Source organism: Rana temporaria, chromosome 5 (assembly GCF_905171775.1).
Source record: "Rana temporaria chromosome 5, aRanTem1.1, whole genome shotgun sequence".
NCBI lineage: Eukaryota > Metazoa > Chordata > Amphibia > Anura > Ranidae > Rana > Rana temporaria.
In genome coordinates this window covers 149,731,652-149,803,740 of record NC_053493.1, presented here as the reverse complement: position 1 = coordinate 149,803,740, position 72,089 = coordinate 149,731,652, and positions in this window count along the sequence as shown.

Below are 72,089 nucleotides of genomic sequence, written 5' to 3'. Positions count from 1 at the left end.
GAGAAAGACCCCACATCGGTCAGCAACTATAGGCCGATATCCTTATTAAATGTAGATATAAAGTTATACGCCAAAATCTTAGCCTCACGTCTTGCACCCTTCCTCCCATCCCTGATAGGGAAGGACCAAGTTGGATTTATCCCTGGCAGGGAAGCCAGGGATAACACAATCAAAGCCTTAAACATACATCATTGGATTACAACACACAAACAAGAAGGATTTTTTCTGTCACTGGACGCAGAGAAGGCGTTTGACAGGCTGGCATGGGACTACCTGGAAGCAGTCCTGAAACATGTTGGTCTCCCAGATAGACTACTTAGTGCCATTATGTCCCTCTACAACGCACCAACTGCCAGGGTTCGTGTTAATGGCCACCTGTCAAACGCCTTCACTATTGGCAACGGGACAAGACAAGGATGCCCACTCTCCCCAATTTTATTCGTCCTGACCCTTGAGCCTTTCCTCCAAAGTCTTAGAGCTAACGATAGTGTCAAAGGCTTCCGCATCGCAGACCGTACCTATAAAATGGCGGCCTTCGCCGATGACATACTGCTATTTCTGAAAGATCCCCACATATCAATTCCAAATCTTTTAAAAGAGTTGAAGCTATTTCATATTATTTCCAACTTCAAGATAAATTTTGCTAAATCCCAAGCCCTGAATATCTCCCTCCCACAAGAAGCGGTACTACAATGCAAAAACAACTTCCCCTTTAAATGGAACCACAATCAGATTAAATATCTAGGGATATATCTAACGGCTAGACTTTCAGACTTATTCTCCAAAAATCATCTCCCTATCCTTAAAACCATCTCTAGTGACTTGAGTAAATGGAATAAACCACATTTCTCTTGGTTTGGAAGGGCAGCAATCCTAAAAATGAACACACTCCCTCGAATCCTATTCATCTTACAAACCTTACCCATCAGACTCCCCCCATCCTTCTTTCAAACTTACAAACGACTTTGTACTAAATTCTTATGGAATCAGAAACGACCCAGAGTAGCTTACGAACAGTTAACAAAACCAAAAACGAAGGGGGGCATTGGGCTACCAGACCTCAAAAAATACTATTGGGCATGCCACCTCGCTAGAATTGTAGACTGGTCAATCCATAGCCACAGTAAAGATTGGGTTTCTCTTGAACACACCTTCTCCCCCTTACCATTACGATCCATTCCTTGGACCTCACGCAAACACACCCCGAAGACTCTAAATGAACACCCTCTCATTGCCCCGACACTTCGCTGTTTTCAAGACGCCTGCCGAAAGTTACGCATTTCCTCGACCCCTGGGCCCCTTACTTCAGTAAAACTGAATCCAGAATTCCCACCTGGTATGTCCACAAATTTTCTGACAGACACATGGCAACACCCAGAAGTCTTGGCACATCACTTCTACCACTCAGGCACTTTTCTAGAGCGCTCTTCGTTACCAGCCAACACTGAACACGTTACGTTTCCTCTCTGGACTTATTTCCAGATCAGACACTTCCTGAAAGATGCTGACCGCACATCCTCTGTCTCTCGCCGTCTCACAACATTCGAACAGCTATGCTCCCACTCTGCACCACAGCAGCACATGATATCTAACATTTACAACATACTCTCCTCAGATAGCATACTGAAGACTAACAAAGCTTGCTCAAGTTGGGAAAAAGACCTACAGATAGAAATGACAGAGGCACAGTGGGAACGCATATCGATAATAACTCATAAAGGCTCTCTCAATGTCTCGATACAGGAAAACAATTATAAAGTCTTAACGCGCTGGTACAGAACCCCGGTTATCCTCAACAAATACAATCCCGCCCTTTCGGACAAATGTTGGAGATGCTCTAGCGACACAGGTACTCTGGAGCACATTTGGTGGTCTTGCCCCCTAATCCAGCCATTCTGGACCCAAGTCCGAGAAATTACATCGCAAATCTCTACATACACTTTAGAACACACTGCAGCACAACTTCTGCTACACCATTCTGACATACCAGCTCAGCGATACTGCAAAACGCTGATACCACCCCTACTAAACGCAGCCAAACTATGCATCCCTATACATTGGGGAACAACACATGTTCCAACCATTCCTGAATGGCTCAACCGCATTGGAAAAATCGCAGAAATGGAAGAATTAATCTCTATAGCCAAAGACTGTCCAACCAAATTCTCCCACACATGGGCCTGCTGGACCCACTTCTGTACCACAGCCAATTACAAACTCCTGATGGACCAAACAAATGGGAATCAGCCATCTCCAGACGATTAAAGCCCCTGGTAATTGTAAGATTACACTCTGTACTCTTAACTAATTAAAATAAGCAACACATAACCTCCCTCCCCTACACAAGGGAAGACTGAGGGAGGACCTCTATTGACTCATCCTGATAAGCATACTGTCAATTATCTATAAAACACAAAACTTTTGGTATTCACCATATCGAAACACTTGGGATCTGGCGGCGGAGACTGGGAGGTACCCCCCCAGCCTACCCATCTCCATTCACCCCCCCCCTTCCTCTCTTTGATTCTAAGCATACTGCTCTCTCCCTATACTTTATATTATTTTACCTTACTCTTCCTTCTTTCTTTCTCCTTTCTTCTTATCACGGCTCTTAATCTCTCTTCCCCCCTTTCTCCCCTTGTTCTTCCGCTCCTATACCCATCCCCCCTCCCCTCCCCTTGGGGAGTCTACAATCGGATTCATTCCACTCACACGCTACAGCCCATTCCATTTAATACCGACAGCTGACCAACTTCAGCACCCAAATTATTAAAAGAGAGTAATTACGCAAAGTTGGTCAGCTCCGTGTGAACTAGCCATCCCTTGTCTCCTTCCGTTGCTTACACCTGCATAGAATTCGATATGAGACATACAAACGACTAACGTTGGATGCGCAGATAGTCATTAAACTTGTCATAAACTTTGCTCGCATCCCATAACTTGTTAAATATGTCGACAAATGCTGTACTTTTTTTTTTTCTATATTCCTGATTGCATGCTAGTTCTGATTATTAATGCTGTAAAACCTACTGTTTTTTTTCCAGACTCCTTGTCCTAATGTAATGTAAACCTTATTTTGTTTACCAATAAAATTAATTATGGAAAAAAAAAAAAAAAAAGAATATGTGAATGCTAGAATGAATGACTGAATTGTATAGCGCTACACATGCGAACTGAATCGCCTCTAGGCGCTTTTTTTCCAGTCAGTGTCTGCTTGGCTGGTGCGGTCATTTTACCCCGTAGGATCTCGACACGCTGGGACACACAGTCATACACACAGATATACATATATATATATATATATACTGGGCCTATTTTCGACAAGATCCAATTTTACCTACCAGCATGTCTTTGGAGTGTGGGAGGAAACCGGAGTACCCGGAGGAAACCCACGCAGGCACAGGGAGAACATGCAAACTCCAGGCAGATGGTGTCGTGGTCGGGATTCGAACCAGCGACCCTTTTGCTGCTAGGCGAAAGTGCTACTCACTACACTACACCACTGAGCTGTGCTGTGCTGGGATATTTTACTGTGTACCATTGTTTTTAACCCCTTCCTTACTGGGCTATAATAAAATGACGCCGGCAGGACGTCTTTTTTTCCCCGCAATCTGGGACGCGCGTGCTCGTGGCACCACTTGTGACCCAGTGCGTGTGCCCGGCGGCCGCGATGTCCACTGGGCACCCACGATTGCTGGTTTTCACAGCAGGACCGTGGATCTGTGTGTGTATGATCCACCTCCTTTCAGAGGTGAGGAGACTGATGTGTTTGTTCCCAGTACAGAGGAACACACATCGGACTCCTCCCCTTTTGAGTCCCCCTACAGTAAGAATCACTCCCAGGGCACTTTTTTACCCCTTCAGAGTCCCCTAGTGTTAACCCCTTCCCTGCCAGTCACATTTACACAGTAATCAGTGCAGTTGTATAGCACTAATCGCTGTATAAATGTAAATGGTCCCAAAAACATGTCAAAAGTGTTCGATTTGTCCGCCGCAATGACACGGTCACAATAAAAATCACAGATCGCCGCCATTACTAGTAAAAAAATAATAATAAATAAAAATGCCATAAATCTATACCCTATTTTGTAGATGCTATAACTTTTTCGCAAACCAATAAATACACGCTTATTGCGATTTTTTTTTTTACCAAAAATATGTAGATGTCCTAAACTGAGGAAATTTTTTTAATATTCTTTTTAAATTGTGGTATTTATTAAATCAAAAAGTAAAAAATATTGTGTTTTTTTTTAATTGTTACTCTTCTTTTGTTTATAGCGTAAAAAATAAAAACCACAGAGATGATTAAATACCACCAAACGAAAGCTCTATTTGTAGGGGGGAAAAAAACATAAATATTTCATTTGGGTACAATGTTGCATGACAGCGCAATTGTCATTCAAAGTGCAACAGCGCTGAAAAATTGGTCTGGGCAGGAAGGGGGTGAAAATGCCCTGTATGAAAGTGGTTAATGATACAGATTCCTGTTGTGTTTACTGTACAAAAAAAAAAAAACGTGGATTGTGAAAGGTGGCTTCTGAATGAAGATATTGTTTACAGGGTTCATAAAGGTGATGCTGCGGGGGGCGTAGTCTGGCCATGGAGCATGATGACTACCTAGTTGTACCTCTCCGCTCCTTCCTAAGACACTGAAGCAACCCTCATGTCGCAGACACACGACCGTTTTTTGGGTTCTAAAAAATTACGTTTTTATGGGTCTAGAAAAAACTAAGTTTTTTTCAACCCGATCATTAAAACGGCCTTGCCTATACACGATCGTGAAAAAAAAAATGCTCCAGCAAAGCACGGTGACGTACAACACGTACGACGGCACTATAAAGGGGAAGTTCCATGCGGGATGGCGCCACCCTTTGGCCTGCTTTAGCTGATTTTGTGTTAGTAAAAGACGATGCGCGCTTTTCAGTGATTTTTTAGAATCCGAAAAACGGTCGTATGTACGCAGCATTAGGGTCAATACCTGACACTTTCTTCTCCTATTCAGGCAGTCCCTGGGTTACAAACAAGATATGGACTGTAGGTTTGTTCTTAAGTTGAATCTGTTTGTAAGTCGGATCAGGTACATATTTGAAGTGTAGCTCCAGCCAAAAAATCTATTTTTAATCATTTTGGATAGCATATGGAAGGTTTATCACCCCTGTAACATTTGTTTTGCTGTCTGTGCCCCTGTTCAGAAGATTTCACCTCACTTTCTGTCCCAATGACAATTGGATTTAGAAAATTTGGGGTTGTTAGGGAAACATGGACTGGTGATAAAGAGACACCTTTTTGCCATAACAACACTTACAGGAGTGCATTTCCCTTCCCAGGGGTAGATTTCCTCTCACTTCCTGTTGTCTCCCTCCGTTTGTAAGTAGGAGTCGTTTGTAAGTAGGGGACAGCCTGTATAGCGGACTTCACTCCTGGACACCCACTGGCTATGTCCCGCAAGAAGCAGAAGATACAGGGATCCCACTGGCTGCAAGATTTATTTATGAAGCCACCACAGAACAGTTATTAAGATGGCACTGAGAGGGAGAACCCCTCGCTGTCCCTGCCAGCCCCACAGCTTTATTCAGACCTAGACAGCTCCTCTGTCATGGAGGAATCCGCTCCACTGGCAGACATTTCCTCTCCTCCAGCTATGGACAGAGGTAAGTAAACAGCAACGTCCCCAGCACATTTGTCTAACAAACCACTGGACACTAAGAAACAACACTGCAAGGACTCCAGTCGAGCTTCACAGGCAGATATATATATATATATATATATATATATATATATATATATATATATATATATATATATATATATATATATATATATATATATATATATATATATTAATTCACTTGTGGCATTCCCAGCGTCTGATAACCTGGCCTCAGAGAACTCCTTGAAATCCATGCTACTTTCTTTGCAAGCTGACATTCAGTAAGACTGAAAAGCCTCCATAGCACATATTCAAGTCAAGTCAAGTTTTATTGTCATTCTACTACATGTGTGGACATTCGGTAGAACAAAATGTCGTGTCTCACAGGGCCACAGTGCTACATACTAATTAAACATAATTATACACATACAAAGAGTAAAACACAATGAAGAACTTAAAATAAAAAATAAAAATTATAAACCTATACACGTCTGGGAACTACGTAACTGTACATATACTGTGTATTTCTAGGACCCGGTTCACACTGCGACAGCACGACTTGCCGAGCGACTCGGCAAGGCGATCTGCCCACGACTTCAGAGGTGACTTGCAAAATGACTTTTGTATTGACGTCAATGCAAGTCGCCCTGAAGTCGTCCCAAAGTAGTACAGGAAAATATTTTTAAGTCGGAGCAACTTGAGTCGCTCCGATTAGAATGGTTCCATTGTACAGAACGGAGCGCGACTTGTCAGGCGGCTAAATCTCCTTAGGAGTCGCGCCTGTGTGAACTGGCTCCAAGAGTCTTTGTAGCATCAAATGTTAATAAAAATGTCTAGTGCATATTCAAGAGTAAAAAGGAGGGGAAGTGAGACGTTCCTGGTCACAAAATATAGGTTGTAGAAGAGGTTTCAAAGAGGATTGGAGTTAAGGGCTCTCACAGCCTGGGGGAAAAAACTGTTGAGCAGTCTGACAGTCTGTTTTTTTTTTTGTTAGTTCAATATTTGTATTTATTTTCTTCAGTAAAGAAACAATACAACAGTTACATCAGTACATCAGTACATTGGGTGAAAACGAATATGCAATTCACAGGTTAGCGTTACTAGTGGGTATATTTAGTGTTAGACCAGTTGACGAGATAAAACAGAATTATCACATCTGAAATATTTGGTCGATAAGTAACCTAAGGATGATACCCGGCTAAGCTTCCAGAATGGGGCAAGCAACAGGAGTAACTGATAACAGGGTAGATATGGTCCTGAGTATGTAAACACTCACCGAAAATGGTGGAACGCTGGGTAACAGTAGAGTGGAACACCAAAACCCCCCGGGCGCCCCTTGCGGGATCACACTGCGCCCGATGGGGTGTTGGTCCCCTTCACAGTCTGGGTTTTGATACTCATGATGTGAACCTTCTACCTCATGGCAAGAGCTGGAACAGCTTTGCTGGAGCATTGTGTATGGAAAATGTCCAGGATGGAGGGGAGAGAGACACCAATAATCTTTTCAGCTGTCTTCATTAGCCACTGCAGGGTCTTGCGGTCAGCAGAACTACAGTTCCCATACCAGACAATGATGCAGCTGGTCAGCAAACACTCACTGGTTCACCTATAGAATGTAGTAAGGATGGGTGAAGGGAGACTGGCTTTTTTAAGGTAGCAGAGAAATATAGGCACTGTTTGTTGTTCCTTCTTGGTTAGTGACATGATGTTGAGTGTCCAGGTAAGAACCTCTGAGATGTACACTCCCAGGAATTTAGCACTGCTGACTCTCTCCACAGTCAAGCTGTCGATGGTCAGTGGGGGATGATCAACAGGATTTCTCCTGAAATCCATCACAACCTCCTTTCTTTTGTTTACATTAAGGGACTAGTTGTTTGTACTACACCATTTAACCATTTGTACCATTTCCTCTCTATAGAGTGTTTCAATCATTGTTGCTGTTGAGATCTACCACAGTTGTGTCATTGCAAACTTGATAATATGGTTGGAGTTGAACTTGGCAATACAGTCGTGGGTCAGCAGTGTGAAGAGCAGCAGGCTGAGCACACATCCCTGTGGGGCACCCGTGCTCAGTGTGGTAGTGCTTGAGGTGCTGCAGCCAACACAGACTAACTGAGGTCTTCAGGTTAAAAAGTCCAGGATCCAATTAATAATCCAGGATTCTAACATAAGAGTCTTTTCTGGGTAAGGGCCAGGTGCAGGGCAGAGGATACTGCATCGTCCGTGGAACGGTTTGGACGGTATGCAAACTGATATGGGTCCAGCATGTATGGAAGACTGGATTTAATTTGATGAATGATAAACCTCTCAAAGCACTTCATCATTATTGGAGTTAGGTGTCTTCTTTGGCACTGGAATTATGGTGGTGGATTTAAGACATGTAGGGACAACCACGGGGCTCAGCAAAATCCTCATCAGCGAATCAGAATCCTCACCTAGTTTTTCTAATGAACTTTGTCATCTCCGCCCATAACTCAGCTCATACCTTAGGGTTTGGATTTTATGTTAAGTGTCTTTGACTCAATTGGTATTCACAAAGGGAAAAAATCAGATAAAATGTTAGCTAACCAATATAAGCACAAACGCATACAAGAATGAAAGAAATGAAGGAACACCAACCATAGGATGGACTATGGGTGTCCTAAGGTATTGCGGTACCACGTCCTGGGATAAGAAGATCCTACAAAGTGAAACAAAGTGGATTGAAAGATTGAATGCCACCCAACCCCCAGGAATCAATGAACTCCAAACATATAAGTCATTTTTATAGTCTATCATGGTGGTATCTTTATGGTAGACATTGATTCTTTCCAGGTCTCCTTAATAGATATTACACTATGACTCTGCTCCCCCCCCCTCCGCAGTGCACCCTATATATTTTTTGATATACAATATACTCCGTTAGATATTATCTTATTCTGTTCCCTTCCCTCTTGCTTTTCTGCTACTTTTGCTCTTTTGTTTTTCATGTCCCTCCACCTTCTTATAGGCACTTAAAAATGTTTAGACATAATTGTATTTAAAAATATTGAAGATGCTTGTATTACCTAATACATGTCCTGCTTTATATGGCAGAAATAATTCATGGCCACTTTTACCATGTATTGGATTGTGGCGTGCTACTATGTATAATGCAGTTTTGTTTATTATTCCCCTCTTTTAGGAATTAGTACTAAAAGTTTATCTATGACTCAGGTTGCCACAGTTGCTAGGATTGGTGCATTCCTTTGGGGTTCTATGGGGGGGATGTGTACGGCCAGATAACCGCAGCGTGTTCTATGCTGCGGGTTGTCAGGGGATGGATGAATAATTTCGGCCTGACCTGTACTCGTGCTGATGGCTTTGCCATCGAATGCGTGCAGTGCTGGTCCGACACGCCACGCCTGTTCCCATTGGCGGAGCGTGTTCTTACACTCCTCCCCTTCCACTTAGAACGGCCCTGTAATTGCGACGGCTCTGGCAGGCGTCATCTGACGCCCATGGAGTTTTTGCCGACAGGCGATTGGTTCTCGTGGTCTCTGGCCGGAACACGTGATGCGGAAGTCCCATCCGCACACCTGATCGGAGACATGCACGCTTATAACGGAGCAGGATCCCCAGGAAGCTACACGTTTGCTCCCATACACAGTGGCGTGCGAGACAGCAGGTGTATCCGGACATGGTGAGTACTCCTCTACAGGACTTTTTCTTTTGGCAGCGGTGACTGGCATTACTTTTTGTATTATACCAGCCCTTATTTAGACTGTCTTTTTTGTTTATCCATCTCTTTCTATACAGATACCATCTCATACCATCACAGCTTTGTTCTAACGGTCTGGTCTGGTCCCTACAATTTTGGGATTCTGTCCTAACCCTTATGGGTATATTTCCATCTTATTTACAAATGTGCAGTATATACATACGATCCTGCACTCCTTCCTAAATTTCGAACCAGCCCTACATTTGCTGTACCCTGTACATCTGGGTATGTATATATGGATCTTTGGATTGGGGTTGCTATCTGCACTTATGCGTTGCAAAAGCCCTATTTTCTTATCAGTACTTTTTACCCTTTACTTCACCAGATTTACACTCCAGTCCATATCTGTCCGAAAACACACACCTTTATCCATTTCGCTACCTGGAACTTGTTACCACAGTGATCCAGAATTACCTTTGGAATTCTCATATATATATTTTTCCTTACCCATCATTGCGGATGGTAGGTTTACTACACTCTCTATGATATAATCTCGCCTCTTTTTATACACCAAACGGTTTACTTTTACTTCCTTACTGGTGACGTGTGGAGCTTCGCTATTATCTTTTCCTGACTCTATTATCACTGGCAATATAGATATATATATACTTTTTTCTTTTTCCTGCCTTACTATTTAGGCATACCCGTAACCACTCGCCATTTCTTTACATTGGCGAAGACGGGCCACCTCTCAACACATTTGATCTATCTATATGGGTATGTGGCAGGTCCCTACACTTCCCTCGCCTGAATCCCTTTTTGCACCGTTGGTTTGGCAGTCTGTGGCAACCTGAGTCATTTTTTATGGTGCTTTCACGCACAAGAAACACTATCTATTTCTATTCACAAAACATACAATGATAAATTAAAATCTGAAACCAATAATAGTCTATGTTTTTCCTTCCAGAAAGTTTTCTTTTTAAGCTCCTGAAGAAGCAGTAACATGCGAAACATGTAGAGCCTATGTATCAAAAATACGCCAATTGAAGTCTACGTTTGTTCACCAACTGTTGTTGTTGTCCCCTGTGGATTATTTGTGGTTTTTGTACAACCCCCCTGGGTTATTAGCATTTTAGAGATACTCTATGCTTACTAATGTTTTTAATATAGCTAAATATATGTTTTTTTATATTGTTTTTCTGTATTGTAATTGTTGATTCAATTACCCAGATTTCTGGGCTTGTATCAATAAAAAACTTTTTTATATCTTATGTTGACCATTGGTGCCTATAAAGTCCATTATTCCTCCAAAATTAAAAATCTCTACAAACGCATACAAGCTAAAATCCTAAACATGAAAGATGTTAAAGGCAGGAGGATAACAAACCCATTTGATATCACTAATTGCTGTAGCACATTTTATTCCACTCTTTATAACCTGTAATCTTTTAGTGTGGATATAATACGTACTGACCAAATGATCCGATCTTTCATACAATATCTGCAGTTTACCTCCCCTCGGTGACGCCTAACCAAGTCGCTGCTCTACTCCAACCTTTCATAGTAGATAAGCTCAAAACCACTATTAAATCCCAACCTCTTCATAAGGCTCTGGGCCCTGACAGATTTTTCAATGAGTATTACAAAAAATTCCCTAACCTTCTAGCCCCTACCTATGTGATTCTCTCAATAGATTCCTATCCACCAGTGAAATTCCCAGAGAATCCCTGGAAGCATTAGTCTTTAGTATTCAGAAACCGACTAAGGCCTCGTACACACGATAGGATAGCCAGAGGACAACGGTTTGATAGGTTAACCTATGAAGCTGACTGATGGTCCGTCGCGCGTACACACCATCAGTTAAAAAACTGATCGTGTCAGAACGCGGTGACGTAAAACACAACAATGTGATGAAAAATACGAAGTTCAATGCTTCCAACCATGCATCAACTTGATTCTGAGCATGCGCGGCTTTTTAACCGATGCTTTTGCATACTAACGATCAGTTTTGACCTATCGGTTACCAGTCCATCGGTTAAATTTTAAAGCAAGTTCTAATTTTTTTGACCGAAGGTTAAATAACCTATGGGGCCTACACACGATCGGTTTGGACTGATGAAAACGGTCCTTCAGACCGTTGTCCTCTGGCTATCCTATTGTGTGTACGAGGCCTAAGAACGGCATCTTACATGCACACCCATCTCTCCTCTTCTGGCGAGATAGCTTTTAAAGTTTTTGCTAAGATTTTTCACATTGCTGTGTTTGGTTCCTAAAAGATAGTAGTACCATTTCTTAGGAAACGATGCTACACCCCTCATCCGTACCCCTTATTGAGAGTTGCTATGTTAAATGTTTCTATTTTTCTGTCAAACCATATTATTGTTTACAGAAGCATAGAGCTTAATGTTATTACTTTGTGGTACTGCATACTGAACGCCACCTTGGTGTGGATAGTTCTCTTATGAGAAAGAGAGGGGAAATTCTACAGCTAGTGGGAAGTAAAGGAAATTGCCAATACTTGAGCATTGAATCCTATGGCCATAAGCTGACCATCCTTACCCAGTTCTTCCTTCTTGGTGGCATACATCAGAGAGACACTAAGGAGCTGGATTGGTTTGATGAAATCTGGTAATGCGCTCGTTCTCTCCTCCTCCTCCTCCTCCTCAAAGAACCATATCAGCCATTCCTTTTGACTCTTATTGCAACCCTTTCCGCCTCTTTGTCAAGAACACTCAAGGTGCAGCCACGTTTTTGGTGTGTTGGTGGTTAGGTGGAGGAGGAGTACTGGGGTGCTGGCAGTGAGGAGAAATGTCCAGGAATGTCCTCCCAGTCGCATGCCTAGTGCATGCCTCTTGGAGTGTGCAGTGGAATAATCCTGAGAGCAGCCCAGGTTTCATGTGATTGCTGTGACCATTCACAGCAATCGCATGATAACATGTAAACAAGCAGTCAAGTATGGCTTTCATTCATTACATCTTACTTACTAATGTAATCTGATCAAAGTAATCACATAGTACAGGGCCATTCACAGTAGCCTTGTACCATTTTATTGCTGTAGCCAACCACAGCATTCTAAATAGTAAACAAGCTGTCATGAATTAAAGCCATTCATGACAGTTAAAACAATTAATGTTACAGTGATCATCATTTACCTCTTCCCTACCGAGTCATAGTAAAATGACGCCGGCAGGGACCTTTCGTCCTTCAGACTGGACATCATATGACGGCCTTGCTTTCCCGGCCACTAGGGGGCGCCCCTGACGCATTGCTTGGGACCCGGTGCACGTGCCCGGTGGCTGCGATGTCCGCCGGGCACCCGCGATTGCCTGCAATCACGGCAGGACCATGGATCTGTGTGTGTAAACACACAGATCCATGTCCTGTCAGCGGTGAGGAGACTGATGTGTGTTCCCAGTACAGAGGAACACACATATCGATCTCCTCCCCTTGTGAGTCCCCCTCCCCCTACAGTTAGAACACACTTTAGGGAACATATTTAACCCCTTCAGCGCCCCCTAGTGTTAACCCCTTCCCTGACAGTCACATATACACAGTAATCAGTGCAGTTTTATAGCACTAATCGCTGTGTAAATGTGAATGGTCCCAAAAATGTGTCAAAAGTGTCCGATATGTCCACCGCAAAGTCACGGCCGTCATTACTAGTAAAAAAATAAAAATAAATAAAAATGCCATAATTCTATTCCCTATTTTGTAGACGCTAGAACTTTTGCGCAAAACCGATCAAATACGCTTATTGCGATTTTTTTTACCAAAAATATGTAGAAGAATACGTATCGGTCTAAACTGAGGAAAAAAGTTATGGTATTTATTAAATCAAAAAGTAAAAGATATTGTGTTTTTTCTAAATTTTTGCTCTTCTTTTGTTTATAGCACAAAAAATAAAAACCGCAGAGGTGATCAAATACCACTAAAAGAAAGCTCTATTTGTGGGAAAAAAAAGGGCGTCAATTTTGTTTGGGAGCCACGTCGCACGACCGCGCAATTGTCATTCAAAGTGCGACAGCGCTGAAAACTAAAAATTGATCTGGGCAGGAAGGGGGTGAAAATGCCCTGTATTGAAATGGTTAACAAGCACTCACAATCACTTTGTAAAAAAAAAAATCCAGATCACCTTCCCAGAGTAGTGCAATCACTATGGTGACACTGCACTACTCTGGTGACAGTATGTAAAAAAAAAATGATAAAAAAAAAATAGTAAACATTTTAAAACAAAAAAACAAAATCTATATATGTTTTTTGCATACTGTCACCAGTCAGTTTCTCTAAACACCGCCACCCACTCACAGTGTCCCTAATCACCGCTGTACCAGTCACAGTGTCCCTGATCATTTCCATAACTCTCCTATTGTCCCTGATCGCTGCCACATCAGTTACGTACACTTTATATAGCCCTGACAGCAGGCTCATTTATTAGTAAAGGAAATATTTTGTTTGGGTCACTTCAGTCCAAACAAAGTATTTAAAGTGAAATTAAACATGGAGTTCAGCTTTCACTTATATAGCTATTTATGTATCATAACGTACCATTTAGTACCGATAACTAATTGTTTTTTCTTACATAAATTACCTCTTTCAGTAAACAATGTATGCCGTTATTTAGAAATTAGCATAACATTATTTCATTTTACAACCAATACATACTTTTACATACACTTAAGAATAAACATGATTTTTCGGAGGAACCATTGTTGTGAGGTCATTGTATACATGGAAGCCTTTAAGGAGTCCTCAATCATTTTAGCAAATATTAACCTGTTCACACAAGAACTGAAGTGGTGATGTCATGTTCTGTCTTTAAATAGCATTGTGATTGTACAGTTTATACATCCTGTTTAATGAATTTGCTTATGGGTATTCTCAATACTATTTTTGAAGAACGAGGAAGCACTGTTACACTTCTCTAAGATGTGTAAAGATATATTCCTGGCTAGAAGTGCTTTGTATTGCTGATACTTAGGACTGATATTCCATTTCCTGCCTTCCAGATAGGAAACAATTCAGGTTTCTAGTGTTTATCTAGATAGAATCGGGAGTAGCTTGTTATAGCGGAATTATGAAACAAGCCAAATATTAAAACCTTTGACACTGAATTTTGTGAATCATTCTTTATGGCTACATTTTAATATTTATAAAGCAGGAAGGCTGTTTGGGGAAAAGTGCATAACTTTTGTTTTTAAGACCACAGTCAGGCCTTAATAACTCTTACACAGACATGACTGACAGTTTATTGTTTTTTTATTAAAGCGGAGGTTCACCCAAAAAACAAGTATATAACATTACATTCAGTATACCTCAAACATGTACAGTATGCCGTTTTTTTTTGGGGGTGTACATACGGTATTATCGGTATTTTCCTCCCGGCCTCCGGGTACTCGCTCCCGCGGGACTGGGCATTCCTGTGCAGTGCCGCACAGTCATCTGGGACTTCGCCCATATGATTGATGTGCCTGAGAATAACTCCCCCGGCGGATAAGGCGCGTCACGACTTTCCGCAAGTAGCCGAACCGCGAGTCGGCTCTATACGGCGCCTGCGCACCGACTAGGAGCCGTGTAGTTCTGACCGTGCAGGCGCCGTATAGAGCCGACTCGCGGTTCGGCTACTTTCAGATTTTTCTCAGGCACGTCAATCATATGGGCGAAGTCCCAGATGACATTGCGGCACTGCACAGGAACGCCCAGTCCCACGGGAGCAAGTACCCGGAAGCTGGGAGGAAAATACAGTTAATAATAATAATAATAATAATAATATAATTTGTGTCCCTCTTTGTTACATTGCAGCTTAAGCTGCTAAAAGCGTCATTCCACCCAAAAGTGGAAGTTACGCTTTAAGGACTCCTGACATGAAATATTTGGCATGTGGGAGCGGGTACCTGGTTTTGACAGGTACCCAGCTCCCACTTCCGCTCGAGCCATCTAGAGGTCGAGCAGAAGTTCTCCTCTCCCCCTCCCTCCCTGCAATCTTCTGGGACATATCACTGGTCTCAGAAGATTGCCCGGCCATTCAGGACGTGCAGCTTGGCTCGCGCATGCGCAGTGTGCACCTGGCTGTGAAGCCGCAAGCTGTCACATCCAGGGTGCCACACTAGTGATGCTGGCCCCGGGAAGAGAAGGGGGAGATAACCGAGGGATCAGGGGCCACATCGCTGGTTTGTGAGACAGGTGAGTGTGTGTTTATTGAAAATCAGCAGCTACAGTTTTTGTAGCTGCTGACTTTTAATAAACACAGAAATGGCTGGAAATAAAAAAAAAGGGGGGCGCGTGCGCCGCGTTACTGGGAACACGATGCGCATGCCCGGCGGCCGCGATGGCCACCGGGCACCTGCGATTGCCCAGTAACTGAGCAGGACCGTGGATCTCTGTGTGTAAACACAGAGATCTACGTCCTGTCAGGGAGAGGAGACCAATGCTGTGTCCCTTGTACCTAGGGACACAGATCAGTCACCTCCCCCAGTCAGTCCCCTCCCCCTACAGTTAGAATCACTCACTAGGGTACACATTAACCCCTTGATCACCCCCTAGTGTTAACCCCTTTCCTGCCAGTCACATTTACACAGTAACCAGTGCATGTTTATAGCACTGTTCGCTGTATAAATGTGAATGGTCCCAAAATAGTGTCAAAAGTGTCCGGTGTGTCCGCCGCAATATCACAGTCACGATAAAAATCACTAATCGCCGCCATTACTTGTAAAAAAAAAATAAAAAAATGTTATAAATCTATCCCTTATTTTGTGAATGAATGAATGACTTGTATAGCGCAACTCATGCGAACTGAATCGCCTCTGGGCGCTTTTTCCAGCCAGAGTCTGCTTGGCTGGTGTGGTCATTTTACCCCGTAGGATCGTGACACGCTTGGGACACACAGTTATACATATATATACTGGGCCAATTTGGACAAGATCCAATTTACCTACCAGCATGTCTTTGGTGTGTGGGAGGAAACCGGAGGAAACCCACGCATGCACAGGGAGAACATGCAAACTCCAGGCAGATGGTGTCGTGGTCGGGATTCGAACCAGCGACCCTTTTGCTGCTAGGTGAAAGTGCTACTCACTGCACCACTGTAGCAGCTATAACTTTTGCGCAACCAATCAATATACGCTTATTGCGATTTTTTTACCAAAAGTATGTAGAAGAATACGTATCGGACTAAACTGAGGGAAAAAAAAAATGTTTATGTATTTTTTGGGATATTTATTATAGCAAAAAGTAAAAAAAAAATATATATATATATTTTTTTTTTGATTGTCGCTATTCTTTTGTTTATAGCGAAAAGAATAAAAACCGCAGAGGTGATCAAATACCACCAATAGAAAGCTCTATTTGTGGGGAAAAAAATATTAAAATTTCATTTGGGTAAAGTGTAGCATGTTCGCGCAATTGTCATTCAAATTGTGACAGCGCTGAAAGCTGAAAAATGGCTTGGGAAGGAAATGGGTGAAAGTACCTGGTATTGAGGTGGTTAATGTGCAGTGCTATATAAACCTATTCATCTGTAAATGGTGTGTAATAAGCTGCATGAGTGAAATTACTTGGAAAAATAACCAACCTGAGAATAATGACAACTCTTATTTGGATTCACTTGTTTTGGATAATAAACACAAATGTTTTTAGATTATTTCATGCCTGGTGCTGAATGTTTCACACAGTACATTGTTATATACAATGGTAAAATGCTATTAATTTGCAACCTATTAACACAAAAGATTGCTGACTTTTTCTCCTATGATTCAGTGAAAATAAACCTTCAGCGTGAATGTTCCCCAAGGAATACTATATACACTACCCACAGCTAGTGACTTATAATCAGTGCAAGAGTCTGCAAGCTGCTTCTGGATACTGGTTGCCACGCAATGTCAGTAAACAAACACTGAGTTCCTGTAATGCATACACGATCATTTAAAACGATGCTAGATTTCCTTGGCTATTATTATAATGATTTTTTATTTATTTTCTATAGTTTTTAAGTGTCACATTTATTCAGATTAACAAAACAAAAAGATTCACCATTAGTAAAAATGACTATATAATATAAGGGTCCGTGTAACACTTTTAATTTGTCAGGTAGTCTCTCAAAGTAAAGTAGTTTTTACCATGCAGGATCAGCTAAATAGTATATATATATATATATATATATATATATATATATATATATATATATATATATATATATATATATATATATATTTATATATTTATATATTTGATCATGGGCATAACTCCCAAACAATTTCAGAAATATTTCATTAAATAAATAAATAATACTTCAGTAAAGACCTGTGGTTTGAAATGCCCGTGGCCTTTATTTATAGGTATAAATATTAAATTGATTATATCAACTTTCTTAAATCAAAATAAATCACATAACGTATATTCAAATCTTCTTTTAGTAACATATATCCATAAATATATAATATAAAATTAGCTTAGCCATTTAAGCTCAAACTATACTTAAAACATAAATTTTAACATCCCCTTTCAAATAAAGAGATAAAACCTCATAAAACAGGCCACGACAGGGAGGGACGGTGGAATGTGCTCCTCTTCTAATATTCGCCGTCTTCTCTACTCTTTTCTTATATAGGATGCTAGAGGACTGTTGTTTGGGGCAACTGTCAACATTGTTAACCAATCATGGGTAAGTATTTTTTTTTTAATTTAAACTTTAATCAATTAAATTTACAGGTATGACATGATCCCACAAGTGGTGGGGGCAGGGACATTTAATGCCCCGCCCCTCGCCTTTATTCTAGACATTCAGGCTGCATTCACACTCAAACATATCGATTTACTGGCATTTTTGGGCATATTTTTACAAGCTTTTTGAAAGTGTTTTAGAAGTGTATTACAAGCTTTTTACAGCTTCAGGTGTTTTTGTTTAGCCAATAGAAAGCACTAGAGGGAGGAAAGGGAGAGGAAACTAGGGGTGAAGAGCTGCTATTTGAGCATTTTATGAGCATTTTATGAGCGTATTTATACTCTGCATGACTGAATTTGCATCGCACAGACATCACATGTGATGTCTAACATCACACAAGTGTGAACCAAGTTGATTTACTAAAACTAGAGCACTCAGAATCTGGTGCAGCTGTGCATGGTAGCCAATAAGATTTTAAGTTCAGCTTGTTCAGTTAAAGCGGCGTTCCACCCAAAAAAGGAACTTCCACTTTAAGGGAACGTGACCCCCTGACATGCCACATTTGGCATGTTATTTTTTTTGGGGGGGGGGGAGTGGAAACACTCTTTTTAGGGGGTTTCCAACTCCCACTTTCTCCCTGGGCACCGCAACGCCGGAAGAAAGTTCACCTCTCACCCCTCCCTCTCGGCAATAATCTGGGATTGCTCAGCAAGTCACGGTGTGCAACATGGCTCGTGCATGCGCAGTGCGTGCCCAGCTGTGAAGCCACAGCCGGGCGTCCACAGTGACAATGCCGGCACCATGGAGAGGAGGGGGAGACGAGCAGGGTTTTGTTCCCCCGCATCACTGGAACCTGGTAAGTGTCCGATTAATAAAAGTCAGCAGCTGCAGTATTTGTAGCTGCTGACTTTTAATATATATATATATATATATATATATATATATATATATATATATATATATATTTCAGTAGGAACTCCGCTTTAAGCTTTGAAAATAAAACCTGGAAGCTGATTGGTTTCTATGCAGAGCTGCACCAGATTTTGCATACTCCAGTTTTAGTAATTCAACCCCTAAACCCAGGTTCACACTACTGCGATCACAGACATGGCATGTGATTCGAACCCGCAACTGCGGTGCCGATCGCATTCAATGAATGTGAGATGCGAGTTCAGCTATACAGTTGTATGGCTGAACTCGCATTCGATTCGCAGGAAAAAAGTGCAGGGACTTTTTCCCCCTCACTGAAATCGGATCATATGGGTGTTCTCATTGATGTGAACCGATTCCTATGCACGTTCACAGTTCGCACTGTGATCTGTGAACAGATCTGGGGTTGTCATTAACAGTGTAATGACACCCGCAGCAATTTGCAGGAGGCAGTGTGAACTGCCTACGGGAGAGATTCGGGAACCGGCTCTGTAATCGCTCTGGTTTCCGCATCTCATCAGTGTGATCCTAGGCTTATGCCGCATACACACGACCGTTTTTCATGACGAGAAAAATGCAATTTCTTAAATTGGTCATTAAAAACGATTGTGTGTAGGCTCCAGAGCATTTTTCTCGACGAGAAACATGGCCATTAAAAATTTAGAACCTGCTCTATTTTTTCTCGTCGTCATTTTTCTCGTCATGAAAAACGGTCGTGTGTAGGCTTTAATGATGGGAAAAAAACGCACATGCTCAGAAGCAAGTTATGAGAAGGGAAATTTGCATAATTACCCCAATGGGTAGCGCCATTCGAATAGAACTTCCCCTTTATAGTGCCGTCGTACGCGTTGTACGTCACCGCGCTTTGCTCAAGCGATCATGTGTATGCAAGGCAGGCTTGAGAGGAATCACGTTGAGAAAAACATGTTTTTTTCCTATGACATGAAAAACGGTCATGTGTACGCGGCATAAGTGTTGGTGTGTAAAAAATGCATGAAGCACTGCATGTAATAAAGAAGTATGAAGAACTTCATGTTGTATAGAGGTATGAGGCACTGCATGTAACAGATATCACATGTCATTTCAAGCACATTCCTAAATGTTTACAATTAAAATGAAAATAGTCGTTTACAATGATTTTTTTGGGTGACTGTACTATCCCATCCATTTTTTTTTATCATTCTGACAACACAGATTAAGGCCTCATTCACACCATACGTGCAGAAAAACTGATGGAACTGACGCACAGATTTGAGTTGCAGAGACACAAGTTTACATCAGTTTTCATGCGCGTTTTAGTGAGTTTTATACACGTTGCAGATTCCTGGGCAGTAAAAATCTGCATGTAGAAAAACTCATGTCACTGAACATGGTGTTAAAGAGTCCTAAATCATAATATTTATTTTCAGGCACTAATGATTGTCTCCATTACACTGTCTCTGTAACACCTATTATCAAACTTAATGTCTCACAAATACTTCAGTGACTAAATTACATTTTTGACATGACATATTTTAAGGCTTCTTTACAAAAATACAGTAAAAATGCATATGCGTTTATGCCATGTTTTTGCCTAATTTACGATACATTTTGCACCTGTGAAAAAAGGACCTGTGACATAAAAATGCTGTGTTTTTGATACATTTTCCATTCTTTTTAATAGGGAGGTGCGTTTTTGGTCCCTTTTTTTACTACACTAAACATGCACCAAAATACAGCATGCAGGACTTTTAGGCTGGGTTCACACTGCTGATGGATGCGGCTCGCAGTAGTAGTACGGTGTGTCCCTGTTCTCCGTTTCAGGGATGAATCAGGGCCACATTTTTGGCTGAATTTGGCCCTGAGAGCCAAAGACGCACAGGACTCCTGTGCAAGTCACTCTATAGCCACAACGGTGATATAAGAACCGGCTCCATAGAGAGCCGGTCACAATCTCTTGTCATGCGAATTGGGTGCAGGGATACCAGCATCCAATACGCAATAGTGTGAACCCAGCCTTAAAATTTTTATTGACCTACAACCAGGGCCGCTGATAAGCCAGTACAACTGACCCTGTTGTACCGGGCCCGGGCCAGCAGGGGGGCCCGGCAATCAGAGAATACAAAAAAGCAGAATAAAAAATAAAAAAATCCTTCTCCCCCCCACCGCTGACTTATCTGAGGCCCCGTACACACGACAGGATCGATCCGCTGGGATTGATCCACGGATCAGTTCCAGCAGATAGATCCGGTCGTGTGTACGGCCTAGCGGACATTTTCAGGCGGATAAAAATCCAGCCGACGGATTCCCAGCGGATAAAAATTTCTTAGCATGCTAAGAAATCTATCCGCTGGAATCCAGTCCAGATCTGATGGTGTGTACAGCCAGCAGATCCAAATCCGCCAGAGGATTTATCCGCTGGAAACGGTCCGGCGGACCGTTTCCAGCGGATATCCTCTCGTGTGTACAAGGCCTGAGAGTTTTTTGTTCTTTCTGTATACCTCCGTATTGATGTTCTTGTGGGGGTGTGGGAGGGACTATTTTTTCTATTTCGGGTGCATGTCATTTCCAAGCCTGCTCTGCATGCTGGCTCAAGTCCTAGCCTGCATATTCCCTTCCCTGGCGGAGTGATTCATCTCCCTCCACTCATGGCAGTGGCAGACATATACGGGACACAGTAGTAGCCATTGGGACTGGACACCATGCTGCAGGGGACCCCTGTGCCCTCTCCCCCATGCCTGAATTGTTATAAAGGTGGCTGCCTGATACTCAGCTGGTATGTAAATCGTCAGTGCAGAAGCTCGACTTACACTGAAAGTGAAAGCAAAGGGAGAAGGTGTCTTGCACAGTGTGTGCTCTTTGCCTCCCCCTACAGCGCAGTACCCCAACCTGGAGAGTGAAGGTACAGTGCTGCTGCTGCCAATTTTTAAAAAAGCAATCTGTATATGTTTGTATGCATGTATGTGTTCAAAATTAGGGGGCAGAGAAGAAAAGGCATATAACAGACGATAGTAGATAGTGAATTCTCACAGTATCCCTCAGGAGAGGAGTCCATAGACACTTAAAATACATAGATTTTGGATGTACAGTAGAAGTGAGGGGCCTATTCTGTTGAGAAAGCATGGCCAGAAATCTGTCATTTTTGTTCCCTGCTATGTAAATTTTTCCTCATGCCATGTGTAACTGCAGGTCCCTCCCTTAGCAGACATCTACTGTTTAAGAGGTGTGTCTGTTTGCATGCTTGTGTGTGTGTATATTTATATAGGTGTATATGTGCGTACATGTGTTTACATGCGTGTGTGTATACACACACACGTTACTTTTAAACCTGACGCCCTTTTTCTGTACAATCAGAGCGGGTCATAATTACGATCATAATACCAACAAGAAAATACCATTCCTCTGAAAAGCAATCCAGACCCGGATTGCTTTTCAGAGGCAGTTGACAGGCAGTGAAAAGGGAATATATTTTGCCATAACTGGTAAAATGTTGAGAAATACTGATCTAGAGGAACCAGTCTCTCTAATTTCCTTCTGCAGCCACTGAAAGTATGGAAGGGGCTAGGGGTGGGGCCGAAGGAGGAACCAGGGATAGGGCCGAAGGGGGCCCCGTCAGATAGGCTGTACGGGGCCCCATGATTTCTATCAGCGGCCCTGCCCACAACTGACTGGTGTGAAGAGTTTCTTTTTTTCATTCTTTTTATTAAACAAAAGAATAGTAACATGCATTACATCATAACATTTTTTATAGAATGTCTCAGTAAATAATCAGAACCACGGACATCAGACATCTCAACAATACCATGTGCATGATACATGTTACAAAGAACATAGGGCCAGATCCACAAAAACCTGGCGTAACTTAAAAAATCCCATTTAAGTTACACTGCCTTAAAGTTTCTACCTAAGTGCCTGATCCACAAAGCACTTATCTAGAAATTTCAGGCTGTGTAACTAAAATTCCGCCGGCGCAAGGCGTTCCTATTCAAATGGGGCGAGTCCCATTTAAATGAGGCGCGCTCCCGCGCCGGCCGTACTGCGCATGCGCGAAGTTACGTTACGCCGAGTTTTGAGGATCGTGACGGCTTAAAAAAGTTGCGTCGGGGAAAAAAAAATTAAAAATTACAGCGTCGCTCGGCATGCATTCCTGAGAGGGAGAACTCCATGCCAATTTTCAAAGAAAAAACCGGCATGGGTTCACCCCCCAGGAGCATACCAGGCCCTTAGGTCTGGTATGGGTTGTAAGGAGGCCCCCCTACGCCGAAAAATCGACGTAGGGGGTCCCCCTACAATCCATACCAGACCCGTATCCAAAGCACGCTACCCGGCCGGTCAGGAATGGGAGTGGGGACGAGCGAGCGCCCCCCCCCTCCTGAGCCGTGCCAGGCCGCATGCCCTCAACATGGGGGGGTTGGGTGCTCTGGGGCAGGGGGGCGCACTACGGGCCCCCCCACCCCAGAGCACCCTGTCCCCATGTTGATGAGGACAGGACCTCTTCCCGACAACCCTTGCCATTGGTTGTCGGGGTCTGCGGGCGGAGGCTTATCGGAATCTGGGAGTCCCCTTTAATAAGGGGGCCCCCAGATACCGGCCCCCCACCCTAAGTGAATGGATATGGGGTACATCGTACCCCTATCCATTCACCTGTAGGCAAAAAGTAAAAGTTAATAAACACACAACACAAGGCTTTTTAAAATATTTTATTATTCTGCTCCGGATGCCCCCCCTGTCTTCGTTATTAGCTCAATTACCAGGGGGGGCTTCTTCTTCCGCTCTCCGGGGGTCTTCCACTCTCCGGGGGTCTTCTCCGCTCTCCGGGGGGGCTTCCCTGGACTCCGGGGGGGCTTCTCCGGACTCCGGGGGGCTTCTTCCATCTTCTCCCCTCTTCCGCTGTTGACTCGGCGAACCCCGGTTCTTCTGCAGATGTCCGGTGCCTTTTTCTTCAGCGCTGGCTGCCTGCTATGTTTGTGTGTTAGCTCAATTTCTAACAGGCAGCCAGCGCGGTCTTCTGTGGCGTCAGGGTCTTCTCTTCCTTTCTTCCGATGTTGCCTCGTCGCCTGTTGTCGCTGTAATGATGGAAGCGCGCCTTGCATCCCATTTATATAGGCATCACCGTCCCATCATGCTCCGGTAGGTACCCACGTGGTGGGTGCACGTGGGTAGGCACCCACCACGTGGGTACCTGCCGGAGCATGATGGGACGGTGATGCCTATATAAATGGGATGCAAGGCGCGCTTCCATCATTACAGCGACAACAGGCGACGAGGCAACATCGGAAGAAAGGAAGAGAAGACCCTGACGCCACAGAAGACCGCGCTGGCTGCCTGTTAGAAATTGAGCTAACACACAAACATAGCAGGCAGCCAGCGCTGAAGAAGAAGGCACCGGACATCTGCAGAAGAACCGGGGTTCGCCGAGTCAACAGCGGAAGAGGGGAGAAGATGGAAGAAGCCCCCCGGAGTCCGGAGAAGCCCCCCCGGAGTCCGGAGAAGCCCCCCCGGAGAGCGGAGAAGACCCCCGGAGAGTGGAAGACCCCCGGAGAGCGGAAGAAGAAGCCCCCCCTGGTAATTGAGCTAATAACGAAGACAGGGGGGGCATCCGGAGCAGAATAATAAAATATTTTAAAAAGCCTTGTGTTGTGTGTTTATTAACTTTTACTTTTTGCCTACAGGTGAATGGATAGGGGTACGATGTACCCCATATCCATTCACTTAGGGTGGGGGGCCGGTATCTGGGGGCCCCCTTATTAAAGGGGACTCCCAGATTCCGATAAGCCTCCGCCCGCAGACCCCGACAACCAATGGCAAGGGTTGTCGGGAAGAGGTCCTCATCAACATGGGGACAGGGTGCTCTGGGGTGGGGGGGCCCGTAGTGCGCCCCCCTGCCCCAGAGCACCCAACCCCCCCATGTTGAGGGCATGCGGCCTGGCACGGCTCAGGAGGGGGGGGGGGGCGCTCGCTCGTCCCCACTCCCATTCCTGACCGGCCGGGTAGCGTGCTTTGGATACGGGTCTGGTATGGATTGTAGGGGGACCCCCTACGTCGATTTTTCGGCGTAGGGGGGGTCCCCTTACAACCCATACCAGACCTAAGGGCCTGGTATGCTCCTGGGGGGGAACCCATGCCGGTTTTGTTTTTACAAATTGCCGTGGAGTTCTCCCTCGGGAAAGCATACCAAATGCCGTCGCTGGAATGGGCTTTTACAAGGTGTGACTAGTTTACACTTTGTAGAACCAGCCCTAATTTTACACTTGCAAAATAACACTTACGGCGCAAAAAGGAAGCTGGAAAGCTTTGTGGATCGCCTTAAGTGCTAATTTGCATACTAGAAACGGCATTTCGACTCGAAATGCCCCCAGCGGCGGATGCGGTACTGCATCCTAAGATTCGGCAGTGTAATTCAATTACACATGCCGGATCTTCTGCCTAACTTTGGAAAAAGCCTTTTGAGGATCGTTTCCAAAGTTACACACAGACTGAACAGCAGTTAAGTCGGAGTATCTCTTTTGTGGATCTGGCCCATTGTCAACGACAACCAGGTAAAATACCAGGACTATGAGCAAAGGAAAGATAGAAAAATAAAGAAGAGCAAAAGAACAAAATCACCATAACAAAATATAAATAAAAGAGTTTGACACAATAAACTTGGGTCGTTAGACTCTTGATCGGTCTGGCTATATGATCCAGTAAACTAAACAAAAGGGAGGGGATTTATGACAGAACAACAGCTTCAGTAATCACCGATCTTGACCCAGAGAGTCCATAATTGCCAGTGATGGTCAAATAGTCGTTTGGAACCATGTTTTTATGCCAGTAGATTTTCAAAAGCAAAATTTTGTTTTACCATATCTATCAGCTCTGATATATTAGGGGATAAATTGGACTTCCATTTCCTAGTAATTAGCAGCCTAGCAGCTAGCAGGATATGAGTAACAATTTTGCGGCAGTCCGAAGGGAATAAGTCTATGCCTATATTAAGAATCGCCAGAGCTGGAGAGGGCGGAGTGATGAGCCCAGTAATTTCAGAAATCATGCAGAACACTCTATTGCGAAAACTGGTCAGGTGTCTGCACGACCAGAAAATGTGCATGAGCTGACCCACCCCACCACAACCTCTCCAGCAAAGAGGGGAATATGATGCTAAAAATCTAGAGATCCTGTATGGGGTAAGATACCATCTCAAAGCAATCTTGTGAGTTAACTCCCAATGATTTGCACACTTGGAAGCCTGGTAAATGGACTTGAAAGCAGATTGCCACTGATGGGTGGTAAAGGAGTTCCCAAGATCCGCCTCCCATTTCAGATAAGGGTTGGATTTATGGAAAATAAGTTTATTTTATAGCAAGTTATAAAACAGGGAAATACCTTTGATTTGGGAGGGCATATCTACAAAGAAACGCCAACTCTGTTTGTGTATAATTATTTCAGGAGAGGTAAGTGAGTTTAAAAGGTGAGAGAGTTGGAGGTACAAACAATGGTCTGTAGCGGGAATATGGAATTCATTTTGAATCTGCCCAAAGGACTTAAAGGAACACTAAAGGCAGAATTTTTTTTTTTTTAAATAACAAACATGTTATACTTACCTCCGCTGTGCAGTTAGTTTTGCACAGAGTTGCCCCCGAATCCTGTCTTCTGGGGTCCCTCTGTGACTGTCTCGGCTACTCCTCGCAAAAGCTTTCCACGTTCATGCGAGCTCCCTCGCATGGTGGAAAGCTTTTGCGAGCGCGCTCCTGTGATACAGCGGCGGGCATAGCCACCGACTGTATCACTCTCCCCCACCCCCCGGCGCGCCGCATCATCCGCTGTGATTGACAGCAGCACCAGCCAATGGCTGCGCTGCTATCAATCCGCCCAGCCTAGCCAATCAACGGCCAGGCTGGGAACCGAACAAGATGACAAGCACGCGCCCGAGACTTTCGAACGGTGTGGTAAGTAAAACGGGGGCTCGGTGCTGTCAGATGTTTTTTTACCTTAATGCATAGGATGCATTAAGGTAAAAAAACTTTTACCTTTACAACCCCTTTAAGAGTGTTATCCTTGAATAACTGTCGAAGGGTCAAAATTCCTTTCTTTTCCCATTTTTTAAGGAACAGGTTTGGGATTAATAGCTCCATGACTCTGATCGGGATAGGGACAGATATCTCCTGTTCCTGAGGAGGTTTCAGAGAGCAAAGTGTTCTCCACGCCTCTAAGGAAGCCTGGGTAGGAAGTGGTAAGTGACTTAATATTCTGAGTAGAGCTATAATACCACTCAACATCACTCCACAATTTATCAGATGACTCCGAGAACCAGCTTTTAAGCTGGGCCAAATTAGTTGCTACCCAGTAGTCCCGCAAATCGATCATGCCCATGCCTCCAGCATATCTATGTTTTAAAAGCTGGGCATGTGAGCATCGGGGTTTCATGTTTTGCCACACAAAACATTTCAAAATCGTATTAAGCGCAATCAGGTGCAGCTTTTTGATAGGTATGGGAAGTGCTCTAAAAAGATATAAAACCTGGGGTAACATGAACATTTTAAAAGTGGCGAGACGACCTGTCCAGGAGAGTTCACATTTGGACATTCTCTTTGCATCATTAGCTAGTTTATCAATAAGAAGGGAATAATTAATGTCAGGCAGGCGTGTAACATCTGTGACTAAACGAATACCCAAGTAAGGTATCAGTGCTCCAGGTATAAGAATAGGAGGACTGGAGTCGTTCTCGGAGAACAGGATCTATGCCAAGGTCTAGCACTAGGGATTTGGTGAAGTTAACTTTATAATAAGACAAGGCTCTAAAAGTTGTAAGAATATCATGAGCTGCTACTAAAGAGGTTTCCGGGTTCATTAGAAAAATGATAATATCGTCTGCAAACAAATTTATAACATGTGGATCATTTTGAAATTTAAAGCCGGTAATTAGAGGTGATGATCTTATCGCTTCTGCTAAAGGTTCAATTAATAAGTTGAAAATGGATGGGGACAAAGGACAGCCCTGTCTGGTTCCATTTGAAATTATGTTGGGACAAAATATTGGAAGTATATACTTTTGCGGAAGGAGTAGTATACAGTGCTAATATAGCAGATAGAATAGGACCCTCAAATCCAAATTTCCGAAGGGTGTGGGACATATATTGCCAATAAATTCGGTCGAATGCCTTCTCCGTGTCCAGGGAAAGCAGCAGAGAAGGCACCCAACTTGCCCCGGCATGGTGGATTATGCCCAATAATAATCTGTAGGCTTTAATATTCGCATATAATTTAAGATCCGTGTTTAATAACAAGATCAGTCTATGATTAGCTGGTTGGGAAGGATCCTTGCCTGGCTTGTTCACTATATATGCTTGTAACATTTCTGATGGGAATGAGGCCGAAGCTATTGCAGCCGCAAACATCGAGGAGAGGCTTGGGGTAAGGAATTCTTGAAAATGCCTAAAGTAGTCATTTGACAAACCATCCGGCCCCGGAGATTTCCCCACCGGTAAGGAATGGATTGCTTTACTGATCTCTTGGGGGGTTATAGGCGAATTTAGTTTTTGCAACTGATCACTTGAAAGGGTAGGGAGTTGCAAAGAGGCCAAAAAAGATTGTATATTATGATCGGTTATTTGTGGGTGCTAGGATCATCTTTCAAATTATAAAGAGAACTATAGTAGGACGCAAAAGCATCCACAATGCCTTTTGGGTTGATAATTTTTTGTTTCTAGCATGGGTCTGTCGGGTATCCGATTTTAGATTGAAGCTTTTTTGCTTTAAAACGGTTAGCTAGGAATTTTCCCGCCTTATTTCCAGAAGAGTAATGTGTTAATCTAAGGAATTTAAGATACTTATCGTGTTGTTCTATTAACAATAGGCGAAGGTCCGTACGTAATTTGGATAGGGCTGTGCATGAAGAGTTGATAGGGTTTGCCTTATTTGCGGATTCATGAATGCGTATATCCTTCAATAGTTTATCAAGCTGCAACGACCTCTGCCTCTTAATCCGCGAACACATCTGTATAAGAATACCCCTTATGAAGGCCTTATGAGCACACCAAACAACAAAAGGATCAGAAACTGACTGAGAATTCAACTGAAAATACTCTCCAAGATGTTGGCTAATATCTAAAACATTTTGATCGGAATTAAAAAGTTGTGAGATAACTCTCCAGACGTATGCGGGGCTGGGTGTGTGTTCCTCCAGGATCGATATGGAAACCGGATCATGGTCCGACCATGTAATATCATGGACACTAGAGGAAGACATAGCCTGCAACAACACTTTATCTACTAAGATCATATCAATTCTAGAGTATGAATTATGACGCACAGAATGAAAAGTAAAATCACGTTCTTCAGCATGCTGGCACCTCCAAGTATCATACAGGTCTTCTCTATGAAGTATTGGTTGAAGTGCCATGGGAAGGCGTTTCGGCTTAGATGAAAGGTCCAGATGTGGATCCACAGTAACATTAAAGTCTCCACATATCACCAACTGACCCCTCCTGAATTTTGAGACTTTGCAAAACAGTTTATTTGCAAAGCGAAGTTGGTGCGTATTAGGAGCATAAACGCTCACTATTGTGAAGGGTCTGTTATTGATGTTGCACAAAAGTATCAAATATCTGCCATCAGGGTCACAGATGGAGTCATGTAGAAAAGAACGCCACAGAGTTCCTGATTGCTATAAGAACTCCTTTCCGCTTCTGTGATGCGGACGCAGTGAAGATATAGGGAAATTGTTTATGGTTCAAAGTCGGAGAAGCGGATTCTTGAAAATGTGTTTCTTGCACACAAATTATGTCACTCCCTAGTTTGAGAGATTCCTTCCAAAGAGATGCTCTCTTGGCGGGGTGGTTGAGCCCCCGCACGTTAAACTATGTCACTTTAAGGACCATGAGGGCATAGTGGAGAAAGATACATCGCTACTTCCAAACATCAAAAGCAAACCAGTAAGTAAATAGATGAGGAATTTTGCGGGACCAGCAGGCGTCATGTCCCATTGCTTACCTTTTGATTCACTGATGTGAGAGCCGGACCGATTCTTTAGAGCCAAAACAGAAACAAAAACAAGAAAAACAGAAAAAGAACAAGAAACATGTAATAAAAACCTGGGCGATTCCAGCTGGAATCTGAGTGCAAAGGTAATGCACCACAGTTGTAGAGGGATCATCGTGGGCGCTGTGTTCCAGTGAACCGGGGAGGTCAAACATGGTAGGTAGCATGAACAAAAAGTCAGAGGCAATCAAGTTGTACGACCTTTTTGTTTCTGCTTGTAGGAGACGGTCTGCCAATCCTCCTGCTTGTTGACTTTGGTAGGAGAAGAACGGGATGAGGGTTCCTGTTCAGGAAGGATGTCCCTAGAGCGAAGCAATGCTAAACCTTCATTAAGTCATGTTATCACTGAGGTGGTATTGTTATGGGTGACCGGGAGCTTCATTGGGTAGCCCCAGCGGTAAATTATGTCATGGTTCCTGAGGGCTTTAGTTATTGGCAGAAGTGATTTTCTCTTCTGCAGCGTATACTGAGAGAGGTCTGCATACACTTGAAGGCGAGAGAATTGCTCAGGAACTTGATTTTTTTTACGGAAACTAGCCATAAGCTGATCTTTTACATGGTAAAAGTGCACCCTCATGATAACGTATCTGGGGATGTCATCAGAGAGATAACTAGGTTTAAGTAACTGGTGTATTCTGTCGATTACTACTTCAGAAGCAGGAACGGCCGGTAAAACAGCACAAATCAGGTGTTCAAAACAGTCTCAGGGACACCTCTCAGTTTTAGGTTATTTTGTCATGAGCTGTCCTCAATATCCGCAACCTTGGCCCTGAGGGCTTCCAGTTGATCATCCTGATAATTATGAGCATCTATCAAAGAATTATGGGAGGCTGCAAATTCACCCATCTTGTGCTCAATTTTGTCCACTCTTCCTCCGAGTTCTTGCACTTCAGCTTTAAAGGTAGTAACACATTGCAACATATCAGCCTGCAACGATGCCCGGAGAGAGCCTAGCATGTCCTTTAATATAGATTCAGATATAGGCTGGTTTGTGGCTGGATAAGAGCTGAATGTGTCAGAGAGCTCTGTGGTAGTGTCTGCAAAATTACAGCCAAGGCTTACCTCTTTAGGGGAAGAATCAGCCGACAGCCTGGGTTTAGATTTAGCAGGACTTTGCATTGATGGGGTTGATGCTGCTGGTGACCTGGGCTGAGAAGCTTTAGAGGCTCCCACTGATACAGGGCTCTGCGTGTAGCAGGAGGAAGCATCAGACGAGGCGGGTGAACAGCCGCCGGCGCCATCTTGGCTCTGTGTCTGCTCCGTTGGGAGGAAGAAGTGTGGGAGTTTTCTAATGCCGGTGGAGTCTTTCTTCTTAGCCATCCCAGGTTTTGCCGCCATTCCTCACAACCCCTCAGAGCTGTTTGCTGCTGTATACGATCGCTGCTGATCGCTGCTGTCCCCGGTTCTCTGGAGGAGCTGCGGGCTCAAGCTTCCATGCAGCAGCGCGGTAACCACGCCCCAGTTTCATAGGATTTAATGGTCATGATATCCCTCTGCTTTTGGTAAGGTGACAACGGAAGAAAAAAGGACCAGTGTGAAAGGGCCCTAAACCTATATTACCGATTGCTTTAATAATTCTATTATTATTATTATTATTATTGATATTATTATTATTTTGGTAAGAAAATATGTTTGCAAAGTATTTTTAATGAAAAAGTAATGCATAAGTACCCTAGACAACAAATATTTGTTAAGCTTTTAAACTGAAGTAAAAGATTATCCTCTGGTAATGTTTAGTTGTGCAGCAACAAACTTTAGAGAGTATAACAATACAGTATATGTCATTGCTGTCAGTGTTGGGGGAAAGGATTAGTCAAGCAACCATTTAAATATATAATATCACAATATAAATGAAGTGTGGCAAAGGGCACAGTACTGAGAAATGATAGTTCAGTGCTACCTCATCCTCCAATAAAACTGCCATGGATGGCAGTAAAAGAACAGCAGCAGCAAAAAAGGCTTGTTGCAACAAAATTTATTGGGTTGATTCATCCCAGCCAAACGACTAACTGAATGATTAACTGGATAATTTTTTCATCATTTTAATAGTCATAGCAGAATGATTAATCTGAAAGTATAAACGTGCGCAGGGATACTTGTTATGTACCCCATGGAAAATGAGACGAGGAAGGCAGCCTCTTTTCCATCTCTAGTTAAATCGCCCCCATTATGTGGACCCTCCCATATGTGGGGTTCAAGAACAAAATGAGGACCTCACGGCTAGTAATAGGTAGGGCGGTGTGTAGAGGTCAGTAATATGTAGGGTGTGTTGGTTAGTTAAACCCATAAGTGCTTTCTTTTACCACTACTATTCCTTTATATTGGCTTTTGTCCTTTACAAATGCAGCAATTTTGAAGTTTAGCACTGGGAAACACTTTTTGAAGCATAAATAGTGCATTTTATATACAATTATACAGATCAGACCAGGAGTGGGGCCGAGTCACGGCTTCGCTCTGTGAATGGACACAGGGGGCTCGGGTGCCCCCCATAGCAAGCTGCTTGCTGTAGGGGTATTTAACAGGAGAGAGTGGCCGGGAGCGCCAAAGAAGGACCCTAGAAGAGGAGGATCTGTGCAAAACCACTGCACAATGCAGGTAAGTATAACATGTTTGTTATTTTTATTGAAAAAAAAAGCAAGACTTTAGTATCACTTCAAGGGCTTTATATATGTAAGTAGTTAGTGGTGTTGGGTTTTGGTGAGGCATCCTGAATGTTGCAGCTGGCCATTCAGTTTCTTTGACTCTCCTAGTGGGGATGCACCAATAATGGCCCAAACTCTGCACAAATACGTCATCTGAACATAATTCTAATAATTATAAATCATATAAGTGGCACTGCTTTTTAGTACAGAGCACATAGACCTGTTTTAGTTATATTCTAGATGGAGCAGGGTGTGTTGGAATAACATTTTGTGTAATATATAATGACTAGCTCAGATATGCTACTTAAAAGCCAATATTCTTACAAAGCATTATTTTTGCATCTAATGTGCAAAAACAAAAGACAACCACAGGTAAATAACCTTTCAGTGTAAATAATAATTATTGAGTGTTGTTTTAAGCTGGAACTCCCCTTTAGGGCTGATCCAAACCTATGCATGTGCATTGTACTTTTTAGTGCATGTTAATATGTCGATAAATGGGTGGCACAATAAAGTTCTAGCATGTGCATCTTAAGGTGTTGTGAAATTGCACCCCAATATTCATTAATTGAGTAATCAAATACACCAATGCATTTACAAGAAAATGTATGTGCTACCTTACAGTGTGCTAATATCTCTATCTATCTATCTATCTATCTATCTATCTATCTATCTATCTATCTATCTATCTATCTATCTATCTATCTATCCACACACTATATTACCAAAAGTATATAACTATACTGTGACTATAACAGCTTCAGCTCTTCTGGGAAGGCTATCCACAAGGTTTAGGAGTGTGTCTATGGGAACATCTAGGGCACTGAGGATGTACATAGGGTGTGACCTCACGGCTGTGTGGTCAATCCTGGCCCCCACCAGTTGGGCCCTTCCCATGTTTGCCCGCCCTCAGGGATTGTGGTTGAGCCGGCAGCTCCGTGCCTTTGCTGTGCCCCATGCCAACATGGCGGTGTTGTCCCTCTGCCCTGCCCCAGGGTGTGCTAGCCTGGGGTGGTGACCTTGCCCTCTGGCTGGAGTGGCCAGCATGTTCATGCAAGGCAACTTGTCATCTTGCGGTCCCTCCCACCAAGCTTCCGCGTTGCGTCATTATAGGGGGGATGCAATGGGGGGTATAAAAGAACCCATGTCGCTTATGCCATGTAGCTGGTGTCCCTGGGGGCCTCATACCAAACATTCACGGCCAGCAGGTATATCCAAATACAAGAATGACCATGGATTAGAAATGGATAGCTATTGAATTCTGTTTGACCTTGATACATTTTCCAACTCATATTTGTAGATCCAGTGAAGACCATTGGTTGCTGGATAGATTTGTGCCACCCCTCTCCTCCTTAGAGGCTTTTTGGTTCTTGGTCTGCTATCGAATAGAGGCAGGTAATATTATATATATATAATATTGTCATCCAATATATAAATGGCCATCCAATTTCAATGGATTATATGGACTTGCTAGAAAATAAAACTTGTATTGTTCCCTTTATAGAATTACAAAGCTGGTTGTTGTTCAATTACATACTATTATGCAGCATTACAACATCAAAGTGTGTCATTTTCTACCCAAACGGATGCGGTTGCTATTTTGAAATTTTATGTATTACAATAAATATATATATATTTTTTAATAAAGTGTGTTCATCATATATATTCAAATATAAGAGTCAAATTCAAGTCCCATATCTCCCAAATCTTGTTTTCTATGTATACTTCAGGGGATGGTAGTGCCATATACCTTTTATAATAGATTCTGGAGTTGACTACATAAACTGTACCTTTTGCTGTCTATGGGAATGTTTAACCATTCTTTCAGAAGTGTATTTGTGAGGTCAGGCCAGGGGCGGACTGACAACTCATGGGGCCCCTGGGCAATAGAAGATTATGGGGCCCCCGGGCTTACAGATGGCCACCACGCCAGGAGGCAGTGCAGAGGTGGGGCAGCTAAAATCTCGGGATTTTCACATCAAAAGCATGTTGGTAGGGAGCTGCAGTGGCTCAACGCGATTGGCACTGCGCTGACAAGCCATTCACCTCTGCAGCTAGGGGTTCGGATCCCGGTCTCGGCTACAGGTGAATTGAGTTTGGTGGTCTCAGCCCGGCTCCCGGTGGGTGTTAACATGCACGCACTTTGACTACGCGGTCTCTTAAAAGAGAGGCGAAGACTAACGGGGCTGGTTGAGCGGGCTAGATCCTCTCACTCCCTTATAGCAGTGGTCATCAACCCTGTCCTGCAGGGCCCACTAACAGGCCAGGTTTTATGTATTACCTTGGGGAGATGCAGTCTAGAATACTGCAATCACTGAGGAGCAAATGATATCAGCTGTGATGTATTTCAGTTATCTTGCAAACCTGGCCTGTTAGTGGGCCCTGCAGGACAAGGTTGATGACCACTGCCTTATAGGGAGTCCCTCTGCCCCGTTGGGCTTCAAAGCGGAGCAGGTAGGGCGGGCTATGTGGGAGGACCCCCTCACACACCCGCCATTGCCACCCGGGGCATGGAGAAAGGTAGCAGATTGCCTCCGGGGGGGGGGGGCCTGCCTACTCCCAACTCCTGCAGTCCGGCTCCTCTCTCGAGTACACGCACAAAATACACTCTAAAAGAAAAAAAAAAAAAAAGCATGTTGGTTTAGGACAAATCAGGGTCAGATGTAAAAAAAACACAGATTTTTACATACTGTCACTGGTTTTACTGAGCATGGCAACCCTGATGGGACCCCCTAGTGGCATGGGGCCCTCGGGCAGTCCGCCCCTGGGTCAGACACTGGTCTGGATGCAAAGGCCTGGCTCACAGTCTCTGCTCTAATTCATCCCAAAGGTGTTCTATCGGGTTGAGTTCAGTGAGACCACCAGACTGAAGGTAGGCCAGTCAAGTTCCTCCACCCCAAACTCGCAAATCCATGTCTTTTTGGACCTTGCTTTGTGTACTGGTTCAAATCATTTGGTGGAGGGGGATTGCGGTGTGGGGTTGTTTTTCAGCGGTTTAGGACAATGTCATGCTCCCAACTTTGTGGAAACAGTTTGGGGGTGGCCCTTATTGTTCCAACATGACTGCACACCAGTGCACAAACAAGGTCCATGAAGACATGGATGAGCGAGTTTGGCTAAGAGTTTGGCTTGACTGGTCTGCACAACCAGCTAAGAGTTTGGCTTGAATGACTTCCAGATAGAACACCTTTGGGATGAATTTGAGCAGAGACTGTGAGCCAGGCCTTCTCATCCACATATTTTTTTCCATCATCTACAATATTAATCACATTTAGGTAGTTCTTCTAGCTGCAGCTAGTGCTGTCTTCTTTTCTTCTTCTTTCCCTCTTTCTCTGGCTCGAGCCTCCAGGGAGATTTGGAAGGTGGCTTTTTCTCCTTATACAGCCGTTGCTGTTCACACGGGATTTCCTGCAGTGAGTAAAAAGCTCCCCTCCCCAATTACCTGGCGTCCTGACTGTGTTTATTGTTATATGTTATGTCCTTGTTTTGTGTGTATTTAGTGTCGATCTGGATATTGACTTACCCAGGTCCTATTACACTTTTTTAGCCTCCTGTTTGTATTTATTCATATGGATCATCCAATAAAATATATATTTTTTTTAATATGCTATATACAGAGTGTGGTCCTGTAGCCCCCTTCTTTTTTTCAATCACCTTGGGTTGAAAAAAAAAAATTGTGTGTCATCCACATCAGTGCCTGACCTCACAAATGCGCTTCTGGAAGAATGGTCAAACATTCCTATAGACACACTCCTAAACTTTGTGGACAGCCTTCCTAGAAGAGTTGAAGCTATAGTAGCTGCAAAGGGTGGGCCAATTCAATATTGAACCCATACTGACTATGACTGGGATGCTATTAAAGTTAATGTTCGTGTAAAGGCGTCCAAATACTTTTGGTAATATAGGCCGGGATTCAGATACATTGGCGCATATTTATGCCGGCGTAGCGTATCTTTTTTACACTACGCCGGAGCAGCGCGGAGAGGCATGTAGTGTATTCAGAAAGCCATTACTCACCAAGATGTGCCAGCGTAATGTATTTTCAAAGGCGTAGGCCAGCGTAAGTGTAAGTGGGCGTCACCCCATGCAAATGATGGTCCGAGCGTGTCGCAGTGGTTTACATCGGGTGTATCTTAAACGGCGCATGCGCTGTGACGTGGATGAATTGACCGCACCCATCTGCGCATGCTCACAACTACACATCCACAGATGTGCTGGAGGGAGCTGGGCCGTCGTCGGCTGCTGGGCGACCCACGCCATCCCTGGAGGAAAGTGCCCCCACCTCCCCTCTAGAGGAAGTAGAGGAGGAGCACGTTACTGTGGAGGAAGGTTTCTACCTTGTGGAGGAGACCCCCATACCAGGACCCTCCCAAACCTCCCCCCCATCAGGGATAGCCCCTCAAGGGCCTCCTCCCCCTCAGGGATATCCCCTCAAGGGCCCCCCCCTCAGGAATATCCCCTCAAGGGCCTCCTCCCCCCTCAGGGATATCCCCTCAAGGGCCTCCCCATCCAGCCGGCCCCAAGCCTCTCCTGCCCCCAGGAAGGCGACCTGCAAAACCAGGGGTGATCCGGATGCCTTGGAGGAGAATCTGGCGAGGGACCAGGCCCAGCAGATCCGCTATATGGGTGCTTTAGTGGGTCACCAGCACCGTGTGGCAGAGAGCCTGGTCTCCTCGGCCCAGACCCAGGCTGCCTGCACATTGGCTGCCCAGCAGGCCCTCACCCAGCAGGCTTCTCAGACAACCTCCATCACTGACAGCCTGCAGGATGTGAGTGGAAACTGCACAGCTATTGTGACCTTTCTGGGGGAGCTGCAGGCCACCACATCAGGTCTTGTTACAGAGGTCAGGAGCCTGGCAGAAGCAGTCCAGGCAAATACAGCTGCCATGCAGGTGGAGGAGCCTGGCAGCGGCTGTACAGGCCACCACCCGCCAGGCCACCACCCACCAGCTGCGGATGCAGGCGGAGACCAATAACTTTCTCCAGCGCATTGCCCTGGCATTAGAGGGCAGGCAGCCAGCCAGGGAGAGACCGGGGGATGATCCTCCTGCAGAAGCCCCACCCCCCCACCTGAGGCTCCCCCCAGGCAACTGAGGACCAGGAGCCGGGGCACCAGACGTAGCCCCTGACAGGGCAGATGAGTGCATTTTTTTATTTTTATTTTACGCTCACGTGATGAGTTTTTTTTCTTTGTTTATACTCAGGTGATGAGTTTTTTTTCATTTGTATACTCAGGATATGAGTTTATTTATTTTTTAAATGTATGCACACGGTCAGGAGTGCAGGCTACAGTGTAACTGGTGTGTGAATGTGGGGGTGACATATCTGCCAGTAAGGTGTGTGACCCTGGGTCGTCGGAGAGAAGTTATCCCCACGACCGTGTGAATGTTGTATGAATGGACAGCGACACCATTGGGGCCTTGTCGCGGCGGTGCTGCTCCCAAGTCCTGCATGGTGGACTTGGGCTAATCCAATGTGAAGTGGATGTTGTGTGTGAGGTAGGGACCACAGATGGCAAGCCCCCTTGTTTTAAATTTTTGAGAAAATATAAAAAATATTTGGATATTTTTTAATTTATTTTTTACATCTTTTTAGTTCTTTTTTTTATATTTTTCTTTAGTTCGCCTTTCTCAATTTGCGGCAGTACCCCCCAGGCACATGGCTGAAGCTGTGTAAGGGGCCCCATAATTCCTGATGGCGGCCCTGCCTGGCATGTTGGCATACAGATGTGTTGTCCTGCAAGTCTGGTTGCTCAGCTCGTCCGTTACGGTGCTGCTGTTGCTGCTCTCCAGCTGACCTGTGCAAGTCTGGTGCAAAGTTACCCCTGCTTTATGAGGGGTAACTTTAGGCCGGACGTACAGCTAACGCGCACCGCGCGTAGCTTGCGCCGGACAAACGTACGTTTCTGAATCGGCGTATCTTCCTCATTTGCATATTTGAATAGGAAATCAATGGGAGCGCCAGATGCGTCCAGCGTAAATATGCACCCACGATACCCCAGCGTAGGAAAGTTATGTCGGTCGGAAAAAGCCTATTTTCAGGCGTATCTAGTTTTGTGGGTACGGCGCATAGATACGACAGCGCAAATTTACACTTACGCGGCGTATATCGAGATACGTCGGCGTAAGTGCTTTCTGAATCCGGGCCATAGTGTTTATATATATATATATATATATATATATATATGTATGTATGTGTGTATATATATATATATATATATATATATATATATATATATATAGATATATATTAGGGTTGTCCCGATACCACTTTTTTAGGAGCGAGTACGAGTACCGATACTTTTTTTCATGTACTCACCGATACCGAATACCGATACTTTTTTTCAATGTCATGTGGCAGTTTGACAGATGGGGACTGACAGGTGGCTGGCACTGAAATGCTGTGAAAAACACTGAAGCTATTAAAAAATAAAAAAATATGTTGCAACGCCCATCTTGGTACACCTTGCACTCAGCTGCAGTAAGCAGCAGCAGACATCTTGTTACACCCAGCCTATATAGCTCAGGCTGGGTGTAACAAGATGTCTGCTGCTGCTTACTGCAGCTGAGTGCAAGGTGTACCAAGATGAGCGTAGGGACGTTCGGCCGCTGACAGCGACTGAATGTGTCACCGATCCTGATGCAGCTGCGCCCTACACCCCTGCCAGCTTACCAAGTTTAACTGCAGGTGAGGACTCGCTCTCCTCCCACCGACTCCGTCCACCAACTGTGCCCGCCCTCTCCAGCCAGACTCGGCCCGCATTTCCTTTCACAGACTTTGCCCGCCAGGGGCGTACCTAGAGCATTTGGCACCCCGGGGCGGATCCTATATCTGACACACACCCCCCCCCCCACGATAAAAATGTAAAAACACCCCACTGTGCCCCCTGCATACCTCTGTATCCTTCAATATATCTTTGTCACTACTGTGTACCCCTCTCCAAAACTGCACCTCTAAGACCCCTTTACACAGCACCCTGCATCACTGCACCCCTTTAAATTACACAGCACCCTGCATCACTGCACCCCTTTAAATTACACAGCACCCTGCATCACTGGACCCCTTTACATTACACAGACCCCCCCCAACAGTTCTGGACCCCCTGCATGTTACGCAGACCCCTCCCCTACAATACAGGCACCCCCCCTTACAATACAGGCACCCCCCCTTACAATACAGGCACCCCCCAATACAGGCACCCCCCCAATATACAGGCACCCCCCCAATATACAGGCACCCCCCCCAATATACAGGCACCCCCCAATATACAGGCACCCCCCTTACAATACAGGCACCCCCCCACAATACAGGCACCCCCCTACCAGATCCGTAATGCTGTGCAGATCATCAGTGTGCCTGTGCCGTGCACGGAGGAGGGGGAGACGGCTTAGGTCTCGGCTGTGACTGCCTCACAGTCACACAGCCGAGCAGACCAATCAGAGTCGCGGCTGGGTCCCGGGTGTGCCGACGCACACATGTCACTGTCACAGCAGCGGCGGCGGCGGCTGCTGCTGACATGCCGCCCGCTGCCTCCGCAGTCCGCACTATGTCCTCTTCAGTCGTGGAGAGGGGGCGCCAGCCTGACACCCCCGCCCCATAGTTAGTAGTCACTGCTGCCGGCCCCTCTCCAGCCAAACTCCGCCCGCCCAACCTCGCCACTGACTCCTCCTCCTCCTCCACTCTACAATAAAAAAAAAAAAAAAGTATCGGATCAGGCATCGGGAGCATTTGCGCGAGTACAAGTACTCACGCAAATGCTCTGTATCGGTCCCGATACCGATACTAGTATCGGTATCGGGACAACCCTAATATATATATTGTATTTATTGGCGTATAACACTCACTTTTTTACCCTGAAAATAGAGGGTAAACTGTGCCTGTGTTATACGCAGGGGGCTGTGGAAAGTTTTTTTCCTGAAACTTCCCTCTTAAAGTTAGGGTGCATGTTATACGCCTGTGCGTGTTATACCCCGATAAATACGGTATATATTATAATATATATTATGTTTTTTATAAATGCACTGGCCAAATCACCCACACATAGGTGTGACCAGGGCCCTTAAAGACATGACCTGAAAATGTCAGGTTAGGTACAGTAGATAGAGCTCTAGAGAAATCTATCTGGATAGACATTTGCACATGTCTGATAAAAAGATATCAGACAAACTTTGCCTGAAGTATAAAAAGTAGAAGTCTGTGTCTGTCTCTGTCTGTCTGTCTAGTGATTATGTTCCTAAAAACAAATCTGTCCAGTCAGCCTTGGCCGACATGCTAGCAAACACTCTTCACTGATTCACTTTCCTCCAAATGACACTGCTGCTATGTAAATAAATGACACATAAGTGTTAAACATGTATAATAAAATGTGCGACAGGTCAGGTGGGTGTTGGCTCCATTATGCAGTGCTTGTTTTACCCATGCTTATGTCATTTTTACTGAACAGATTAATGAGCCTGGAGGTAAAGAAAAAAACTATTACGTGCAAGGAAATGACAGCTGTGGTATTCATAATGTCAGTGAACTCAACTGTTACATGCTTGGGGTTTCCCTAACGCAAGCACTGTATACTAGTCAGGGAAAACGTACTGAGTAAGTTGTGTAGCATAGGAAGAAGCTTTTTCTCATAGTCTGTTTCCTGTTTTGTTCATCAAAAATACGTAATTTTCATAGTCTCCTTCATCGTTTACTGATAAATTGCAATAATAATGCTACATCTGATTTACGTAAATCCGTAAACAGAAGAGGGTACTGTGACCTAGCAAAGCCTGTGACAGGATGATTAGTCATTGTACGATCTTCTAGTCGAATGTATGAATTCATAGTTACAAATTAGAAGCACACTAATTATTTCCCCTGTGGTTCTTCAAAGAGCTCTAGAAAACATGCACCATTAGTGGCTGTCATGTGAGACAGTGACCTTAGGGATAATCATTATACATGTGCATTCGTTTTCGTCCGAATGCATTTTCGTCTGAATTTCGGGTATTTTCATTCATTTTAACAAACAAAAACGAAAGCGCAGAATCCGAAATCCGAAAGATTCGACATAAAAAAATGCTTTATTTTCATTTTAGTTGCTGCAACTGTTTGATATAGATAGGAGATTCGACATGACAGTGACAATAGCAATCTGTGTCTATCAAATCTGCAGTCAACCTTAACTCTATTAGTCCAAGATTATCCCTTTCACGCCGAGCGGTCGCATATATGCGTCCTCGGCTTCCGGGGGTTATACTGGGATGATGCCCGCAGCTGCAGGCATCATCCCAGTACCATTGTTTAGAGCCGGCGATTGGCTATCCAGGCATAACAATCGATGCGGCTAAAAGCCCCCCCGCCGCCTCTCGCCGTTCTGACCAGGCCTCCCATTCCACCGGGAGACCCGATCTTCGATCCAGCACCTCCGGTGTCCAGGCGCAGAGTGAAACGAAGCCGTAAACGGCTTTGATTCAGTCTCCGCGATGTAAACACGGAAGCGACGTCATGGCATCACTTCCGGGTTTCTCGGGTGCCAATGGCGGCGGGTTTAAAAAAATACACAGTATTCAGAATCGCCGTTTTCGGTGATCTAAATACTTTGAAGTGCAAAGGAGGGATCGGGGGTCTTTTAGACCCCCGATCCCTCCATAAAGAGTACCTGTCACCACCTATTACTGTCACAAGAGATGTTTACATTCCTTGTGACAGCAATAAAAGTGATCAAAATGTAAAAAAACCCAAAAAAAACCACAATTTTAATATTATAAAAAGAAATAAAATAAATAAGAATTTTTTTTTAAAGTGTTTCCCTCCCCGCGAGCTCGCACAACAAAGAAAACGCATACAGAAGTCGCGCCCACATATGAAACGGTGTTCAAATCACACATGTGAGGTATCGCCACGATCGTCAGAGCGAGAGCAATAATTCTAGCACTAGAACTCCTCTGTAACTCTAACCTGGTAACCATAAAAAAGTTTAAATCGTCGCCTGTGGAGATTTTTAGGTACCGTAGTTTGTCGCCATTCCACGAGTGCGTGCAATTATAAAGCGTGACATGTTTGGTATCTATTTACTCGGCGTAACATTATCTTTCACATTACACAAAAAAATTGGGCTAACTTTACTTTTTCATTTTTTTTAAAATTCATGAAATTGTATTTTTCCCAAAAAGTTGCGTTTAAAACACCGCCGCACAAATACCGTCCGACATAAAATATTGCAACAATCGCCATTTTATTCTCTAGATTCTCTGCTAAAAAATATATATAATGTTTGGGGGTTCTAAGTAATTTTCTAGCAGCAAATATGGATTTTAACTTGTAAAAACCAAATGTCAGAAATAGGCCTAGGCATGATAGGGTTAAACTACATAGAGAGGAAAGATTTGACATAGAGAAAAAAGATTCGACCTTATAGAGACAGTGTTGGGGTAGACCATTCGACATGAATGACGAAGATTCAATCAAGATTCGACGAAGCAGCGAAAAACATACAAACGTCGAATCTGTCATTGAAGACTTATGGTGTCTGTCAAACGTTCTAAGAAGAGTCGACAAGCAGCTAAACTGTACGACGCTGCAATCGTACATTTCCGGTTAAATGCTTGGCCCATAGGCTATAGAAGAATTCGAATGTTGGTTGACTAGTAATAATAATTTATAAATATAATTATTACTAGTGTCATACAAATTATAATTCTTCTACAGCATGTAGATGAAACATTCAACCGTAAATGTATGATTGCGACATCGTACAGTTTAGCTGCTTGTCGAATCTTCTTAGAACATTCGACAGACACCATAAGCCTTCAATGACAGATTTGACCTTGATTAATTCGGATTTTCGCACAAATGCATTTTTTAACTAAACAAAATAAATAAAAACGAATTTTGGGAGTAACTAAATAAATGTATTTTTCGGACGAAAACAAAATTCCGAAACAAAATATTTCCGTGTGCACGTGTCTAATAATCATGGTATTAATACCAATATACAGTATCTTACAAAGGTAAGTACACCCCTCACATTTTTGTAAATATTTTGTTACATCTTTTCATGTGACAACAATGAAGAAATGACACTTTGCTACAATGTAAAGTAGTGAGTGTACAGCTTGTATAACAGTGGAAATTTGCTGTCCCCTCAAAAAACTAAACACACAGCCATTAACGTCTAAACCGCTGACAACAAAAGTGTGTACACCCCTAAGTAAATAATGTCCAAATTGGGCCCAGAGTGTCAATATTTTGTGTGTCCACCATTATCTTCCAGCACTGCCTTAACCCTCTTGGGCATGGAGTTCACCAGAGCTTCACAGTTTTCCACTAGAGTCCTTTCATGCCTCTATGGTGGATGTTAGAGACCTTGCGCTGCTCCACCTTGCGTTTGAGGATGCCCCACAGATGCGCAATGGGGTTTAGGTCTGGAGACATGCTTGGCCAGTCCATCACCTTTACCCTCAGCTTCTTTAGCAAGGCAGTGGTCATCTTGGAAGTGTGTTTGGGGTCATTATCATGTTGGAATACTGCCCTGAGGCCAAGTCTCTGAAGGGAGGGCATCATGCTGTGCTTCAGTATGTCACAGTACATGTTGGCATTCATGATTCCCTCAATGAACTGTAGCTCCCCAGTGCCGGCAGCACTCATGCAGCCCCAGACCATGACACTCCCACCACCATGCTTGACTGTGGGCAAGACACACTTGTCTTTGTACTCCTCACCTGGTCCCCGACACACATGTTTGACACCATCTGAATCAAATAAGTTTATCTTGGTCTCATGAAACCACAGGACATGGTTCCAGTAATCAATGTCCTTAGTTTGCTTGTCTCCAGCAAACTGTTTGCAGGCTTTCTTGTGCATCATCTTTAAAAAAGGGTTCCTTCTGGGATGACAGCCATGCAGACCAATTTGATGCAGTGTGCGGTGTATGGTCTGAGCACTGACAGGCTGACCCCCCCACCCCTTCAATCTCTGCAGCAGTGATGGCAGCACTCATATGTCTATTTCCCCAAAGACAACCCCTGGATATGATGATGAGCACATGTACTCAACTTCTTTGGTCAACCATGGCAAGGCCTGTTCTGAGTGGAACCTGTCCTGTTAAACTGCTGTATGGTCTTGGCCACTGTGTTGCAGCTCAGTTTCAGGGTCTTGCCAATCTTATTATAGCTTAGGCCATCTTTATGTAGAGCAACAATTCTTTTTTTCAGACCCTCAGAGAGTTCTTTGCCATGAGGTGCCATGTTGAACTTCCAGTGACCAATATGAGAGAGTGAGAGTGATAACATCCAATTTAACACACCTGCTCCCCATTCACACCTGAGACCTTGTAACACTAATGAATCACCTGACACTAGGGAGGAAAAATGGATAATTGGGCCCAATTTGGGCATTTTCCCTATAGGGATCTATTTACTTGTATTGCCAGTGGTTTAGACATTAATGACTGTTTGTTGTGTTATTTTGAGGGGACAGCAAATGTACTCTGTTTTTCAAGCTGTACACTAATTACTTTACATTGTAGCAAAGTGCCATTTCTTCAGTGTTGTTACATTAAAATATATAATAAAATATCTTCACAAATGTGAGGGGTGTACTCACTTTGAGATACTGCATGTTGTATGTCATTGAGAGTTTTTTTTATATACCTATAGCTAGGGTTGCAACCTCATCCCTTTAAAACCGAACACATATTAATTACACAGGTTCTGTGGCTGATTAAGGTTGTAATGAAACTCACTTGGTGCCTCATCTGCATTAAATTAGCCTCAGAGCCTGTGTAGTTCATATGTGTTCGGGTTTAAAGGGATGAGGTGGCAACCCTACCTACAGCACATATGAACATTTAAATTTACATCAGCTAATTACAAGGAGTTCAAAGTCTTCTTCTAAAAGCTGCCACAGCCTAATAAGAAAAGCCTGTGCCCAGGCAGCAAGTAGAAGCTTGGGGCACTTGATCTCTATGGGGTGCTGCATGGGTCCAGCATGCTTTCTATTAAGTCACTTCTTGTAGAGCTCTGGCTCAGCAGGGATTATGTTGGACCTCTGCAAAGAGACCACTGCTTCCCACAAAGAGCAAAGGTCCCTCTCATCCGCATGCTAGCAGGACACGGGCTTTTCTACTCAGGCTTGTGCTGATTTTAAACTACTTCAATACCAGGCACTTAAGCCAACTTTCAGCTTTCTGTGCTGTTGCTGTTTAAATGACAATTGCGTGGTCATGCTACACTTTACCCAAACAGAATGTTTATCACTTTGTTCACACAAGTAGAAATTTATTTTCATGGTATTTGATTACCTCTGCAGTTTTTATTTTTTGCAATACAAATAAAAAAAGAGAGAAAAAAATAAATAAGGTTTTTCATTTTTTTCTGTCATAAAGTTTTGTAAATAATTTACGTCGACAGAATGGCACGGGCAGGCAGATTGGTGTACAGGTACGTCCATTTTAAGCTGCTGCCCAGCAGGCCCGCGCGGACGCCTACCACGTGCCTCTCGAGTGCAACCGTGGGTCCGGGGAACTCGATGTTCCTGGGAGTCCCGTGATTGTGGTCGACAAGAGCAGAACGGGGGAATGCCTTTGTAAACAAGGCATTCCCGTATTCTGCCTAGTGACAGTCACTGATGACCGTTCCCCGTGATCGGGAACGGTCATCAGTGACGTGCCACGTGTAGCCACGCCCCCTAACAGTAAGAATCACTTCCTAGGGCACACTTAACCCCTGCAGCGCCACCTAGTGCATTTTTATAGCACTGATCACTAGTGTTGCTCACGAATATTCGCATTGCGAATATTCGACTCGAATATAGCATATTCGAGAAATCGCGCTATATTTCGAATTTCGCGGTGAATATTCGCAATTCCGAATATTCGCATTTTTTCAATTTGATTTTTAAAACAGATCACATCCTATCGACGTCTAAAAGCATTGCTGGTATGATTAGAGACCCTGGGCCGAGTAGCTAAGCTGAGGCGATCCTTTTATGTTGCCAAATTGAAAAAAAAAAAATTGTGATTTTTCGCTATTGCGAATGCGAAAATGATTGCGAATTTTCGATAACTGTGGTAGGAGAACTCTGATTGTCTCTGATGCAAAAGGGGGGGGCTTTGTGTATGTTTCTGTTATGAATATTTGTATGTTTGATATTATTTTTTTTTGTAAGAAGGAAAAAATTGCGCATACCTTAAAAAAAGGGGAGAATACAGCAGCAACTCAAAAATGTTATACAACATAATTTAATACAAGACAGAAAATGGAGTCGCTCTACAAGAATAAAAAATATGTCTAGTGACAAGACATGTGGGCAAATTATAAAATAAGCAAGCGCAAATAACTTGTGAAATACACAGTGAAACAAATATATAAAGAAATATAGTCCCAATAATAGAAAAATAATCTTTCATAAAAATGTCTTTGATATGTGAAGTGAAAAAAAGTCCAAAGCATGCAGCATGAACGTGTTCAATCTTCAAGGTGTTTGATTGACAAATGGCTGTGACAGATGGATAGAGTAAAGAATCACCACCAATGCAAAACACTTTTTATTTTCTATTGTAAAATATCAAGAATATTCTGAGCCAATCAGAGTGCTCCTTCTGCATTTGCCGAATATTCGCAATTATTTTGTATTGTAAAATATCAAGAATATTCTGAGCCAATCAGAGTGCTCCTTCCGCATTTGCCGAATATTCGCAATTATTTTGTATTGTAAAATATCAAGAATATTCTGAGCCAATCAGAGTGCTCCTTCCGCATTTGCCGAATATTCGCAATTATTTTGTATTGTAAAATATCAAGAATATTCTGAGCCAATCAGAGTGCTCCTTCCGCATTTGCCGAATATTCGCAATTATTTTGTATTGTAAAATATCAAGAATATTCTGAGCCAATCAGAGTGCTCCTTCCGCATTTGCCGAATATTCGCAATTATTTTGTATTGTAAAATATCACGAATATTCTGAGCCAATCAGAGTGCTCCTACAGCATTTGTCGAAATTGCGCAGTAAATATCGCATTCGCATGTTGCGATATTTCGATAAAATATCACGAATATTCTGAGCCAATCAGAGCGCTCCTCCAGCATTTCTCGAAATTGCGCAATAAATATCGCATTCGCATGTTGCGATATTTCGATAAAATATCACGAATATTCTGAGCCAATCAGAGTGCTCCTACCGCAGTTATCAAAAAATCGCAATTATTTTCGCATTCGCAATAGCGAAAAATCGCAATCATTTAATTTCGATAAAATATCACGAATATTCGAATTTAGCGAATATATCTCGAATATTCGAATATATATTCGAGATATATCGCGAAATCGAATATGGCATATTCTGCTCAACACTACTGATCACTATAAAAATTACAATGGTCCCAAAATGGTGTCAAAAGTGTTCGATGTGTCCGCCATAATGTTGCAGTCACGATAAAAATCGCTGATCACCGACATAACTAGTAAAAAAAATTGTTAATAAAAATGCCATAAAACAATCCCCTATTTTGTAGAAGCTATAACTTTTGCGCAAACCAATCAATAAACTCTTATTGCGATTTTTTTTACCAAAAATATGTAGAAGAATACTTTTCAGCCTAAACTGTGGGGAAAAAAAACTTTTTTTTTATATATTTTTTGGGGATATTTATTATAGTAAAAAATATTGATTTTTTTTCAAAATTGTTGCTCTTTTTTGTTTTTTATTTATAGCACAAAAAATAAAAATCGCAGAGGTGATCATATTCCTGGGAAAAAAAGGACATTAAATTTGTTTGGGAGCCACGTCGCACGGCCACACAATTGTCGGTTAAAGCGACGCAGTGCCGAATTGCAAAAAGTAGCCCGGTCTTTAACCACCAAAATGGTCCGGGGCTTAAGCGGTTAAAGCACCTAATGTTGTTATTATTTTTTAATCACACATTTGCCTTGATAGTTATTTGTGATATTTATAATCCCTTTGAATTTAAGTTCCCCTGCCTTCTCTGTGTGAGGTACACCTTTAATATTGGGGTGCTTTTGGTTAAAACTTATACTTGATGATACTCATAAATACTCTTTCTATGTCCATGCTTGTTGGCTGCGTGCATTGTATTCCTTAGCCAGCATTCTTGGCACCAGTCTTATGCTTCATTTGGTTTTCATTCCCAGTTTTAACATTTGTTCCCAGCCTGGTCAGTGTTATGCTGTGCGTGGCTGCTTGGAGGTTCGGGCGGCGCTGGATTCTCTCATCTCCTGGGGGCTGCGATGTGCCAAGTGGGTCCTCCCTCTCCTCCCCCTTCACCTAGTGTTCGGGAGTTTTTGGGCGGACACCCCTTTGCGCATCGGCACCACGCTCCTTACGCCGGGCGTGTGATGTCACTTCCTGACGTCATCACGCTGACGTTCAGCGTTTACATTCCCGTGTCCCCGTGGAGGAATTTTCGCGCCAATGCTGAGTACAGACTTGCCTCAGGAGCGGTTTATTCCTTTCCATGGGCTCACTCGTGGTGTGGGCGGCACATATATACCTCCCATCTGGAAATAGCTGTATTCACGGCCACTTTCCTCTTAGGATTTTTGCACTTGCTACAATCTTGTGCTGGTGGTGCTAATATGCGACTATGGGGTGAGTGCTTTCTCTTAGGTGGTATTATTTTTTTCCTTTTCCATTCCTTTTTTACTAGCCTTGATCACTTTTAATATATTTACAAATTCCCCCCTACCTTTTACATAACTTTCACATATAATTTTTTACCCAGTATTTATAATCCTCCTATTAATCTCTAATTGAGTAACTACACTGGGTTCATTATTAACTACTATTATGTACAATGTATTACTGTTATAAACTATACACATACTCAATATTTTGTTCCCAGATACTCCTATCCCAAGAATTCCTATCATGCTTGTCACATGGAGACTCCTGACATTTTTTGCACCCCTGGACTTTACCCAATGTTGCATTCCTATATGTGCTGCCTCAGCTCCCATGGAGATGTCTGTATTCCCAGCTTACCCTACACCGTCTGCCACGCACTGCACTCACTGTCTGAGTTGGTGAGTGTAGCTGGTTGACTATCTAAATTTATCCCCTTTTATTTTATTTATTGGTATGGTTCATTAATATACAAAATTACTTGATATCTTCTAGGAATTTTGTTGCATCTTCTCCTGACGAGTGGACATGTCCACGAAACGCGTAGAGCTCTATCTGATGCTACAGCTAAATCTTTACGGAACTATACTTACTCATTGATTATCCTTTTATATTTATTATGCCGTTTCCATATAATACTTAGTAGACGTACACTTATCATGTAGGTCTATTTGCTGGTGTTGAGCATGTTGCCAATGACATTTTTTATGCGATAATACCTTGTATTTTATTACCATTATTATGTGCTGCTATGTATGTACTTTATATCATGTGAATGCTTTATGCATGCCCACTGTGTATATATATGAAATATATTTATTGTTTTCAGATCTATACTATTAATAAAACATTTCTATAAACAATCACCTCCACTATCCAATTGCTTCATTTAAAGTCCCACTTTCCCTTTTAATTGAACCAATTACCGGGATGGAGGCACTTAATTGTGCTTCATTTAAAGTCCCAACTCCCCCTCTCCCTTTGAATTTAAGCACCGTAACAGAGCTTCTAAGACTGGGCTGTAGATTTGCTTTTCAAAAATATTCGATGCACATGACATCCAATTCTATTTTTTTTTTTATTAATTTAGCATACCGTCATAGCAGTTCTCATCTCAACTGATACACAAAACAGTTTAACATATCTCCATTATCAAATATATAAGTGCCATCCTGGATTATTTAAGGAAAGTGTTTTTAAGAATTATTACCTAACTAGAAAAAACGCATATCTGAAGATCAGAAATGTGTGTAATTTCATAAATCTCTTATGAGTTCTCTATATATCCTACAACACTAAATGAATTTTGCCTTCCAAATTTTTCATTGAACTAAAATGTGTCAAAATGAACAAGATAAATTGTTAAGGTAATCTTCAAAGGCTGGTTACATGAAGCAAAAATGTTGATTTAATCCTTCCAACTTGAGTATGTCTACTTCTTACTAAGATCCCAGTTTTATTTATCTTTGAAGGTCTGTTCTTTTAAATATGTGTAAAAACTGAACTATGCTGTATGCTGTTTAAAGAGAACTTTGGAATGTACAGTAGCTTCTACAATATATATGTTTTAATCTTTGTTTAATGAATGAAGTGCAATGTACGTAAATACTCAGGTGCTAGATCTGGGTTTCATATCTTTTTAAAGATATGCTGTAATCATAAATGTTTCATTCTCCCATGAACTGCTAAGCTCCTGGAACTTCTGTAGACCAAATGTTAAATGACTTAGGTAACTGAGATAACGAATGACTTAGAATTCTAGTTCAGAACAGTACATCCACTATTAGCATTTTCAGCCACATAAAGTACACCCACTGCTATATTTATTACCCTGTGACGCACACGGCAAATGCATGTTTTCATGAAACACGATTTCCAAAAATAGTTCTCAATGGGGTTTTATATAAGGGCCAGAGTTTCATTTTTTTATTTTTTGTGCCTAGAATAGTTCAGATATTTATGCCCCAATCTCTAGCCCCGAAGTAAATGACTTAGTTTTTATGGTCTAGATTATGTATAAATGACCAATTATAAATTCTTCAACAGTCAGCTGATATTACCATGCATGAAATAAGTTTATTTATCAAAGTGACATAAAGGCATTTATCTAAATAATTTGTTTGAATAAGCTCCGTAAAGCAACATGCTGTAAATCTCTTCCTTATTAATTGTATTTAAAATTATCACTGTACTGTAGAAAATAGACATGGCCAGCCATTAAATTGTTAAATGATTCAGCTCTCAGCCTTTTTTTTTTATTTTTTTTTGCTCTTGGAAATAATACAACCCCATTACAAAAAAGTTGGGACACTGTAAAATCTACCTTTAAATGGAATGAAATGGTTTGCAAATTTCATAAACCCATATTGTATTCTCAATAGAAAATAGAAAACATATCCAATGTTTAAACTGAGAAAACATACAATATCAAGATGCAAATTAGGTCATTTCGAAATTGATGTCAGCAACATGTCTCAAAAAAGTTGGAACAGGGTAACAAAAAGCTGGCAAAGTAGGTGATAATAAGAAGGAAGAGCTGGAAGAGCATTTTGCAATCGATTAGGGTAATTGGCAACAGATCAGTAACATGATTGAGTATAAAAAGGGCATCTTAGAGAGTCAAAGTATCTCAGAAGTAAAGATGGGCAGAGGTGCACCAATCTGTGGAATGCTGCATCTAAAAATTGTTATACAATTTTAGAATAATGTTCCTCAAAGTAAAATTGCAAGGATTTTTAATATCATCATCCAACAGTTCATAATATCATCAAAAAAATCTGAGAATCTGGAGAAATCTCTGTGTGTGAAGGACAATGCTGAAACACAATATTGGATTCCCATGATCTTCGGCCATCAGGTGGCACTGCATTAAAAAGGGCATGATTCTGTGATGGACATCAATGCATGGGCTCATAAATATTTTTAAAAATTACTGCCTGTAAATACAGTTCACTGTGCCATCCAAAAATGAAAGATAAAGCTCTGTAATTCAAAGAAGAAGCCAAATCTGAACATGATCCAAAAATGCCACTATCTTCTCTGGACAAAAGCTCATTTAACCCTTCAACTGCCAAGTCCGTACGCCGTATGGACCTACAGAAGTGCCCGCAGGTGGCCAAGTGTTTTCTCCCTCTCCTATAAGCTTATGGTCACTTCAATGACCATAAGCTTATATCAAAATTGTTCAGCAGACTCTGCTGAACAATTCTATAACTCTGATCAGCGGATTATAACACGTTGATAAGAGTTATTAACCCCTAATGTGACCACCTTACCCATGCCGCTGCTTCGCTGTTCTCTGCCTCTCCACCTCACCGTACCCTCCCATCTAAAACTTCCCATCACTCTCCCCTCCTAATCCCTTCACCCCTTCTTCACCCCCAGCACTAATTAACCCCCTTCACCTGATCCGACCCTCCTGCAAAACCGCTCCCCGCAGCCACCATCATTAACCGGAATCCCTCCCCTCGACTTCAGGTGCTGCATGGGGCTTGGGAGGGATCCAGATGTGTCACCCCCCTCAACTGCCCCCTCATCCCCGATCCATGGCTGATTCGAGCAGCTTCTCCCTGCACTGATCTCCCGATCTGTCAGGCTGGGGAGAGTGGCGAGGGGAGCGATGTGTTTACTAAGCTCTGCCCTGTAGAAGAGAGGGTGTATGCAGTGATCACTACTGATCACTGCTATATGCCCACTGACAGCTGATATAATGTAACCGCGAGTGTTACAACGTATCAGACTGTCATTTTCTGAATGAATGAGGAGTCTTGATACAGATTCCTCATTTATTCAAGTAAACTGCTGTAGAGAAAGGGGACTATCTTCAGTCCATTTCTCTGTCTCAAAAAAAAGAGATATGGGGGTTTGTTTAGACCTCTGATACCTCACCAAAGACTCTAATCATGTAGCTTGAAAAAAACAACTCATACAGTCCGTGTCCTGCAAGGGGGCAGCGCCCCAGCATGCCTAATGGACCGGCCACTCCTTTTAAGACCACTTCACATGAAGCGGACTCTGTTAAGCAGATCCACCTGCTCAGCTGATCTGTCTGTCTGCTGATCCCCACTGAGCAGGCAGATGACAGGTCTGTGTCCGCACTGTTGATTCAGAGCAGACATGGACACAGCTCGCTATTATCTATGGGACGGTTGGATGGAAACGGACCACCTGTCTATTTCCATTGGATGCCATCCAATCCGATCTGCTGTCTTTAGCAGACTGGATCTGATGCAGGCGGGTATAAACAGACACATGTCCATTTACACCAGTCTCTCCATAGAGAACAACAGGTGGTCCAATTGGACCCACACTGAAAAAAAGACAGGCAGACCTGATCCATGTGTTTGTGTAAAAGGGGCCTAAAGGCCTTGTTCACACAGGACATACACATTTTACCTTTACAGGGATGCACAGGTGTTCCATGCATCTCTGTGCAGGCAGTCCAATTGATGTCATTTGGGATGTAGCACCTGCATGAACAGAGCCGTTGCTCCCAATTTTACATCCATGTAGGTCCATATGCCTGTCCCTGAGCTCACACTGCCTGCGTTTAGAGTACCCACACCCACTCGGATGTCAGATTGGGAACAGCAGCTATGCCTGTGCAGCTATTGCATCCCAATTGACAAATGAGACTGCCTGTACGGAAATGCACGGAACACCTGTGCATCCCTGTGCGGGTAAACATGGCCCCCATGGACGTACACATTATTATGCCAAGCACCATTCGAATGTTGGTTGACTAGTAATAATAATTTATAAATATAATTATTACTAGTGTCATACAACATTAGAATTCTTCTACTGTATAGCTTATAGGCGGACTGGAAATGTACGATTGCGTCGTACAGTTTAGCTGCTTAGTTGAATCTTCTTAGAACATTCGACAGACACAATGAGCCTTCAATGACAGATTCAACCTTAATTAATTTAGATTTTCGAACTAATACAAAGAAACACAATAAATAAAAACTAATTTCGGGAGTAACTAAATGAATACATTTATTTTTTGAAAACGAAATTTCGAAACAAAATATTTCAGTGTGCACGTGTCTAGTTGTAATATTAACCGGATATGTTCATTATTAAAAACAGTAATGTTAATATGTATGCATCTGCTTTATATGAAATATGTTTGTTTAAAATTGTATAATGGAGCATGATACACCTTTCATTACAATAAATTAAATTATGTCAATGAAAAATCACCCAATCTTTCACATGCAAATCGTGGAAGCACTGCTGAATGAGAAGAAGACAGAATTTCATTTTACTGATGACCAGATGGGAGATATGATTAGTCCATTCTTAGTTAAATATTTCAGAAAATATATATATATTTTTTATAAAATATTTTATTGAAAGAAAAAGCTTCAACATGAAAGACAAGAGTACACGCAAAGCCACCTGTAAACAGGAGAAGATATGGCTAGAGAACAAAGCATGGATGACCAAAAAATAAATGTTTTCATTGTTTTTAAAGAGAGAGAGAGTGATGGCGCGTACACACGGTTGTTTTTTGTCTTGGAAAAAAACATTGTTTTTTATCAAGAAATAAAACAACGTTTTTCAAACGTCATTTTTAAAAACGACGTTGCCCACACACCATCGTTTTTTGAAAATGCTCTTGCAAAGCGCGGTTACGTACAACACATACGACGGCACTCTGTTTCATTCAAGCTCGCATCATAACTTGCTTCGACGTTTTGCCCACACACAATCATTTTAAATTACGTTTTTTAAAATGTCGTTTTTTTTCATCACAAAATGGCATGAAAGAAGTAATTGAGGGAGAAAAGGGGAGAGCATGGAAATTAGGAGGAAGAGGATATAGATAGCAGCGAGGTATATATGACCAGAGAGAAGGAAAGAATAAGATGGAGAATAGAAGTACTGGCGTGAAAATATAAGAGGGGTAGAGGGGTCCGTGAGGGGGACACCAATCACCCTCCCCTCACGGCAGCCCGCGAAAAAAAAACTCAGTAACAACTGATAGCATATACTAAGAACCAAATAACCCTGTAATACTAGCATCCTGAACAGATTGTTAAAGCAAGGATTTAAAGTAAAGTGAAAGCTACTCATGCAGTGCATATGGCAGAAGGTAACTCAGGAGGCTGATCGAATGGAGCAGTCCTTTTCCATAAACAGGAAGGGAGAAGACTGTAAACTGTTTTTTTTCTGAGGACGTCAGGCAATGTTCAATAAAAGATGACCATTTTTTGTCAAATTTATTACATAGCCTTGTAGGATGGGACTCTAAATCCAGCTTTTCTCGGAAAAGTAGAGTCTTGAGATTTCTAATTGTTCCAGATAGGGACGGAGGAGTGGGAGATATCCAGTGGAATAAGATATTCCTGCGGGCAACAAGGAGTGTAAGGAGTGTCCAATGAAGGGAGTCTTGAGGGATCCGTTTGAAAGATGTCGAGGACTTCCCACTGTGCGGGGGGAATCCAAACAGTAAAAGCATAGGTTCTTTGTCAGTGAAAAAACCTGTAACACTGCGTATAAATTGGAGGATCGAGGACCAGTACGTTTCAATCTGTGGACAGGACCAGAGACGGTGAAGTAGAGACAGTTTGTGTAATGAACACCACAGACAAGTAGGACCCGTACTAGAAAGATGGTTCATCGAAAATGGAAAATAGGCTCTATGCATTATTTTAAACTGTGTTTCCCTCCAAGATTCACACGGAGTGATACGGTTAGTCAACTGGTAACCTGTAAGGATGTTGTCCAAGTCTGCATAGGCTGGTAGATCTTTCAGCCAAGAAGACATTGATGTAATGGTTTTCCCGTTAAGTGGACGTTAGATATCTGAGATGGAATAACGATTGTCAGCAATTAGTTTGTCAATGAAAGAAGGTTGAAATCTTATGGCCCTCTCCGGGCAAGTTTTGTTGATGAAGTCCGTAAATTGCATAACATGCAAGAAGTGTTGAGGAGGTAGGTTAAATTCTTCCATAATAAGCGTAAATGGTTTAAGGACAGTCGCTTCAGTGTAAAATGAAGGGGCCTTTATTAGCCCTTTGTCTCTCCATTTGGAAAATGGCTCATATTGTAGGCCAAGTGGGAACATTGGGTTGCCATGGATTGGGAGAAAGTTGGATACGAAAGGCGACAGTCCCAGTTTTTTCCTGACCTCCCTCCAGGCCACTATCGTATCTCTAAAAAGTAAGCTATGTTTGATGTGACCAGGGATAGAAAATATTTTAAAAAAAGTAAGTATAGTCAAGTGTAAAGTAATTATATTGTTTATAATTGTTGTAGTTGCTGTATAGATTCATGCCATACTTGAAGGCATGGACAGGTACTAACCAGTAAAATATTCCTTTCCCAAAAATGCATAAATAATTCCCTGTCATAGGATGATAATATGAAAAAACAAACTTAATTATTCCAAGGTTACTAAAATCTTCACACTGGTATAAGCAAGCCAGTCTTCTCCAAGTGAACATGTAGTGACCACTAATTTTAAGATGCAATTCATTAGTCTTGCTACTCACACTAAATTACTTGACTTAAAAATTGAACTGAATGAGGTCAAAATCAACAACATCATCTGAACACAGGTGTGGGTACCAAACCCTCATACTCAGGGCTGGGACAAGGGAAAATCAAATGGGGCAACTAACCCCTGGCACAGTGCTTTCATGTGGTAAGGGGACACCAAGTGGCAAGTTGTGCCCTTCTCAAGCTTGCCAGTCACCTCTGCAATGCTGCCCTAGGTGGGTATCACTGTGCCACCCGCAGCCTGGTGTACACTTTCTGTTCCAGCACAGCACATGGCTATGTAAAATACTGGTGAAATGCTGTGATGGGAGGCTGCATTTTTTGTATGTTTAAGCATTGTTTCCATGGAGGAGGTCTCCTTGACTCGCTAATCACATAGCATGCTGCTCACACCACGCAGGGGGCGTGCAGTCCTCTCGAGCACAGGAGGACTACATGGACACCCTCCTGGTAATTTAGGCCTGAGGTGTAGCTGTATTTTGGCAATAGTGCAGGTGGGAAGAGGTTAATGAAGTAAAAAAAAACACAACAAATGCAATCTGAAAAGTTATGTTACGACAAGTAAATAGATACCTAACATGTCACACTTTTTAAAATTGTGCATGCTTATGGTAACTACGTTAATACGTAACTACGTTACTTAGAAATTCTCCTTGGGAACACTTTCACTTTTTTACAGATTACCTGTTTAGTTACATAGGGGGTCTAACACTAGAATTATTGCTCTTGCGCTAAAGTTATCGGCAATACCTGTTTACATATGCGTGGAAGACCTATATATGCGTTCGCTTCTGGGTGCATGAACAGAGGGATGGGGCGCTTAAAACATTTTTTTTGTATTTATTTTATTTTTTATTTTTTGTCCCTTTATTATAATTTTTATCACTTTTTTTCCTATTACAGGGAATATAAACATCCCTTGAAATTGAAAGAAGGAGAAAGATCCTTATTTTGGAGAGATCTGGGGTCAAAAAGACACCAAATCTCTTCTTCACCTTTAAAAAGCAAAATATAAAAACAAAATAGATCTTTTGCTTTAAAAAAAAATGTTTACTTCCACCCTGGACTGGAAGTGACGTCATGATGTTGCTCTGGTCCTCCAAGGTGGTAGAAGCGATCAAAGACCGTGCCATCGCAAGAAGCAGGAAGGGGGGACATCCCCTCCCACTGCTTTTGAAAGCATGAGCCACTAGGAATGCTTTCAAGAGAAAGTCAGTTGCCGACTGTAAAACAAAAATACCAGGATCATGCCTGATAGTTTCAGCCGTTAAACATATACATAACATACACAGTACAGTATAATCCCCATAACATATACAGTATATATATATATATATATATATATATATATATATATATATATATATATATATATATATATATATATATATATATATGGATATTATGGTCGGCGAGTGGTTTAAAGTATATTTAGTAGGCACAATGGGCCAGATTCACAGAGGAAATACGACGGAGTATCTACTGATACTCCGGCGTATTTTCAAATTTGCCGCGTCGTATCTTTATTTGTAATTCACAAAAAAGATACGACGGCTTTTGGCTAAGATCCGACAGGCGTACGGCTTCGTACGCCTTCGGATCCTAGGTGTAATTTTCTGGCGGCCGCTGGGTGGAGTTCGTGTCGTTTTCCAGCGTCGGGTATGCAAATTAGCTGATTACGGCGATCCACGAAGATACACGCGTTCGTCGCAATCTCTTACGTCGTCGCTAGTCGGTTTTTCCCATCGCAAACTTAGGCCTGCTTTTTCATGGCTTACATTTAGAACAGCCATGTTAAAGTATGGCCGCCGTTCCCGCGTCGAATTTAATTTTTTTTTTTTTGCGTAAGACGTCCGGGAATACGAAACGACGTAACGCACGTCGCCGTTCAAAAAATACGTTGGGGCGCCGTAATTTCGCGCAAAGCACGTCGGGAAATTTTCACACGGAGCATGCGCACAATGTTCGGCGCGGGAACGTGCCTAATTTAAATGGTACACACCCCATTTGAATTAGGCACCCCGTTGCGCCGGACGGCTTTACGCTACTCCGCTGCAAGTTTACACGTAAGTGCTTTGTGAATCAAGCACTTACGACGAAAACTTGCGGCGGCGTAACGTAAAGGGGATACGTTACGCCGCCGTAAATATTCGTGAATCTGGCCCAATGACTTTGGCATATGTGTGCTGTGTATACAGCGTGTACAGTAGGCCTAGGTCCTATTCGATATTAGTACTATATGACCATACCTTCTGATCATGGCTGAGTGCTATGAGTGCCACTCAAGATGATCAGGAATACACATGGGGGATGTGTAGCACAACTCCTCTGCAAACCCTTTCCCCTAGGGTCCCATAGAGATGGTTGGTGAGTTTCCCTCCCCTGCCAGGCCTGACATAACAGGAACCCTCAATTGATTCTGAGTTTGGTTTGGCTGCACTTGACACTGCTTGTGTTATTGACCCCTCTGTTTTATACATGCAACCCTCTTAATGTTCAGTGTTATTACTTATTCTTTCTCAGTGCTGACAAGTGCATAATTCTACTTTAGTATTATTGTGGTTTCTATCAGTAGAATATGTTTTACTATGTATTATCTTGTATTACAGTTACGGTAGGACTATAGCCTGATTATTATACCCTCCTATGTTGGAAAGTGGGAGGCCTCGCTTAGGACCCAATATGGGCTTTATACTGTGGCTTGGGACTCAACTCTGCACTCTCTGTGGGATGACTTTCTTTACTTTTCCCTTGAAAGACCTCCGCCCTCCCACCCCCCGGGACAGAGCTCCATGTTAACAACCCCAGGTGTCCTTCCCTCCTTATAAAACTTTAGTGAGGTCTCCTAGGGCAGAAGTTAAAATGTTATTGAGCCCCGAATAAAGGGTCCAGCCCTTTTTTTTTATTCATATACTTTACTTGTTTATATACAGTAGCGTGCTTACTGCTTTCTTTCCTTGCACTATGTATCTGCTTATCCCCCTCCTCTCTTCTGTTCCCTCATCCCAGGGGCCTTTATGCTTGGTTGTTTGCATCGGGAGATGCAGACATATTAATGCACCTTTTCAAGTATGGCCTCCTAAATATATGTTAGAAGAGTATGATGGATGAATGTGAGGCAATTATGACCTTACAAATGTACCATGCCATATAAAACAATTACCAAATGAGAACAAAAATGGAGTGGGACTTTACATGTACCTTGCAGGGTCTAATAAATACACATACCAAATAGGCTTTAAAAAAAAAAAATCTTTAATTTCCATATACAAATGGTAGCTTTAAAAAATTGAATACAACTGGTTAAAACCACTGTTAATGTAAGTCTGTCCAGCATTGTCTTCCTTCAAATTTTTATCCCAGTGCTCAAACCTAGATATTTTAGGGCTCCATCTTTTAACTCGAATCAGAATGAATGTTATAGCTAACACGACCCCTGGGATGTTCCTTCCCTTCTTCTTTCTCCTGTTTTCCCCCGCTTATCCTGGTTGCTATAATTTGTAGTTTTCTTTAATATTGCCCTTACTTTAGTAGGAAATACAACCGTATCAGAAATCTGTGGAATTCTCTTTCCTATGCACATGTATGAGCTGCTCACCCTCCCTGCATGGAGGTTTTGATTAACCTATGAGCGTTTTGGGGGCTTTTATTTCCCCTTCTTATGTCTGCTGTACTTAAAACCTTCAATAAAATCCTTGAACAAATGTTACTAGAGATGCCAAGATAAATGGAGTACCTGGTAGTACTGGCAGTCAATCTAAGGGTGTACAAGAAACAACAGAATCAGATATAAGGGGGGAACAACCATTAGAACAGTCTTTGGTCCCTTTCTTCAAGAAGCTTTTTAAGAATTTGAACATACAAAATTTGGATTTGGCATGGGGCATGCAAATTCATGATATTTCATTTGATTCTAATACCGTCCAAATTTCGGGATCAACTCTGTTTGTAATAGGAGATTTTGGATTCAAGGATTCAGGTCCCAAAACGTTTAGCAATCATTTGAATGCTGAAAGATAATGCCTGCCTTAATGCAATCATATTGATGATATATTGTGATTATTTTCTGTAATACAATCAGTGAGGTTGTTCATTGTGACATTTAGCGGTTTGTATGTTTTATGTTTTGTTTTGGACCAAATGTTTTTCACTGACTATGTGAATACATTTAAATATTTTCTAGTAGAGTGACTGTTTATAGAATAAGGGGGAGATTTACTAAAACTGGGGCACACAGAATCTGCTGCAGACATGCATAGTAACCTATAAGCTTCTAGGTTTTATTGCCAATGCTTAAATGAACAAACTGAAGTTAGAAGCTGATTGGTTACTATGCACAGCTGCACCAGATTCTGTGCGCAACAGTTTTAGTAAATCTCCTTTTATATCTCTAGGTATGTTACATATTAATTATATAAGTAGTTTAAACCACTGATATACATCTTGAATTTTATATTTGACACCTACAAGTGTTCAAATGAAAAAAAAAAAAGAAGCTTAAAGAAAGAATGGGGGGAATAGATCAGTGGTCAGTAAAATCACTAGCCTTTGTTCTATTTCTTAAAATAAACTTAAAGGATTCCAATTATATTTATTGTGTAGGATATGACGTAATGGAAAATAAGGTAAAGTATGCTTGTAGACACTTACTGTACTGCTAAAATATTAAGTGGTTATGATTACTTGTATTCCACTACAAATACCAAGTTGATGAAACAATTTTGAGAACTCCTATGTGTAAGTTTCATGGACCACATCTTAGAAAAATGTCATCAGTAGAATATTTTAGTCAAACACAAATAGATAAACCATGTCTTTAACATTAGTCATAGTACATTGCATGTAGTAATGCTTTAAACCATGGTGAAAGCTTCCGGTATGTAGGTAGGTTAACCACCTTTACAAAAGGATTTGCGTGGGTATATTTGAAGTACTGTACAGCTAAGATGAAAGTAAAACACACAAGTATTCAGTAAAACCACACAGACTAAATAATGTGGTGATGTAACTGTACAATAAGGAAATATTAAACTGAAACTCCACTTTTGTTTGGAAAAAAAAACAATCCTTTCTAAGCCATTGATATACATTGCAAGGATTTTCGAAATTTTCATTACAGAGTCTTACATTGTTCTGTTCTGTACTGATACTGGGAAAAGTCATAACAACGCACATCCTAAAATATGTACTAATTAGGATTAATGGAACATAATCCATTCCATTAACACAAATTATTTTAGATCCCTTTGCATTCTTCTGTACATGCTAGATGCTTGGAGAATATCTCATCACGTACGAAAAGGAGAAGTGTGGGCATAGTAATGTGGGCATTACTGCAGCATCAGTCCAATGCTGCAACTGTTCCCCGCCAGCTCTAAGCCTGAGAATTGAGTGATCACATTGTAGCACCTCCTTTAGTTAGGCTGCTAAATTATTTTTTTGGCATAACTGTGATCAGTGGAGAGGTGATCTTTTGGTTTGTCTGGTCAAAGTTTCCTCACTGGGTGTCTGATTTATTTTACCTGCTTCTGGAAGAATACATTGCAGAATACAGAAACAAAGAACCAGCACAATTGATGGCGCTATATAAGTACCTATAATAATAAATACTTATCATGTCCCAGCCAATGCCTGGAAGAAGGCATCCAGAACATAGTTGGGGAGGTAATAAATGTTTGAGAGACCTAAGCAGAGTGCAATTTCCCTTCCGGGAGGGTTCCAGTTCAGAGTTCAGTCCAGAGATTGTTAATCCATTTTTGCTGGAGGGCACTGTCCTGAAGTACTGGTCTGAAAAAGGATCATTTTTTTTCTAACTTACTAGGGAACTACCTGTGGATGCTGGGTGGCAGTCAGCTCTTGGGACATTATAAGTAAAGACCTTGCTGTGGACTTTGGGGTGTGTAAGTGCTAGAAAGGAACTACATGCCAGAAGATGCTATATGGACTGGAACTGCTCTTATAGAGTCCTATATATACTGGCTATTCTAGATTACCTCCAGAAATTTTGCTTAGAGAAGATTAGTGAGAAACAGTCCTCCTATTATTTCTGCTATTATATTGAGTATCCTGATCCCTGAACCCCTCTCCTGTTTCAAGCAAAACATTCTAAAAATACACACCCTAGACTGAGCCTGTGTTGTCCGTAGGCAGGCAGGCTTTTACTAGTAAAGGATACTTGGGTTATATTCAGTGGCCCCTCTTGGGTAAGCAATACAACATGACTGTTGATCTCGCAGGTTTCAGTCTTCAATGAACAGAAAGCGGTGTCAGTCAGCGGCTCTCTGCTCCGCCACTCCAGTGCTCACTGGAGCGCCAGGCTATGAAGGGGGTGGTAGAGGCTAGCTCAGGCTATTAACGGCACTCTGACCGGTCAAGTATTTGGGTTGATCCTGACATTGTTGGGATTCTTTTAGAGTCCACACTAGCTCTGTGACATCAGCCGATAGAGGCCTTAAGTTTGCTGTTGGCTGATTCTGGGTAATAGGAGAGCAAGTGCACTCCTGTGATCAGAAGAAAAGTATGACCAAAAAGGCTTTAGTCATACTTCTCTATTAAGTGTTTTTTTTATTGCTGATGCCTAAAATATTTCTTCAGCTGATCAGGCTAATAGGAAAAACAGTGCACTAATTACATGATTGGAGCATAATTGGAGGATAATGAATTTGGAAAAGGTAAAACTATAACCTGAGTACTGTGGCCATAGTTTAGATTTAGAATATTTTTTATTTTTTTTACAGTTTTAGAAAATTACGGCTGACTGCACCAGGCAAACAATTCAATAATCAGTACAAAAAACTATATCTGAGCTGTTAAATCTTTAATTCTGTGCAGTCAGTCTTCCACTACAGGTTCTTTTGCAGGGTTTAATCAGGTTCGGGATCTGCCATGCAGCTAGAGCAATGCCTGGAAAAAAATCCATCTGTCCTGCTGAATTAACTATTTAAATGTTCCCACTATAACAAGACATGGTTGGTGGTTGTCACATCACTGGGTATCAGAAACAATAAAATTCCCCCTCAGATGGGATTTTAAACGGCAACAACACCACCAATGTTATATAAAACCAATGTTTATTAGAACATATTAAAAAAAATTAACACTTACACGAGTGGTGATCTGTAAAACCACGTAGAACAACATTTAATTGCACAGTCATTCCAAACACTTCAAAGTGCATGAATATACATATGGGCCCGGATTCAGAAAGGAGTTACGTCGGCGTATCTCCAGATACGCCGTCGTAACTCCGAAAGCGGGCCGTCAGATCTCGGCGCCTGGTTCATAGAATCAGATACGCCTCAATGTTGCCTAGATACGAGCTGCGTAAGTCTCCTACGCCATCGTATCTTAGGGTGCAATATTTACGCTGACCGCTAGGGGTGCTTCTCTAGACTTCCGCATTGAATATGCAAATTAGGTAGATACGCCGATTCAGAAACGTACGTCCGCCCGGCGCATTTTTTTACGTTGTTTACGTAAGGCTTTTTCCGTCGTAAAGTTGCCCCTGCTATATGAGGCGTAGCCAATGTTAAGTATGGACGTCGGGCCAGCGTCGAATTTTGCGTTGTTTACGTCGTTTGCGTAAGTCGTTCGCGAATAGGGCTTTGCTTAAGTTACGTTCACGTCGAAAGCATTGACTATTTGCGGCGTAATTAGGAGCATGCGCACTGGGATACGTTCACGGACGGCGCATGCGCGGTTCGTTAGAAGCGTCATTTGTGTGGGGTCACACTTAATTTACATAAAACATGCCCACATCTTCCATATTTGAATTAGGCGGGCTTACGCCGGCCCTTATGCGCTACGCCGCCGTAACTTCGGGCGCATAATCTTTCTGAATACCATACTCGCCTCACAAAGTTACGGCGGCGTAGCGTATAGGAGATACGCTACGCCCGCCTAACGATACACAATTGTATCTTAATCTGGGCCCTGATGTCCAAATTCTCTCCAGTACTCAGAAATGAAACTTCGGTACGCGACCCATTTCATGTCCAAGCCCTTCAGGGTGATTTTTACAGGAGAATATACGTTCTACAACATGTTTAATAAATAAAGAAAGCAAAATTAATGAACTGGAACTATAATACACTGATTAGTCTGTACTTTGCTCTTTCCCTATGCCAATTTAGGGTATGATAACTGTAGTAACATTTTTGCTAGGAACAATTCAGAAATCAATGGAAAGCAACTCTTGGGAAGTTCAGCAACCACTCTACAGCCATGATGTTTTGAGACACCTGGAGGCCTTGGGTCAATGCCTGAACAAAGTCAAGGACAATGTAGAGATATAACACAGAATACAATAAGCCTACTAAAATAATATAATGAAACACTTTTAAAACATATTAGATTTTTTTAAATTAATTTGGTTGCATTAGTAAATAATTAAGAGCTTTCAGATATAAGGCCCCTTTCACATGGTCGGACCGTTCAGATCCGCCTGTCCATTTTTATCAGATCTCTTCATAGGAGACAGCAGCGCTGCACAAGCCCCTCCCCGCTCAGTGAGCAGAGAGGGACTTATCATCCGCTGGCTCAGCGGGGATCAGCGGAGAGATCTCCCGCTGAGCCGCGGGAGCTGGCAGACTCTGTAGCGACCGAGTCCGCCTTGTGTGAAAGAAGCCTAAAACATACATAGAGTATCAACAACACTGTCCCTTTTGCAAAAAAAAATAAAAAACGAAAGTTCAATAAACCAAAAATAAAACTTACATCATATCAATGTTTTTCTAATATTTGATACAGACTGGTATTTTAGCTTGCTGAAAGTGGGTGTAACTTCATAATCTGTTTAGTTTTAAACCATTCAAACATTACATTTTGTTGATCCCTAGTCCTGCTGGTGGCCTGAGACAATTCATTCAAGGAACGAAAAGAATTTGGATATGGGCTTAGAGTCAAAATCTCAGTGTGGTATTGTTAATTCTCAATAAACACTCTGAAATGAGAAACATAAGATTATAAAGTGATAAATGCGTTCCGCAATGTGTCACATAAAAGAAACAGCCAAAGTTATAATGGCATATTAGATGTGCTCTATCCATTTCCTCACACAATGCATACCAAAGAAAAAGTGGCTGCATGTGGGTGGATGTAAAACATTGCCGACATACCTATTGTTAACTCTTATTTTTCTAAAGCAGTATGAGCCTGGACAGTGACTAACAGATATTACATGTTAGAAAAAGCAACTTCACTAAACATTGTTTCTAATAGAAATCATATGTTACCATTGACACAGTACAGTTTTAGAATAAAATGGTAACCTACTTTTTCTGATAACCCCAAATCTTTGGCAGGTATGTTTTCACAAATATTATTCTCTGTGTATGGCTGAATAGGTTTGTACCTTGAACAAAGCTCAGCATGATAAAGGTACATCAATGCAGTCCTGCATACTGAATATACCAAAAATTATCCAGATCAATTTTGTCACAATCCACATTTAAAACTATTCAAATGCATACAGATCATGTGTTTCCATTTGACTAATAGCTAGTCACAAAACATCCTTATGCAAACGCACTGAAAATGCGCATTCTTGAAATGCATTTATATGTACATGTTCTAAAACCTTTGGTTTACATGATAGCAAAAAAAAAATGCTATAAACCTCACATACATATGTATTTAATAAAAACAATAATTTTTCTTTTGTTTTTTAATATTTTTTATATGTTCAACTGTTTCATATCATTTTTTATTATTTGTATAAACGTCTTACAAATAAACATTTCTAATAATAATGACTAGTTCTGTTTGCATGCACTTTGGCAACCTATATAAACTGACTAATTAACTATCGAAAGTCATTTATCATTTGTTTATAGTGATATTTTGTGGCTGATTTACCAAGGGAGTTAAGAATCTTCCCAAAATATATTGTGCGAATAGCCATTTCAATTATCCAATCATATAAAAAGCAAATTCCTGTTCAATCATGTTATCTGTACATGGTCAGATAATTGAAGTGAATATTCACACAATTATTTTTAACTCCTTTAGTAAATCAGCCCAATCACCATTGATAAGGGTCTATTTGTAGCCCAGTTGTTATAAAAAAGAACCTACAGAAAGCTGCTGCTCTTTCACAGATCTTCACTTGATTAAAGAAAATGTAAAAAAACGTTTTTTTAACAGGTCATTCTAGCTTTGAATATAGTGATGATTAAAAATTCTGTAAAGTTTAACATATATATTAATTATAAATGGAAAGACAAGTGTGCATGAAAAGTGAAAATTAGTATACATGACCCTGTCACCGGTGCTGTTTAATATCTATCTTCGTCCTCTCTTTGATATTATCAGTAGCCAAGAACTACTCTATCACTCTTATGCAGACAACACGCAGTTGTATTTTCGCATCTGCCATAAAAAGGATCATCATCTCAGATTAGAGAAATGTCTCTCTTCAATAGAAAACTGGATGACTAAGAGTTATCTCAAACTCAATAGCGCTAAAACAGAACTCTTTATCTTCGATGCCAGTCGGAAGAAACAACCGACAACAAACTGGACACCATCTCCCATCCTGGGACAAATCATCTCCCCTAGCTCCAAAGTCAAAAGTCTGGGAGTCACGTTTGACACCTTCATGACAATGGACGCACAAATAGGGTCAGTAGTCAGCGGGGCGCACCATTTGATGCGCCTACTACGCAGACTGATTCCATTTATCCCCAAAGAAGACGTAGCAGTCGTGGTGGGAACAATCGTGAATTCCAGACTGGACTATGCAAATGCCCTTTACCTCGGGCTACCCAAGTACCAAATCGCTCGTCTTCAAGTCGTACAGAATACGGCCGCTAGACTGGTGACTGGGAAAAAATCTTGGGAATCAATCTCACCTTCACTGAGATCCCTTCACTGGTTGCCAGTGAAAGACAGAATTGCATTTAAAGCACTCTGCCTGACACATAAGTGCATCCATGGGAAGGCTCCTAGATATCTATGCGACAAGATCAAACCGCACAATTGCAACCGCATTCTGCGATCCACCGACCAAAATCTGGTCAAGGTTCCTAAAACCAAATACAAGTCCAAAGGAGAAAGAAGGTTTGCTTTCCAGGGCCCCAGGCTTTGGAATGCTTTACCAACCAGCATTCGGTTGGAGCAAAACCACCTGTCCTTCAGAAGGCAGATCAAAACCCTGCTTTTCTGAAAGGCATGAGACACAAACAACAAGCGCCCAGAGGCGATTCAGTTCGCATGTGCCGCGCTATATAAATTTTTCATTCATTCATGACAAATGACCAGTGTGTACTGTAAACAATTTTCAGGATTTCACAGGCCCATGTATTTCCATAGTTTGGAGAGTTTTTTTTTTTTTTTTCTGACACCTACACCAAGGAATACGGTGAATAAGGTGAATTGAAATAGGGAAAAGAAGCTGTTGGGACTTTAATTGAAACAGAACACTAGGGCAGAGTGAATCAATCAATATAATAAAAAATATTTATTAATGGCATGCTAGGGCACAATGCAATGTAGGTAAACAGGGTAGATCAATAAATGAGTTACAATGTATAACAGAAGCATGATTGGTAAATCATATTGCATTCTAATAGTAACAAACACAATAACACATGATGAACAATGAAACCAGCAATGTGACCCAGAATGACATGTAACCATGATAAATAGTAAAATACAATTGATGATTCAGACAATATCAAGCCCATAGTAGTAAGCATCTTCACTGTGACATGGCAGCTATATTGTATGTTCGTATTCTCGACGCGTTTCGTGGAATATCTCCACTCATCAGGAGCATCTAGGGACTGGGGTAAACTACAGTAAATGATAGTTGATAATGAGAAACTAATTAATGGTAATTAATTAGAAAGGGAAGAGAGGGAACACTAACGGTGATTCCTAACAATCTTACCTATGGGTATTTGGTAAAACAGTATCAATTGTATTTTACTATTTATCATGGTTACATGTCATTCTGGGTCACATTGCTGGTTTCATTGTTCATCATGTGTTATTGTGTTTGTTTATGTTACTATTAGAATGCTATATGATTTACTAATCATGCTTCTGTTATATATTGTAACTCAGGGCTCAAAATTTCAAGTCCTGAGCCACTAGCCAGGCCTCAAGAGTTACTCGCCACCAGTTGCCCCACCTAATTCATACACTGCCCTGCGCCTAATTGCACCAGTAAACACGCCCTCATAGATGATCTCATGGAATGACAATGTTTTATGCAGAATCAAGTTACAAAATTTAATATTACCAACAACAACTTTAACAAAATGGGACAGGGCACTGGGGGCAGACCAGAGGCACAGGGCACTGGGGGCAGACCAGAGGCACAGGGCACTGGGGGCAGACCAGAGGGACAGGGCACTGGGGGCAGACCAGAGGGACAGGGCACTAGAACTGTGTCTCTTCCCCATTCTCTTGCTGTCTCCTCTGCAACTCCCATACATACTCCCTCTCTCTCCCATTCATCTCATCATCAGGAGCCTGTGTGTGCGGCTCCACGCTTGCATGTCCCCACTTCCCCCTTTTATTCAGGCTGGCAGAGAGGAGAGGAGCTGCAGCACAGCGGGAGGGAGTACAATCCAGCGCTGAGATCCACACAACTGCACAGCCATTGACACCATAGCACAGCGCACACTGACAGCGCACAGCACACATTGAGACCAGTCTGTTCACAGTGCTCAGGCTAAACTTACATAGAGCACAAGGAGAAGAAAACTGCACAAACTAGAAGGCTGCCGCTCTCATGTCAGGGCAACTTTCAGTGAGCGCTGCACCGGAGTGGTAATTTTTGCAATCCTCCACCTCACTCATTACTTTCTGCTCTCCAGCTACATTGGTCGGGGCCCGGGGGAGGGGGGCAGGCTCAGAGAGGTCATACTGTTAGGTCCCATGGCTTAATGAGAATTGTAAGGAGAGCACCTGTGTACTGCTCTGCCTGTGCGCGGCTCAACAGACTACTTTTCCCGAGCATGCACCTTTCCTCTTCAGCCGCCAATCTCATCGGGACTCTAAGTGTAGGCACAGATTGGAGGGAGATTGGTCATGCAGCCCTGTCATCACTCGCCCCCAGCTTAAATCCACTCGCCAAATGCTAGTAGGCGAGTGGAAATTTTGAGGGCTGTTGTAACTCATTTATTGATCTACCCTGTTTACCTACATCAGGGCTGGACTGGGACACAAATTTGGCCCTGGACTTCATCCAGACTGGCCCACTTTGACAGGTCTCTCCCATGGCGGCCGGACAACTAACGCACCCCACCCCCCCGGGCCACCCAAGCCCCCTCTCCCCCTTCACTAGCCACTAGCCATTCTACTTTATTAAAGTAGAATGTCTGGTACTGGTACTTTTATAGGCAGTACCAGTGGGGAAGCTAGACATTATTTCACCCAGGGGAAAGGATCAGTTTGGTGCCCCCCCTTATGGGACAAGATTAGGCAGAAGTGAGAAACTCCCAGGCCATAGCTGTTGAGTCAGCTGTCTGTCCCCTCACCCATGCTCCTCTGTCATCCCCCCTGCTCCTCTTGTCCTCCCCCTGCTTCTCTGTTCCCCCCAGGTGAGCGCTGTGGGGAGGGAGAGGAGGTGAGTGCTGCGGGAAGGGAGAGACAGAGAAGCGGAGGGGGGCGGCGGTCCACTGTCACTGAAGCCGGCCCACTGAGCCATCGGCCCACCGGCAAACTCCCTGTAGTCCCAATGGCCAGTCCATCCCTGACCTACATTGCATTGTGCCCTAGTATGCCATTAATAAATATTTGTTATCATATTGATTCACTCTGCCCTAGTGTTCTGTTTCAATTAAAGTCCCAACAGCTTATTTTCCCTATTTCATGTTGCCGGGGATGGAGGCTTACGTGCCGGATGGCCATAGCCTCATTTAAAGTCCCACCCTATTAGGATTTAAATTTAGTAATTTAAACTCCATATTCAAACTATCGGGGATGGAAACACTACACTTATTTACTCTTTTATCCTATTATACACTGTTGACTTACATCTTATGCCAATTTAGATAAGATGCCATACTGGGGTATTCCCGTTCCAATTTTAATATTGGGCTCTATTTTGGGGTTGGTGCATAGCCATATCCGGGAGCTATGACGAGCACCGCGGCGTCCCCCCTGTTCCTTCACCCTATTGGCTTAGTAAGTTATTATTTTGAATTTTCATTATTTTAAATTGTTGAATTTCCAAATTTTTCGAATTCCGAAATTTCTAAATTTGGAAATTCAGAATTCAAAAAATCAAAATCAAAAATTCGAAAGTTCAAAAAATTGGAAATCTGAAAATTAGAAAATCTGAATTTCGAATTTACTAATTTCCGAAATTTCAAATTTACAAATTTATGAATTTTCTAATTTTCAAATTTATGAAAAAAACACAAAACTAATTAAACAAAAACTAAAAGGAACACATTTTTCGGCAGTACACATGTCTAGAGAAAAGCACAGAAGACATAGCTGCGCCATTAACCCTCGACTTGCAGACTGCCAGTATCAATTCAATGTTACTACTGGAGAGAGGGAGTGAGACAAGAAAATACAAGCAGATAAAACAAAAGAGCTACACTGTAAATATTAGGATCGAGTATTACACCAGATGAAAGACTTGAATAAAAATGGATAAAATATTACACCAAAATAAAAGATTTGGATAAAAAGATATATGCAGTGCAAATGATATTACTATTAATATTACTAGAAAATATATTCATATAGAATTAAAAATGTATACATATTAGGACTAACGATGTATATAATACAAATATATAATAAAAATGGTGTTGTATAAAAATAAATATATATAGAAATTAAATATACACACTTATGTAAAAAGGAAAAAATATTGTATCCATTTCTAGTTCAATAGGAATAAATGGTATGTAGCAAAAAGTACATGATAACAGAAGTGATTATTTATCAAAATTTAAAAATGTATAAGAACAGAGGGGAAACCAGGTGCCCACTACAAAATAATCACAACTCAAGTGCCTCATTAAGACCTTCTGGTGACAGAGTATTAAGATGATAAATCCAAAAAGTTCCTCTGCGGCAGAGGGTATGAAACCTCTCTGCCACAGAATCACAGGGGGTCCAGAACTCAATCCTGAAGGCCAATTATGAGTCTATTCAAAACAGTGCTGTCTTCCTCAATGAGTCTCCTGTGTTCACCAAAATGTACCTGGACTGTGCGAATTGTCCTGCCTACATAGAGGAGATATCAGAGACATAGGAGGCAGTAGACAACTAAATCTGTGAAACAGGAGAAGGAACTGATGGAATTTACGTTTTTCCTTTGTTATTGGTAAAACTCTTTAAAATGTACATTATAGTTTTTTACATTGGAACATCCATACTATTTTGAAGAAGGTAGCAAAAGGATGGGAGGAAGGTTTATTGCTAAGGGCAATCTT